At 35.4% G+C, this 60948-nt stretch overlaps 1 protein-coding gene across 2 annotated transcripts; it reads right to left on the bottom strand.

Moving 5' to 3' along the window:
• Nucleotides 1-222: 222 nt before the first annotated feature.
• On the bottom strand, nucleotides 223-59668 carry NAPB (NSF attachment protein beta). Of its 2 annotated transcripts, XM_043988516.1 has the most exons (11): nucleotides 59416-59668; nucleotides 32754-32833; nucleotides 28423-28539; nucleotides 26334-26380; nucleotides 26106-26183; nucleotides 13547-13602; nucleotides 13293-13377; nucleotides 12735-12839; nucleotides 11595-11663; nucleotides 10640-10690; nucleotides 223-5940 (listed from the first exon to the last, which is right to left on the bottom strand). In XM_043988516.1, exons 1-11 carry the CDS (start codon nucleotides 59511-59513, stop codon nucleotides 5830-5832), a joined length of 897 nt encoding a protein of 298 aa, XP_043844451.1. In that variant the 5' UTR covers nucleotides 59514-59668; the 3' UTR covers nucleotides 223-5829. The 2 variants fall into 2 exon arrangements, with proteins under 2 accessions (XP_043844451.1, XP_043844452.1); XM_043988517.1 differs by lacking the exons at nucleotides 26334-26380; nucleotides 32754-32833; nucleotides 59416-59668 and having other exon boundaries at nucleotides 28423-28482.
• Nucleotides 59669-60948: the final 1280 nt, after the last annotated feature.

The raw sequence follows: 60948 nt of genomic DNA, 5'->3' as shown, positions 1-60948 counted from the left end.
TTTTAGAAAGATTCTAGGGATATATTTGTCTGTGCAAACCCTGTTAACTAACTAATTTAGTCACAGAATTTTAAATAATATAAATTTCATTATATTAAATTATCATTGAAGGCTCAGTAACCTATGAGATCAACTTAGGATCTTAACTTACAATTTTAGGTTTTCCACATAACGGGTAGATTATGTTTGGTAAGAAAGCAATCTCTCTCTTGTAAACAATAGTAAGACTTACTAATCATGACTTAATCATAATTTTGACTTTATTACTATACAAGTTCACACAAAACATACACAATCTGTTCCTGCTAAGGCAGAGTTGTTATTAAATGGTTTTCAGGATAAGTTTTCTGACCTAGAAAGTGATAGGAGGAGGAATATCAGCAGCATTATTTTCTGTATTTTACATGATATGAAAACTGCTGTTATCATCATTTATAACACAGGCTAATTACATTATAGTTGACATGCTAGACTGCCAAATCTACAAAAATCACAATGTTTTACATTTAGACAAATATGTGCACAACAGCAGAGAAAATGCACTGTTAAACACCACAAAAGCTAGTGCATATAGTTGACTATACTATCAGAGATCATTTATGCATATCACAATTGTGCAAAAATACTATTTTCATATCATTGGATAAATAAAAAAGTAACCACAAAAAAGGAAATCAAGAGACAAGTTGTAAAAACATTTCCACAAAAGCAATACTTTTCTGTAAGAAATTTTACCTGTGACTGTCATTTTTGACCATGAATAACCAAGTGTAAACTTTTTCAAATAACTTGGTTGATCCATGGAAAAATATTTACCATAAATGAAAATTAGACTTGCCAAAATACAAAAACTTTAACATAATTCCATAAGTATTACTGTTGTTTATAAAGAAAATCTTACGAGTCTTGAAAACCCAACTCCTTAGCTTGTTGAAAGAAATATGGCACTATTCCATTATATTGGGATAGAAATTCAAAGCATTTAAATTTATATTCATTCTATTCTAGTTTGGAGACTTTTGTTGTTTTGGAATGAATACAGATCTTTACCCCCTGGCTAATTTGGTCTATCAGAAAGAACTGTTACTGTCCTATGCTTTTAGACTACAAATAGTTATTAGTTCCTAATGAGCACAGTTTGTTTTTTGGGGTTTTTTTTGCAACAATATCTGTTGCAACACAGATTGTGATACTAACCACTTAACACACTTGAATCCTTAAGACAAAGTGTCAGATCACTTAGTCTGTAAGTGAACTGATGGTGTGGGTGTTGATGAAGAATAAATAGAACTTTCTTAAGAGAAAAAAAATTAGTCATTAAAATGATCTTTATCATGTCTTATAGGACAGAAGCTTGGAGAAAATGCATATGTTAGCAAGCAAGGGGAAAGGAAACACAGCCCCTTTAAAAAAATTCCATAAGTAAGGAGAAGAAAGCCAACTACACTGGCAAATGAGTAACAGCCCTCCAATCCTGATAAATTTCTGCTAAGTTCCAAACTATCAGACCAATCCATAAAAGTATTTATGTATACCGATTGATACAAGAACCACCTGACTTTCTTCTCTGGTTATCTTTCCTTTTAGCCCAATGCAGTTTGAGGAAATAACATTTTTTCTAAAGTTATTCCAAAGGAAAGTGACAGTAGCTTCTTGAAATATTGTCTTGGGCTCCATTTCAATTTCTAATGTATATTATACTGCTCTAAAAAATTATTTCTAGTTTCATAGTCCAAGTGTGTAGAAGTCTACCCTCCTCAGACCTCACAAGGCATTTTGTTTTGCAACTCCAGTTAACTTATCATGTAATATTGCATATTATACTAATCTGCCACATCCTCAGCACCAACTATAGTGAGAATTCTGCCCACAGAGAAGGTGCTTAGGAAATAGTGATCTGAGACTTAACTGAATGTTCAGACTGGAAGGCTCTTTCAGGGTTCTTTGGTCAGCCCAGAAGTTGTGACTTTTTCCTTCCTATCCCATCATCCTGTATCAACATCTATATTATCAGCCTAGATTACTGCAAAAGTCTCCTCACTGGTGTTCCTGACGCTAGTCTCTATCTTCCAATTCTATATGCCACTGTCAAACAAATACTAAAGTACTGCTTCTTTGATCATTATTCATTCCCAAATTCAAAACCTGTTCATAGCTCCCCACTGCCTACTGGTATTTAAGACCCTCTACAGTCTGACCCCAGTCTACTTCTTCAAACTTCTCTCTCTTAACCATCCTACACCCACAATCTAACCAAAAAGGACTATGTACAATTTCTTGAACATGATGTACCTACCATTGCTCATTATTTGTCCTTTACTTCTTCCTTTGTTTCCATTATCATCAGTCAACATCATACACATCTTTTAAGCTCCAGCTCAAATACCACTTTCACCAAGAACTCTTCTGTAATCACTTTAGCTGAAGAGAATCTTGCTAATCTCTGAACTTTGAATCATATTCACTGCACTATAACTTTTTCCCTTATATTGAACATAAAGACAAACTAGTCTCATCTTCTCCAATAGATTGTATCTAACTTGGGGGAAAAGGCAGAGTCCTAAAGAACAGTGCCTACTACAATGTATTGTACAAAAAAGGTGCTCCATAATCATCTCTTGGATGAATGAGCCAAAGCAAAACCTAATTCTCTTCCTCAACTCTCAGTCTAATAGGTTACACAGTACCCCCACCCCCCAAAAAGATACCCTTTTTAACACTGTAAATTTCCTAGCACTACCTCACCAAAACAGAATCCTTTCTTTCTTTCTTTCTTTCTTTTTTTTTGGAGGGGGGGGCAATTGGGGTTAAGTGACTTGCCCAGGGTCACACAGCTAGTAAATGTCAGGTGTCTGAGGTCAGATTTGAACTCAGGTTTTGAATCTAGGGCCGGTGCTCCAGCCACTGCGCCACCTAGCTGCCCCCAGAATCCTTTCTTGTAGCAAAAAATAAACAAACAAACAAATAAATAAATAAATAATAAAGTACAATTAAGCAAAGCAAACTGGCACACCTAATGATCTTTACACTTTCTCCTTTAATTATACCTAGAGGTATCAAGAACATTCTGTATTTCCCACTAACATGAGACGTTATCAAAGAGACAAAACTAATAGGCATTTTTTACTTGTCTCACAATCAATAAATACATTTGTAGAAGAGAAGCAGTCATATGAAGTCAATGTGTAAATTAAGTGAGGTGTTTCTTTCCGAAGTTAGAAATGGTAATTAAGCCAAATTCTCACAATGGCCTATAAATAAATCTCTTGATACCTCTGAGTATGTAGTTTCAACAATCATTACATAAACATTTCATGATGACATTTTATAGTTTTCTAAAAACTGAAAAAAAAAACCTGCCAAAATAATATTTATAAAGCTGCCAAATCAGGATTTATTTTTCTCACTTTCACTTCTCCAGCATATTTTGGAAGGGGCAGTTCACTGGACTTTCTGGCTTAAGGATTCCTGTGACACACATTATAGGTGTAGACTAAACGTTTATACAAACCAGAATTAAAAAGCCCAGAAATGTTATACAATTTTGTAAAGCTAAAATCATGACAAAATCTACCAACCTTGTTCTTTACTTAATTACCATGTGGCTAGAAAATATGCAGGAAAAAGTATACAAAGTAAAAATATTCAGTATTGGTATGTTTAGAAGTCACCTGTTTACCACCATGTATTTATAACCAATTCCATTTGCTCTTATATCTCCAAATAATATCCATTTTGTCTTCCTGGGGTTAATGGACTATTTAAAAATAAACCACTATTTTAATCCAAGGAAAATGATCCTGTTACCTTTTAAAAAAATAAACTGTGATTATAAAGAGATCTTTTAAATTAGGAATATCCACAAAATAATATACCATATATTAAAATTCCCCATAATCATTAATACTTATGATTGCTCCATTGTCACCCAAAACATTTATGTCTTTAATAGGGCAATATAGTTTAAAACAAGCTATGGGATGCCTCTTTACATTTAGTCTTAGTATTTAAAAAATATCAACATGGCCATTTCAGCCTAACAAATATTAATAGCAGCACAGTGATAGGCTAGAAACATTATTATATCTGCATTCAGCATCTGTTTAGTAATCTTAACAGCTAGGATACTTTTTGTATATGAAGACTGAAAATATAGATAACCTAAAATAGCTTCAAACATTGAAACATTTCAAATATACAATCATCTGCTGAAAGATTCTTAATGGTCCCTTAGTAAGTTGACTTGACTTCCTAACTGAAAGGCTAAGCATGGAACAAAGGAGCAACACCTGACTCACTACCAAATGAATGCACGTAATCCACTGCCAACAATCCTAAAAGTTTACCCTTCCCTCACATACCATAAGTGTATAGAAAAGAGCACAACATCTTCAACATCTTAACAAAGTTAAGTCACATTGAAAAAGTCAGAAAAAAAATGTATTTTCTCATCAAACTCCTTTTTTGTGATTCTGGAGACAGAAATAATTTCTACCATAAATTTAAAATGGGAAAAATTTCCTAATAAAATATAGAGTACACATATACTTTGTGTGTATACAGTGAGGAAATGAAAATTATGTACTACATATAATTTGTACAATAAATAACAGCTAGGAGGGTGAATGTTTTTCTGTGTCAATATAGAAATATTTGTTTAGAGGTTAACAGAATATTTCAATTACTATTACATGGTAAATATACTGCACTAACTTTTTTTATTATTATCTGAAAAGTGTTCTAACACTTCAAACCAGAAAAAAGGAAAAAATGCTATAACAAAATTTTAAACACTTATTATAGTTGTGTAAGATAATAATAATAATAACTGATATTTAAATAGTAATTAAAAGTTTGCAAAATAATATACATTACCTCATTTAAGGTCTCACAACAATAGTGTGAGGTAGGCATCACAGGTAGTATCACCATTTTACAGCTCAGGAAACAAGCTCAAACCTATTAAGTGACTTGCCCAAAGTCACACAGCTAGTAGATGTCAGAAACTGGGTTTGAACTTAAATTTTTCTGACTTTTAAACTTAGCACTCTAGCCACAATGCCAAGGTCTCTAAAATCTTTGCATGTTCTGTTCCTCATGAGTTTTTCAGCAATGTGTATGTTTATTATGTATATGTGATGATGACTGGATTTGATTTTAATTTCCTGGCACAAGAAAAATAAACTGTTAGCTGTCCCTAAACTCATGACAAGAAGTAATACCAACAGACCTAGATTACCATGCCCATAAACAGGGTATAAAAGCAAAGGAGCTAGTCACTAGCACCAGTAGGGTGGTTTCATAATAACTGAAAAAAAAAAAAACCCTAAATTTGTTTCTAACAAAAGGATAAACTCATTCCTGACAACTGCCCATTACATACACATTTAAAGCTAGTATAGTTTAAAATGCTAATATATGTATTCCATATGCACAAAGCATATATTTACACAATTAAATTGGTGCTAAAGCCTAAGGCACCAGACAGAGACATCAAGCAAAAATAAAACCTGGGTTCTTTAAACACTAAAAAGGAATGAAAAATATATTATTTCATGTAGTATTTTTTCCAGAGATCTTAGAAATCTGACGAATATATACTATTTCCAAATCACATATAAACAACACTGGAGGACCCTTGTTCACCCATTTCATTATAACATAGACAGAGGGATCTTAAACAATATGCAGTCATCTGGTTTATATGCAACAAAAATGAAGCTATTAATGGGAAATGGGGTATCCCGTAATGGTCACTGGCCATTAACATATATATATATATATAAATAAATAGGAGTTAGGCTGCATGCCACAAAGATTATAGGCAATTCACTTCAGATCTCCATCCACTTCTCCATCCCCTTGAATTGACTTTTTGATACGAAGTAACATAGTAGTAAGCCACTGATCCAAGCGAGATATTGAATCAAATTCTTTAACCTAGTATATGGAAGGTAAAAAAAAGAAAAGAAAAAAGAAAAAAATTAGTGATACAAATAAAAATGAAGACATAAGACATACATTGTCTAAAGCATTTTAATACACAGTGTACTTAATTTATCTATTTAGAAAGGTGTCCACAAAGAGTACATTTACACAAATAACAAGACAGATGAGAGTTCTCAAATGCCACACTAGTAGAGTGCCATCTCTGTCAAGTTCTACTATGCTAGAAAGTTTCAGGGACAGTCCTAATGAAAAAGTGTGTTACCAGTAGGCTGGCCATTAAATGATGAACTCTTTGAATAGACAATCCATGAAATAAAAGCAAAAAATAAACTTCATTACTGTTTGGCTCCTTCCACTTCTGCAATGATGGTAGCAAAGTCTTTTAAACTGGTGTAGAGGGGTGCTAGTTTATTTATTTAGAGGGTACCATTATTTTAATATTATCTATAAACATCCACTTAAATACTGGTATTCTAAATGTGAGATCCAATATCCAAAATGTTCAATAAGTAGACATACTATTGGAGGAGCTGAAATATTTCAATAGTGACATTCTTACTATCAGTGAAACCAAAACCAAAGAAATACAAGTTGGTTTTATATATATATATATATTTGCAGGGCAATGGGGGTTAAGTGACTTGCCCAGGGTCACACAGCTAGTAAGTCTCAAGTGTCTGAGGCCGGATTTGAACTCAGGTACTCCTGAATCCAGGGCCGGTGCTTTATCCACTGTGCCACCTAGCCGCCCCTTTTTTTATATTTTAATACCATAAAACTTAACTAAGACTTTTGGGACACCCTATATATGACTGAAAAAGGAACTAGTACTACCAAATAGTGAGAACAAGGGTACAAAGATGCAAAATTGTATGTTCCACTAATACCCACCCAATAGCAACAGATCTAGGAGAAGGCTTTCAGTATACTGGGTAGACCCCCAGAAAAGGATATGAACAAAAATCACACAAAATCAATAGGTGTTTTTGGACTGGAATAATAATTCCTTCTAAGCATGGATCAAATAAATTACAAAATGAACTCTGTCAAAAACTGGAAAGTGGGTAGATCTCTGACAATAATTGGTCTTAGCTTCATAAAAAGCCTTATAATGCATTCCTAATTCCCATTCCTTCTCATGACATGAAGGTGCCTCTGAGTTGCTGAAGCTATGACAACAGGCATATTCTAGCAGATCCACTAAACTGGAAAGGCTTTTGTGTATGGATCTTGCAAGAGACGATTCTTGCTATCTAAAGATCAGCCTATGAATTTTAGAGAGGTTAATGACAACTGTTGCTACCAAGTTTTAAATATTTTTGGACACAGAAACCATAAGCAAGGAAAGCTTGCAATTTTTGGTGAAAGGATCACCCCAGAGATAAAATTAAGAGGTCTTGAACTACTGAAATATAGAAGTATATGCTAATTATGTAGGGGGTAATCAGAGTATTACAATACACTACAATTTGAGGAATCTATTTGTTTTCTAGATTAACAAAATACATAATATAATCAATAGGTCATATTTATTAATATTCATTACAATCCACAATACTTCACTCCTCTTGTCTACTACCTCTCTTCCAAGATAAGAGAAGTATGTTACTATCACCCCATGAACCAAGATTGAGCATTGTACTTAGTCTTGAATTCTGTTATCACTTAGCATTGTTTTAATTGACAGTACTTTACATTGTTTAAAATTACAGTAGGGACAGTGTATGTTACTCTCCTTAAGTTTACTCTCTTTAAGTTTCCCTGAGCTTATACATATCTGAGAGAGAGAGAGAGAGAGAGAGAGAGAGAGAGAGAGAGAGAGAGAGAGAGAGAGAGAAAGAGAATAACTTCTCTCTCAAACAACAAACATATATTCGACATTCCCTATATGCCAGATATTTTCTGTTGCTAACCTCTTTAGGATAGTTCTCAGCCATGGTGTTACTGGGTCAAAGGATATGAGCCATTTAATAATTTTAATAGTTTTCCCCACAAAATTTCAAATTATTTTCCAAATTGACTCCAATAATAGTGTTTTAGAGTGCCTGATTATCCAGAAATAGTCACGAACATAACCATTTCTGCCTTAATGTCTCTGCCAATTTGGTAAACATGAGGTGAAAACCAAAGAGTTGCTCTGATTTAGAATCCATTTTTTGTATTTAAAAAAATTCTGTTTAAGCATCAACTTCTACAGGAAGCCTTTTCTGATCTTCCTATTGCAAGTATCAGCATTCCCCCAAATTTATTTTGGATATATTTTGTATGGAGAAGTAGCTAATAATGGATAGAGAGTTGGTCTCCAAGCCAGGAAGACTTAGCTTAAAATTCCACCTCCAACAATATACTGCTGATGTGATACAAGGTAAGTCATTTAACCTCTCAGTTCCCTAGGCAACTCTAAGACGCTAAGTTCCAGAGAGGGTACCGACTTACATTAGTAGAGGGAGGTTCCTCATCCAAGAGCTCCTTATAGCAACGAATTTACAGGTTTGGTCCCTGTCTGATTGCTTGGATAGTACGAAGAGATATGTGATCCTTTTGCCCTTCTCTATATGTGTTTGTGTGTGATCACTATGTATGCCCAGTCTTTCTACTTATGGTGTGTGCCAACATGAAGGAATATGCCTTGGTAGGGGATGAGAATTAAGAATGTGATATTAGAACTTTTCTTACTATTATTTCATTAAATCTCCCTCCCCCCCCCCCTTTTAATAAGCCGTGTTTTTTAAGTAGTGAAAAAAGCAAACATATTAGTGAGGGTTCAACAACTGTTTTGGAGGACTCAGATGTATTTTAAACCTGGGGTTAACTGAGGGGCCTTGCAGGTAAGGAAGGAATACTACATATTTTTATTCTAAGTACTTATTTTGCATATGCAGAAGTGTTTTAGTTTTATGTAATCAAAATTCTTTATTTTGTCTTTTGTTTTCCATACTTTGGATATAAATTCTCCTCTTAGCCATAGTTATAAAAGGCACCTCCTCCCATTCTTCTTTAATTTTTGTAATGTGACTATTTTCTTATTCGCTTGGAACTTACTTGTAACTCACTGGTCTGAAGTTATTTTATGCCAAACTGCTTTCCAGTTTTCCCAATAGTTGTCCTTTTCCTATTAGTTTCTCTTCTTGGGTTTATTGAACAATAAAATACTGGGTTCAACTGTCTCCAGGTCTTTCTTATCTAGTCTCTTCCACTAACCTACTGCTCTGTTTTTCGACCAGTGCCATATAGCTCTGATGACTATTGCTTTACAATATAGTTTGAGATTTGGTAATGTTAAATTCCCTTCATTCCTACTTTTTACAAAATGATTTTTTACATTTTGTTCCTCTAAATGAGTTTAGCTATTATTTTGTCTAGACCCATAAAGTAAAACTTGAGGTAGTTTGTTATACCACTAAAAAGCATTAATCTCACACCATTGTTTTTTGTGTGTGGGGGGGGCAATGGGAATTAAGTGACTTGCCCAGGGTCACACAGCCAGTAAGGTGTCAAGTGTCTGAGGCTGGATTTGAACTCAGGAACTCCTGAATCCAGGGCCAGTGCTTTATCCACTGCGCCACCTAGTCGCCCCCTCACACCATTTTTTGTCACAATGACATGATTCAACCATAAAAATGTATTATCTCTACAATGACTTAAATCTGCACTTATTTCAGTAATGAGTATTTTGTATTTCTATTTGTCATAATTAATTAACTTCATTAATTAACTCCTAGATATGTAGTAAATTCTGTAGTGATTTTGAATGCTATTTTTCTTTCTTTCTTTCTTTTTTTTGTGGGGCAATGAGGATTAAGTGACTTGCCCAGGGTCACACAGTTAGTAAGTGGCAAGTGTCTGAGGCTGGATTTGAACTCAGGTCCTCCTGAATCAAAGGTCAGTGCTTTATCCACCGTGCCACCTAGCTGCCCCTGAATACTATTTTTCTATCTCATTTTCTCCTCATAAAATTAATAATATTCAGGAATACTGATGATTTTTGTGCCATCTCTGTCTGTCTGTCTGTCTCTCTTTTTTTTTTTTTTGCAGGGCAATGAGGGTTAAGTGACTTGCCCAGAGTCACATAGCTAGTAAGTGCCAAGTGTCTGGGGCTGGATTTGAACTCAGGTCCTCCTGAATTCAGAGCCGGTGCTTTATCCACTGCACCACCTAGTTGCCCCTGTGCCACTTCTTTTTGAAGGTTTTCATGATAAACAAATGTAAGACTTTCTGAACCCCAAGTAGTATCTTTCAACTTAATTTTCATTGTCCTCTCTTCTGCCCACTTTTGCACTGAAGAATACATGGATTTAATCTGGCTAATTTTATCAAGCTCTTCATGGAATTTCTCTTCATTCTCATCCTCTCCAATATATGGCTGTCCTCAAATAGCAGACCTACTCTGTCACAAAAATTGTATTTTAAGCCATTCTAGCTTGGTAGAACTTTGGTAAAAACCAGACTGCTACAGTCTGTTGGCATCACCTTTAAAGAACCATGGGTCACTTGCAGGCCATAAATGTGACATTTATATAATTTAATTTACTAGTATCACCTTTGGCACATACAATACACATAACTTTGAGAATGGTTTTCGGGAAAACAGAGACAACTTGAAAACATGAAAACATGAAAAAAAAATTGTAAGTCAAATCTTCAAAAACTCTATTAGTTATTTAAGTATAAAAAGTCATGTGCCACTTACTGCTTCAGTATAAGCTTCACTGTTCTGTTCTTCATGAGCTTCTAGCAGTTTCTGACAGTACAAAAATATGGACAAAAAGTATTGTGTTATCCCAGAGTAAAGTAGGAGATCTGAGTTCTAGGCTGGTGCTTGCCAGTAACCTTGGACAACCTTTCCGGGGTTCAGTGCTTTCGTTGGATGAAATGAAGTAATCTTAGAGGTTGCTTCTGGGAGGGTCTGTATATGCCAACATTCTATATATGGCAATCTAAAAATCCTGTCTTTGTAATCAAATCATAAAGTTACAGCTTTGTTTCTTGAACTGAAGTATCTAAATTACTTGATGTTGTTTGCCATTTCTGAAATTCTTTCAGAAAATGTCAACATCTTCATAAATTTGAAAATAGTTTTTCAGTAAATCTGCAAAAGCAATGTTTGGATTAACATTCAACCATAATCTTGTTTCTAGTATTTTCATTTTCAAGTGTCTTAGGAGTCCATGTTGTTTTTGCTGGAATACATTGTGGCAAGCAAAAATCATAATGAAAATAGCAAGTGCCAGGTTGCAAATAGCCTAGTCAAATTCACACTCCATATATTAGAACCATATGAAACTAAAGGATCAATTTATGTACTATCTCAAAGAGAAAATGTATATCTTATAAAGTATACACAAACATTTTAGAGATTGTTTACTTGACAAAAATATGCTATAGTAAAGAGAATTCTAAACTCAGGCTCAGAGAAAATCTGAGTTCAAATATCAGCCTCAACAATTATAAGCTATGTGATTTGGAGCAAATCACTTAATCTCTTTAAGCATGATTCATCATCTGGAAAATGAGAATAATAATACATAATAAGTATCTAGATCATAAGGATGCTTTGAGGATCAAATGAAATAAAGTGCTTTGAATGCCTTAAAGTGATAATGAGGTCAGCTATTATTCTTGTTAACAGTGTCAATTTTACTTACTTTTAATAATTTACATTCCCTTGAGTCAGTAAATGCTGGAAACATTTCTTCATACTTTTCAAGAGCAAGCTAAAACAGAAAGACCATTTTATGCTTCAGTCATGAAAATTTTGATTTTACTATGAAATTTAATACCACAAATAACATTTTCGACTCTTAAATAAACATTTAAGAAACATCACAAAACCTAACACTTAATAAATGAGATCTTATTTGTTTGTCTTTTATAATATGACCTTGGAAATAAATGAAAACAGAAAAATGAGAAGTCCTGCAAGAAGGATGAAATGTAAGCTAATACAAAATTAACTTGAAAGTTCTCAAACTAAATAATTTTTGCTCTCCTTTCTCAGACACACAAAACTGAGGGAGGATTACCTGGCTGCAATGTTTGTCCTTCGCTACTCTTTTGACTTTGACCACAAAAAGAAAAAACATAAAAGCTTCTTTCTCACAGTACAGTAGTGGAGTCAAATTCAAATAGAAGCAGAAACCTGTGTGCTGCACACTGACTTAGAAAACCACAAATTAACACTATTGGTGTCATATTGTATGTTTACAATGTTATGTCATAAAACCTTTCCCTTTTTAATCTGGTTCTTGTCCCACTTGAGAGTGTAACTCTTTAACTTAAGTTAGGGTGGTATATGGATTTAAAAGAGGAAAACTCCTCATGTAGTTTCCTTACTTTTGCTTCCCAAATCTGAGCTGGTACAAACTTGTCTAAAATTGTTCTTCTGATATTCTGTTCTCAGCCAATTCCTTCTATTTCTTAGTGATTCCCCTCTTTGACCTTCCCCCAATTTTCATTCTCTAGCAAATTCAAACACTGCAATTAAGCAGTTATGGATGCCAGTCAGGATTCATGAGATGGGGATCTATTCTAGTTCCTTCTTGTTTTCTCCTAACGTCCTGGTTTAGACATAATAAAACTTTTATTTTGCTTTATTTTTTAATAGTCGAGACTAAAATGAAATAACTTAGGAAATTCAATTTTGTAGCTTTTTATTTGTAATTTGTTCACAGGTATAGAGATTATCTATGTTAATGGCAACAATGATATTAGCAAGGTTGAGGGTGGCAAAAGTTTGTTTTAGTTGTTATAATATATTAGAAAGATGTCCCTTTAAAACTACTAACCTTGGCATTCAATTCATCAACTATGAAGTGACAAAGGGCTGCTTTAAAGAAGTAATCTTTTGCACTGTACTTCAACAAAGGATTGTCCATAGTGTTTGCTCCAACCTAGTAACAGAAATTTGGGGGTTAATAATGTTGATACTACCATAACCCATGCAAGTAAAAACAATGTGTCCATGTTTTACATTAAGTAATCTACAGCAGGAAGGGACTTCAAAAAACTGGTTCATTTTACAGATGAGGAAATAAAGGACTACAAAGATTAAGTGACTTGCCCAAAGTCACACAGGTCCTCTTACTCAAGTGACAAGGGCTTATTAACTTCTGAAATCTTTTCAGTCCAGGTAATCTTTGCTCCCTAGTCTAGTGTAAAGAAATATTACTAGACATATAGACCAATATCATTGATTTATAGCAAATTACACATGTAATTACAGAAAGTAAATCAATGAAAGCATGTCATTAAGTAAGCATTCCCTAAACATAAGAAAGTACAATTAACTGAAAAATAATCCAGAAAGGCTTATACTGTAAAGTGATGCCTGTAAATATACTAACCTGCTCATAGATTTCAATTGCTTTCTGGTACTGTTCTAGTTGAGCAGCATATGCTGCCACCTTCAGAAGACACTTATTGGCTGAACTAAAAAGCAAAAATCATAGAGTTAAAAATAGGTAACATTCCAAAAAGAAAAGAGGGTAAACTGAAGTGTTTTATTTCAACTTATAAAACTGGCCAAAAGCAGAACATCTATCAATTTTGGCACAAGCAGTAAAAACAAATTACTAATTAAAAAAAAAAAACAACTTACCTGTTTGATTCTTCTCCTTTATAATAATCAGCTGATTGCTCATAATGTGCAATAGCCTGAAAGTAAAACAAATACATTTTCCTCTTAAAGAACAATATTTAATAATGACATTTTCATTTAACATTCTACCTCCCCTTACCTTACTTTTTATAACCTTAAATTTTCTCCAATATCAAACCTCTTCTGGCATTATCTTGCAATACTATTAAGTAAGCAAAAATATTCTGTTCCCATTAAAAAAAAAGTATATGTTACTATGTCAACAGTACATTTTCCAGAAAGAAATATATAATTTATTAACATTTAAAAAATATTATATTGCTGCATTTTGCTTTTTCTTACTACTTTTTTGTTTTGTTTTTTAATTAAGAAAGTATTTTATTATTTTCCAGTTACATGTAGAGATAGTTTTCAACATTTGTTTCCATAAAATTTCTAGTTTCAAATTTTTTCCCTCCCTTCCCATTCCCCAAGACAGCAAGCAATCTGATATAGGTTATGTATGTACAATAACATCAAACATATTTCTGCATTAGTTATTTTAAAAGAGAACAATCAGGGCAAAAAGGAAAAACCTCAAAAAAGAAAAACACCCAAAACAAAAGAAATAGTATGGTTCGATCTGCATTCATATTCCACAATTCTTTTTTTCTTTCTAGATTTGGAGAGCCTTTTCCATCGTGAGTCCTTTGAAACTATTATGTACCGTTGTATTGCTGAGAAGAATCAAGTCTATCACAGTTGATCAACACACAACGTTGTTGATACTGTGTATAATGTCCTCCTGGTTCTGCTCATCTCACTCAGCATCAGTTCATGCAAGTCCTTCCAGATTTCTCTGAAATCCGCCTGCTCATCATTTCTTACAGCACAATAGAATTCCATTACATTCATATACCACAACTTGTTCATTCCCCAATTGATGGGCAGCCCCTCAATTTCCAATTCCTTGCCACCACAAAAAGAGCACCTATAAATATTTTTGTATATGTGGGTCCTTTTCCCTTTTTTATGATCTCTTTGGGAAAAAGACCCAAAAGTGGTATTGCTGGGTCAAAGGGTATGCACAGCTTTATAGCCCTTTGGGCATAATTCCAAATTGCTCTCCAGAATGGTTGGATCAGTTCACAGCTCCACCAACAATGCATTAGTGTTCCAATTTTTCCACAGCTTCTCCAACATTTATTATTACCACTTTTTCTTAATGACCTTTCCCTAACCACCCCCATAAACAATCCTTTCATATAAGAAAAACAGTTAAATGAAAAAATATGGAATGCATCTAAAATTCTCTACTGAGATGCTAAAGTGTTTCATCGCAGGCTTTTGGAAGCAGAAATGGTCCTTACATTTCATCTGAATTTAAGTGCTATTTTCAATTACAATATTATGGTTGCTGTTAACATTATTTTAGTTCTGCTTTCTTCACATGCATCAGTTCAAGCAAGTATTTCCAGCCTGTGTTAGAGCCAATTCTACTAAGTGGAAATGGCTTGCCAGCCTATCTCACATAGAAGAAACCCCGATATATGAAGTACTGAGGAAAAGGACCTGAGTGAATGTGAAATTCCTTACTGAATGCATGAATACATGCACATACACACGTACATGCTACATGTGTGCACATATGCAGATATCTATACATATAAAAGTATATATGTATGCGCATGCATACAAACATACATACATACAGCATAATGCATATGTAGCATGCTTTAGAATCCAGAGACTAATTCTAGAGATTTCTTCTTAAATGAAAAGACCACCTGCCCATTTTACTTCCTACATTTGGTAGTAAATATTTCTCCAAAAGACTGATATTTGTGGTAAAACTTTATCTAAGAAAGGCAAGGAAAAAGGAAACTCCAGCAAAACACTTAGATTTGAGATTTATATTTAAGGCTGCCTGAGGCCTTAGAAAGGCTTAAGACAGAATGCTGCAAGTTCTTTGGTATCCATTATTTTCTGAACAAATGGGTAAAAATTCTATTACCTAGGGAGTAGGGTGAGGAGAGAAGGGAGTAGTTTCAAAGATGAGGTTTTTTATACATGGAAGTTACATCCCTGATGAGTGTCACTGGTATTTCACCAATTTTTCTCATTTCCCAAGAGGTTTAGGGGAGCAATTAGAAGAAAAAAAAGTTTTATCTATTGTCTACACTGCAGGTATACTGTGGAATCTTTGAGCAATGTTAACTAACTGAGTGAGTGAAGAAGAGGTAAGAGAACAGGGAGGGAGATGGGAAGAAAAGTCTGTTTAATCCCCATGGCTAACTTGGAAGATTTACTGAACTTTCTATCCCCATATAAACAGGAACTTGTTCTCATGGTCTTGGCTAAAGTCAGGGAAACTTCCCAGAGTCCAGGGGTCCATTCCTGTGTGGGAAATGGTCATGAGCCACATAATGGCCATATAGCAAAAATAAAGAACAAATGTGCCAAATGTTCTATTTTTGTGAATGGTTTGTTTATTTTTTCTTTATTTTTTTAATGGAATTTTCTTGTACATGCATCTGGATTTTGGGGGAAAGGGAAGGAAATTTACTCATGACTTACTCAATTTCTCTGAGATCATATTGTTTATAGATTCTCTATTTCCTCTTTTGTTAATCTGGGTATTACATTTTTGAAAACATGGAGTGTACATTTTCAATTTTGTTGTCATTTAATTGGATATAATATTTTCTGATAAGTTTTATTTCTCCATTCTTTGTGAATATCTTCTTTTTTTATTGCTTTGGTATTATTTTCCTTACTTTAAAAAAACAAGATCAACTAATTCATTACTTATTTTAATGATTTTTAAAAAACACTCTTTTCATTTGCATCTCATGCCACGAGAAAAATTAATGAGAAACTTTAAAAGTATTTTTCTTTAAAATTTTGCGTAACAATAAAATCTGTTGGCTTTTGCAAGTTTTGCTATAGGTCAGAAGTAGAACACATGCATATTATCCTATCTATAACAACAATTCATATTTTACACATTAAAGCAAAATATAGGGGTTGGATTGGATAATCTGGATTGTTCCTTTCATCTGTAACAGTTTATGATTTCATTATCAAATAAGCAAAAGTTTCAGAACACATTTAGATATGGGACTCCAAGAAAAGGCTGATTTTTCTAATCTGTAGTACTACCTTTCAGTCAATTGTTTGCAACTCATAATTTAAAAATTTATTGAAAATTTTAAGTATCCATCATAAACATAACTTTACAAACTGGTAAACATTCTCCATCTTACTGATTTAAAACACTATACAGAGACTATATAAGTAACAAATATATAGAAAGTTATACAATGGATTCTTCCAAAATCTAAACCAAAGTCAATAAATTATAATCAAAAAATTTATTATTAAGTTTGATAATGCTAATCTGTATTAATAATAAAGTCCTGAATTTTCAAGGTACAAAATAGATTATTTAAATAGAGTACTATTATATACAATATAACATATGAGCATTCCAAAGTCCAGAGACAAAAAAATTTAGTGGGAAAAAGCCTGAACCCAGAGTCAGAAGACCTGGGTTGAGTCCCAGATCCTACACTAACTTCCTTGTTTCTAAGACAAAGCACTCAACCTCTGTGAAGGTCACTTTCCCATAAACAGAAATGCCTTAATGATCCTTACTCTACCTACCTGACAGAACTGCAGTGAGATTTAAATGATACTATATGTAAAGATAGGGACAGTGTAACTTAGGGAATAGAAAGTTAAACTTAAAGCCGATAAGATCTAGGTCCCAGCTGTGACACATACTAGTTGTGATACTGGGCAAGTCATTTAATCTCTCAGTAACTCTATATGACTTTCAGATGCGGAGAAGGCACATAACTGCATTGGTAGAGGGTGTTTCTTCACCAGGCAAAGTTCCCAAAGCCATCAAAATCACAGGTCTAGGTCCTGTCCCTATAGATAAAGCTCTTTGTAAACTATACATTGATTTCATTATCCCCATAATCATTATGCTCTTCTGAGTTCAAATTGGGAGGAGGACTCAGTAACGATTGGAATGACGCCACCTGCTGGAGACTTACTGTAGAAGAGTTTTGACCATGAAGCGAAGGTCTTTGAGGGCAAGACCAGGAGTCTTTTCTTTGGCGTCAGGAAGTGACGCGGGCTAGTGGGAGGAGGAAAGAAGAGACTGGCGCTCAGTCTCGCACTCTTTCCTCGGGACTGGTGGAGAAGGGAGCTAGAAATGCGCTCTCCCTTTAATAGATAGAAATCTAGGCCTTTCTCTCTCTCTTTATCAAATTCTTATTCTCCTTAATAAATGCTTAAAAGTCTAACTCTTGCTAAAGCTTATAATTTATTGGCGACCACTCATTAGATATTTTAGACAGTTTAGCTAGAATTTTAGCCCTTAACAGATGGCTGACCACGAAGAGGAAAGCTAAACCTCAGTCTTCTGATCTTCTGGTTGGGTAAGAAATTTCCCCTACCCTCTCCCTTTAACTGCTAAGTACTGGCGTACTGGCTGTGTTTTCCCTTTAAATTTTTTCAAATGGACCTTTTAAACTCCCTAATTACCCTATTTTTGATTTTAGTCTGTTTAACCAGACAAATGGGAGATAAGATCATGTTAATGCTTTGTTTTTGTGGATTTTCTATTTTTCTTTTTATTTTTGTTAGAAGAGCCAGCAAGTACTCACACAAGGAAATATCTCCCCCTCTCCCAACCATGCTTTTTCAGAGAAACCTGAAGAGATTCCTGCAGCTTTTCCCAGTTCTAACACTAATTGTTGCTCTAATTTTGCATGCCTGGAGGCAAAGACCCACCCTCTAGAAGCTTTTAATCCCCTAACACTTAGAGGCAAAGTGGGGGAAGAGGAATCCAGGCCTGAGTTCAAAATCAAGTCTGATTCAAATTACGCTGGTCCCTCCCCTCCTCTCCAGACTCCACCCTCTACTCCCCCCATGGCCAAGCCCATTGCTTCCCCTGCCTGGGAAGTCCAGAGATCTGATGCGCATGCTCAACTTTCTCTAACTACATTTGCAGCTTCAGGCTCAGCCCTTCCCCAGCCTGGCTGTGCTTCTGAGACAACCTTAGAAAACCCTTTAAATTCCAGATATGCTCGTTTTGTTCCTAATTTTGCTAACCTGCTTTTGTCTTTAATTAGTAATCTTATAAAGCATTTATATGGTGAAAAGACTGACAGACAATATAGAGGGGTTAAAGAAGAAAAACTTAAGCTGAATGAGAATGACAATCATCAACATAGTCCAAGACTCCGCTTCTTTTGCCATGGAAGGGTATATATTGTACAGAAATGTAGAAGTAAGCAGCAGGTATTGATATGAGTATTGGGGATTTTAGATACCGGAATCAAAAGTGTTCTGAATTCACTCAGAGTATTAATAGTATCAGTTCAGAGGTTACATAGGATTTCTATGCTATTACATCTACATTTTGAAATTAATGGTATGGGTTTATTTTCATAGAGATTTTCAGGCTTTTGAGATTGTGTTTTATACTTAGTTTTTAAAACAAGGAGAATATTTGTAAAAGCTTTTTATAGTCATGTGATCAAGTTTATATTTTATAATACTCTTATTAATATTAAGTTCACATTCATTTAGACTTCCTTAGTTTGAATTTCATTGTCTTTTATTGTTCCATGTGTATTTTTTTCTATTCATTTGTCTATCTAATTTTGAAACATTGCAAGATGGTTTTGATTTCATAATACAGTGTTAATTCTAGGAGTATTGTGCTCCCATATTCTGAGTTGTTTGTTTCTGTTATTTTTTCTCAACTGATTATTTGATCAAACTCTTTAAAGCATTTCCTTGGCAAATTGGTTGCCATGGCAAGTGTAAATTGATTCTAGAAGTATTATTTTTGATAAGCATATTCCAAAAAAAAAAAAAGAGGGGAACGTTTGTAAAAGTTTTCTTTTTTCAAAAAAAAAAAGTTTTCTTTGAGATTCTGTTGTGCTTTAACTTGTATTTAAATATGTTCTGATTTTTCACAAAAGTAATTGTATACTAAGTAAAAAAAAGGGGTATTATTTGAAATTGTTGCATAATTATATATTGTGTTCTGAGTCAAGATGTATTCGCATTTTTTGCAATCATTTATTATCCTCAATTTTTAAATCCATATGAGACTTGGATTATGGGAACTTATCATTTAAGACATTAATTGCCTTTATTCTGAGTTATCAGATGCCAGTTGGCCAAGATGCCATCCAATCACAAGAGGAATACATGCAAGAGCAGACGCTGAATTGTCACATGAGGGGAGACATGCATGAAGTCAAGGTATGGCCGAGGGAACGGCTTTTGACAAATGTTGAGGTTGGATTCTCTTGGTTTAATATTTTATTCTCTTTTTCCCCACAATATTGTACAGATGGCTGGAAGTATTGATCCCACCCATCTCACTTCTATACCTGGCTTCTATGCTCCCTCCTATATGCCTGATGCCATGGACATCTCAATCCCATGCATCTGATTAAGTCTGACTCAGTTTCCTCCAATATGTTTGGTGGCCTGGACATATATTCCATCCACCTATTTTAAGCCTGGCATACTGCATTGACAGTACATATTGCTCAAGTGTGGGAATGCTCATATCCCATCATTTCTCTGTTCTTTTATGGTAACCCCCATAATTATCTCAGGTGTCATGATAAATAACAGTGTTGAATTTGGCCTTGACACCTGTTACCAATTATATTAGATTTTCTAATTTCTCATAATGGCATGAGGATAATTAGGCAGATGATGCAAAAAGTGATGAAACAAAGATAAAAATTATTTTTAAAAATTAATATCGCAGCAATTGTCTTCTCAATTACTCTCCATAAGGGGGGACTATAATAATAATATAATTTTAAAGAATGGTTCAATTTTTGTTTTATTGTATGTTTCACGTGTTAACAACTAAGATTCTGTATTCCCTTAGACATGTTTTTGAGAACTTTCATTGTTTGATTTGATTATTGACAAAGCTATTTTAAAGTTGTGTTAAGCTCAATTTTGTAGGAAGTTTTCCTGGCTGATTACCAGCATCCACACCTCAACCCCTGAAAAGACTTCCATTCCACGACTACACCTAGAGGACATCTAAGAAAAGACTTTCAGAGACTTTAAATGAACAGTTTTGATTTGTTGTTTTTGTTGTTTTTTTTCTCTTTCTGTTATAATATACACCATCTGTAACATGTATTCTCTGCAGAGGCCCTCCCTTTGCAAGACTAATGTCAAAGCGTCGGTTCATGAGGACAAAAAAAAAATCGCCCCTCTGGACAAAACTTTCCTCTCTTCCTATTCTATATTGTTGTTCACATATTATTAGTTAGCAATAGTTATTATATTGTTTTTACTATTCCGTCAAGGAAACATTTTGTTTCTTGAGGAACAACAGGGGGGACTGTAACGATTGGAATGACGCCACCTGCTGGAGACTTACTGTAGAAGAGTTCTGCCCATGAAGCGAAGATCTTTGAGGGCAAGACCAGGAGTCTTTTCTTTGGCGTCAGGAAGTGACGCGGGCTAGTGGGAGGAGGAAAGAAGAGACTGGCGCTCAGTCTCGCACTCTTTCCTCGGGACTCTGGTGGAGAAGGGAGCTAGAAATGTGCTCTCCCTTTAATAGATAGAAATCTAGGCCTTTCTCTCTCTCTTTATCAAATTCTTATTCTCCTTAATAAATGCTTAAAAGTCTAACTCTTGCTAAAGCTTATAATTTATTGGCGACCACTCATTAGATATTTTAGACAGTTTAGCTAGAATTTTAGCCCTTAACAACTCTATACCTCACTTTCCTCATCTGTAAAAAATGAGGGGGATGCTGATGTCTAAGACCCTCTTCAAGTTCTAAGCCTTACAAATGAAAATGGTCATAATGATTTCTGTTTGGAATTTTAAGACCCCAATGCAAGTGTGATAAAGACAAACAAGAAATCAATAAATCCAATTGTTTCAATTCCTATTAAACAGAACAATGTTCTAGTGAGTTTTCACTGTAGTTGTAAAATTTATGAAATTGATAAGTATATATAAAAAATACCTGGCCCCATCCTAGCTTTACAGGGTTCTTAAACCTTCCTCACCCCAACATACTCTAAGATGCAGTGACACTCTTGATCTCCACTGCATTTCACCTGCTGGTGCCCATGCCTGGAATTTTCTTCCTTCTCATTTCTATCTCCTCTGGCTTCCTTAGCTTTCTTCAAGGTCAGTCATGAAGTCTTTCCCAGTCTTCCTTAATTCTAGTGCCTTTGCTCTATTGGTTATCTTCATTTGATTGTGTTTATATCTTGCTTGTTTGTACATGATTTTTTTGACTGGGAGCTCCATGAGCACAATAGGGACTGTCTTTTGTCTTTTTTTTTGCATACCCAGTGCTTAGCACAGTGCCTGGCATATAGCTGACACTTAATAAATGCTTGTTGACTAACTGACCTTTTATTTTTATTTTTTTGGTGAGGCAATTGGAGTTAAGTGACTCTTGCCCAAGGTCACACAGCTAGTAAGTGTTAAGTGTCTGAGGCCGGATTTGAACTCAGGTCCTCCTGAATCCAAAGCTGGTGCTCTATCCACTGTGCCACCTAGCTGTCCCTGACTAACTGACCTTTGATAAATGCAAGCCCAAATTTCTAATGAAGTGCAATTAATATGCACACTTAGGGTACAGGCCTCACAATATGGTAGGAAGGAGGAAGTCAAGAAGGCACAGTTGTGTTGGGAAAGATACTCAAAGCATCTTGAGCTGTACACCTTTTGTCTTAACCTAGATATGGGGCTCTGCTATCTACTATGATGCCTCTTCTCTGTCACCTAATCTAGTTTATTTCCTTTTCTCATTGACAAAGGACCACCAGTCAAAGTGTATAGAGGAAATGGGTTGTCGTGTGTGAGTAATAGCAAGACCACCAGCATAACTAGACTGTAGAGTACATGAAGGAGAGTCAAGTGTATAAAGAAAGGTAGAAAAGGGCTAGATTATAAAAGGACTTAAAACCTAAAACGAGGATTTTGCACTTCATCCATGAGGCAACAGGGAGTCATGGGAACTTACTGAAGAGGGGGGTGACATGGTCGAACTTGTGTTTTAGAAAGATCAATTTGACAGCTAAATGGAGAATGGACTAGGAAGGAGAGACATTTGAGGCAAGAAGACCAACCTGCAGGTTATTGCAATAGCCTAGGCAGGTGAGTGGTGATGAGGTCTTGCACTGGAATGGAGATGGTGCCAGGAAAGAAACAGGAATATATAAGAGAAATCATGAAGGTAAAATCAACAAGACTTGGAAACAGACTTGATATGGAAGATGAGAGTAAGGAGTTAGGGATAACACCTTGATTGTGAGATGGGGTGACTAGGTACCTTGGACAGTATTAGGTAATTTAGAAGATAGAGGGGTTTGACGTGAAAAATAATCAGTTCAATTTTGGATAGGTTGAATTTGAGATGATTACAGGGCATCCAAGTTTGAGAATTCCATAAGCAGCTGGATATATGAGACTGGCATCCAGGAGAGGAAAGAATAAATCAATTTGAGAATCATTAGCATTAGAGATGGTAATTGAATCCAGAGGAGCTAAAGAAATTACCAGGTAAAACAGTATAGAGGGAGAAGAGGAGAGGGGCCCTGAACAGAGCCCTGTGAGGTATGCACAATTAGCAGGTATAACTTAGATAAAAATACAGCAAAGAAGACAGGGAAAGAATGGTCAGATAGGAGAAGCAGGTATTCAAGAAACACCATGAGCAAAGTAGTTAGCTACCTAGATTAAAACACATGGGAAGATGTGTCATACTTTTAAATAAATGCATATATTTAATGTCTAAAGATTTCAACTTCCAAGGTACAAAAATATTTTGTGATAAGTAAATTTGGCTAACCTGATTCCAGTTCTGGTGAACAGGAACACCAAGAGCATAATTTTCAAAACTTGCTTAGGGCATGCAAATACTTGGTTCTTGTTGTGGTCAGTGGCTCATTAATATTGTCTTCATGCTGGTTCTACTGTAATCCTATGGTCCAGTTCTAAGAACTAACCTCTTGCCTTATTTCTTACAAGCAAGTCCCTATCTTGTACTTAAATTTCAAAACTGCATGTCTGATGTTCCGGTATCTGAGTCCAGTACCCCGGTTCCTTTGAGACCTATTTCTAGTCATTGCTGTACCTCTACACTAGCTGGTACCAACTGGCTCTCTAGACCTCTGCATGTGAATAAATTCTCCTGACCCCATGACCTTTTCCCCATCCAGGATATCTGCCTTTTGCCCATTACTCTACTGTCCCGATGCCATCTCTCTGTGATGTTTCCTCTTAACTGTATTTGGAATATATCTTGACTTCATTCCATGACTCTATATATTTGATTTCTAATATCTTGCCCATCCTATAGCAGGCTATGCCAATGTTGACAGTGAATATTCAAATCAATAGTTCTACAATCATTCTTTTTTTTTTTTTTTTAAGTGAGGCAATTGGGGTTAAGTGACTTGCTCAGGGTCACACAGCTAGTAAGTGTTAAGTGTCTGAGGCCGGATTTGAACTCAGGTACTCCTGACTCCAGGGACGGTGCTGTATCCACTGCACCACCTAGCTGCCCCTACAATCATTCTTAATTTACTCTTCTATTAGGGTAGTAAAAAACTGAATTAGCTTTTTGAAGACAAATCAAAACATTGATTCATATGAGCCAGGATTCAATTAAAGCCTCTAAATTTTTTTCACATAAAGCGTTGTCAAATATATTCCCAATCTCTCATAATTGATTATTCCAAATCCAAGGGTAAGACCGCATTTATCCTTATAAAATTTCACCATGTTAATTCTGACATCTTTCCAGTGTTATGATCTTTTTGAATCCTGTCAATGTATTAGCTCTCTTCAAGTTACATGTCACTCACAAATCGGATAAACATGCCTTCTATATATTCCCCCAAATTACTGATAAAGATGTGAAACAGAATGTTACCACAGGTAGAGTACTGTGGCACACCACAGGAGATCTCCCTCTAGCCTAGCAATGATTTGTAGTCAGCATTGCTTAATCACAATATAATTTAGGCAGTATCTCTCTAACATGTACACAAAAATATAAAGATGGATTTTGTCAATGCCATTTATCTGTCTATCCATCCATCCATCCATCCATCTATCTATCTATCTATCTATTTATCTATCTATATTTATTTATTTTTGTCAAATGCCTTTCTGACAGTGAGACTAAATATCCAGTATCTGTAACAATCACTTGATCTACTTATCTAGAAAAACTCTACCAAGAAAAGAAGTTAGGTTCGTTTAACATGACTGGTTTTTAGTGAATTCAAGATAGTTTCTAGTGATAATGATTTTGAGAGTGCTCACAAAACATACTTAATAACTTGTTCTAGAATTTTGCTTATTTTTAGTTTCTGCAATCTACTGTCGCCTCCCTATCTGAAATCCAGAAACAATATCTACTCATCTTCTGGCAACTTTCTCATTCACTATTATTTCTCAAAGACAATGATTCTTTATCAAATTCTTATATGTGAAAATGTATAAACATCAGATATGAATCATCTAGACCTGAAGATTAGAAAAAATTTTGAACAGTTAAAGTATTCCCTTACAGATCTCAACTTCCTCTTAACCATATTGCTTCTATAGTCTTCCAGTGTGAAGATCATGTTGTTTAATAAAGAACATTGAAGTAAAATGAAGTAGTTTTCTCTTTGATTAGCTCTGAAGGTTACATTGAGCCCTAATATTGTTCTCATATTCAAAGGGCTACCTAGACTAAAATGGCATTTTCAGCAACAGCTAGAATAGAGTTTACAACCTAGCTATCATTCAAAGCAGCACCTCTTGGCTCCTAAACTCTGCTTTTCCATGTTCATAGAACCATTAATGGAGTAGTTAATTCCGGGTCTGAATGTCCCATTATCAGGTACCTCCTGGAACATGGCTTTATGCCCCAACTTTATGCTACCTTCTTAAAAAAAGAGTTATTAAGATAGAAGTCAGTAAGATAAAAAGCTCTTTCTTTCCGGGGTTTCCAATTAAAAACAGATACAATGATAATCTAGTCACCTACATTTAGGATCCTTTTGCAACACTTTTAACTTTCACTAATAAAATGAGTTGCAAGAGATTCTTGACAGACTATAGGTTTAAATTCAATAAATTATCATTTAGATGACTTTACATTAGAAGATAATGGGATGGGGCAGCTAGGTGGCACAGTGGATAGAGCACCGGCCTTGGATTCAGGAGTATCTGAGTTCAAATCCAGCCTCAGACACTTAACACTTACAAGCTGTGTGACCCTGGGCAAGTCACTTAACCCCAATTGCCTCACTAAAAAAAAAAAAAAGAAAAGAAAAGAAAAAGAAGATAATGGGACACTGTAGCAGTGATCAGTGAAAGACATAGTGAAGAACAAATAATTAGTTATCACCAAAATGTTAAGTCAGCTTGAAGACTGCTGGCTTCCTTTAATAAAATTTTAACTGGCTCGTAAAATGCTCTCTTTTAAAAAAGATTACTCTTATCTACCATTCTTTAGATCAAAATTCTGCAAGAAAAGTCACTGCAAACTTACCTTTTCAATATCTACCAGCTCAGTTTCATATATCTCAGCAATAGTAATGTGATGCTTGGCTGCGATTGTAAATCTTCCCTGGGAACAAAAAGAAAGAACAAAAAAGGTTCTTCTATCACATTAATTTGTTTTCTACCCAATCAGTTTGGGAAAAAGTGAAAAAAGAATATTACTCCAAGACATCTCATTGATTCCACCCACAGCCGCTCAAGCAATGCAATTTCTTACCATGTCTGTGTAAATATCGATGGCTGCATTTAAGCAGTTGATAGCCTCTGAAGCGTAGGCATTTAAGAAAAACAATGAGAAATCCATTCAGTCAAATAAGGTTAAAGCGAAATTTTCTTCATGGCTCTTATTAGAATACTAATTAGGTATAATTTGGGGATGGAAAGTGACAGGGAAGTTAGTAAAAAGCAAACACAATCATGCAAAAGTCCAGTTGTAACAGCCTGGCTTTGTTCCCAGCCGCTACAATGTAAATTAGGAAATTATAGCTTGTGCTAGCGGTATTTGGCTTATTTACTTATAACCTTTAAATGAGGATTCCATCCAGATGAAAGACTGCATCGTAAAGAAAACAAAAGCATGGGTTCATTAATATTAACTTAGGCCAGTTATAATTTAAAACCATAAGCAGAGTAGAATGAAAGATTGCCACTGAGATACAAGAAAAGCCAGTGTTACAAGTTCTATTCTTCTTGCAGCTCAATTAAAAAAATTTTGATGAAATTCCTTAGGAAAGTCAAACCAACATTTTCCAGCATGCCCAAGAAAGGACATGACTATTATTTTATTAAACATATCTACATAAAAAGCTATGGAAATATGCTTTTAAAATATACAACTTCACTAATAAAGGTTATCAGAAAACTCTACCATGGCATAAAAATAGTTCAGCACCATAAACTATACTAAAGCTAAAAGGTTAACTCCATCCTAGGCTCCTAGTTTATTCAAAATTCTAAAAGTGAACACTTCTGAGTGAAACACTAGATAGGTTCACAAACTAATTTGGCAATGATTTTTTTTTACTTCAGGTATATTGATGGAATGCATAAAAGCTGGTCTAGAGAACATAGTAGGGGCTATTCCATACAAAAGGGAAAACTAGAATCAGAGAGGTTTTGAAGAAAAATGAAGGAAATTAAGCATAAATGAAATTTCAAAAAATGCTACATGTAATAGATACCTTAAATTGCATAGGGAGCACACACATAAGTATGTATATATGTATGTGTTTGTATATGTATACTCTAGGAATATATCTATACACGTACACATGTGTAGGTACACACATGCATGGTATATGTGTTATTAAAGCTTTTGGCATACCCTGTACAAATTCTTTCTTATTTAATATTTGATTTGTAGTTATTTCATGTGGAAAACAGTTTGGAAAGCAATGCTCTAGAAAAGTAAAGGAAATTACACCCATTAAAAGCACTATGAAAATGTTAAAGAATCTTATAAGACAAAGTTATTGGTATCATTACTAGTATTACATGCTAAGAGAAGGAAGAACTGAGAGTAATAGTAACTAATATTCTTTTTGTCAAGTGCATTTATGTAAAGACAGTAACTTTTACAAAGGCCTTTCTTATTTTAAAAGCATATTCATTTAAAAAATTTTCACTATGTACATCAAATAGAAAAATCAAAATATCATGAAAAATCCTTTTCAAAACTGATAAACTATATGAATCATACATTGTTCCAAAAATATCTAAAGGCTTTAATTGATTACTAGCTCAATATAAATCAACATTTTGATATGTCTTCATTCTGCCACTTCACAACCTCATTCTATAACTTGGAGGAATTCTATAAGAGTTACAAATGAACTTTAAAATATATTTCAATCTCAGATAAAATATAGTCCCCTAGAAGAGAGGATAATTTTAGGGTGGAGTTAAAGCCCCAAACCAGCGACCTATATAAATGTAAATAGACTAAAGCTTCTATAAAAAGACAGTAAGAACATAAAAAGCACATACACAATCAATATCACAAATAGATACAAATAGCTGCAGCAACTATGTTCACAACTACACAGTCAAAATCATTTACTCTTTGTCCATATGCTCCTTTCCAAATACTTGTATAAGAGTCTTCTAAACCCAAACTTTGAAAAACAACTCAAATATTCTAAATTAGGTTACAGTATTTCCTTTTTCTTAAAAGGATCAACATAAAATATTCTACTAGCCTATAAAAGACTTTACTGATGTTCTACCTAAATAAAAGATCAGAAAATATGTGAACATTTACCAGAGTTAAGCAGATATTGTTGAGTACATAGTATTCTGGATCTTACCTTGTGGATCAGCCTTTTTGTAAGCATTTCCCGCATCCACAAAACTTGTAGCAGAATCATGTTTGCTCTGTAGCTGCATATGGAGCTTGGCAGCCTGACAAAATGCATTTCCTGCAGCTAGAACAAAAAAAGTAATATTTCTCTAGGTCTACTAGACCCAGAAGTCTAGAGTTGCATCAAAGTATAATCTTCAGCACCCTGATCTAATTTTGTTTTTTAAATCAGAATTTCACTGAAACATAGTATCCCGAGTCAGGAACAAACAGTTTCAAGAATAAAATACACCCTGCCTAAATTACCTGATTCCCCCTCCCCAAAAAAAATGTTAAGTGAAACAAAAACAATGTTTTAGTGGGGCTGTTAATTCTATAGGAACATTGGTAGCTGGAGTAAAGGGATGTTATCATGGTGAGAAATATGCATAAATGACTAGAAAGGGAAAGCCAAGATTTCTCCATGTCTCAAGAGGCAATATTCTGAGATATAAAAGAAATCATTGAATAGAAGAACTGGAACAGAAGGCAAGTGAGGTGGGTCTCAGAAGAACACACCACCTACATTGAATGTTATAGTGGGTTTGATTATAAAAAATTTCATGTAGTTGTTGTAAGGATCAAGCAACAAAATGAAATAATGCATGTAAAGTGCATTATTAACTTTAAAATACTATAAAAATGTTAGTTGGTATGATATGGTAGAAAGAACACTTAATTTGGAGTCAGATATGGATTTGAATCCAAGTTCGGTCATTTTCTTATGAACGGGGAAAGTAACCTTCTCTGTTCTCATGTTTATTGTCTGTAAAAAAAGGGGGGGGCAGGGAGAGAAGAGGTGAGGGAACTTCTAAGGTCTTCCAGTTCTACATCTATAATCTTATGATTACTATAAAACCTAATGCATTATAATGTAAACCTAAAATATATTGTTTGTTGGATGCCATACAGGGTACATCTGCAAGAATTTTTATAGTTTTGAAGGCCCTGTCCCTTTAAGTATGGCAGCTCACAAGTAAAAACTTCATTAAAAAATTTAGTACCCAATATAGCTCGACTTCAACTTTTTTTGGAGGGGGGGCAGGGCAATGAGGGTTAAGTGACTTCCCAAGGTTACACAGCTAGTAAATGTCAAGTGTCTGAGGATGGATTTGAACTCAGGTCCTCCTGAATTCAGGGCCAGTGCTTTATCCCACTGCGCCACCTAGCTGCCCCCTCAACTTATTTTTTTTCCCATATAAATATTTTATTATTTTCCAGTTACATGCAGAGATAGTTTTCAACATTTGTTTTTATAAGATTTCTTGTTTCAAATTTTTCTCCCTCCCTCCTCACTCCCAAAGACAGCAATTAATCTGATATAGGTTATATATATATACAATCACATTGAACATATTTCTGCATTAGTCGTGTAATGAGAGAAGAATCAGAGCAAAAAGGAAAAACCTAAAAAAAGAAAAACAACAAAAACAATAGAAATAGTATGGTTCAATCTGCATCCAGATTCAACAATTCTCCTTTTTTCTGGATTTGGAGAGCATTTTCCATCATGAGTCCCCTGGAACCATCCTCAACTTAATTTTAAAAAAATAATGTAGAAAGTCCAGGCATTAGGGAAGATGTAAAAGTACTACAATATATTTACAATTCCTATCCTCAAGAGGTATTATTTTTTAAGATGATTTTATGACTACAACAGAGGTGATAGGGCTCATAATACATGACACTAGAAGAGAACAAGGAAGGACATAATTACATGTGCCCCAACATGTAATAACAATATCACACAAGTGCTATGGGACACCAAAAAGGAGAAATTCTAGGAAACAGAAACTTCTAGGAAAGAAAAGGTGAGATTTGCAATTGGTCTGGGAGGATGAGTAAGATAGAAATCTTACATATAAGAGTTAACAAAAGCATTTCCTACCAAGGGGTGGAAAATATCATGAAAGTTGTGCATATTAGAAAACAATGACAAGGAACAATTAAAAGTGTACCTGAATTGTTTAGATATGTGTTATATGGGAATGCAAAAGAAAAATATCTGGTTCTTTTGAGAACGTTGCATTTTAAACTTCCTTATATTGTTAATAATTGGCCACCAAATTTATATCTAAAATAGACTCTCACATTAAGGATAACAAAGAAAAACATTCAAATAAAAGAACTTATACAATTTCAAGCACTAATGACAAACACCTACAGAATGTTCTCAAACTATGAGTAATATGTTCAATTATAGACGTCTAAATACAACCCAACATCTGGGATTTTTCCATCTTTCTGTTTCTCCAAAAACCAGTAATATATTGACTCTAAATTGTGTATATTTGCCTTTCTACCTTAAAAAAAAGATTTACTAAATTGTGTTTATTATTTGTAACCATTACTATATAATGCCAAGTAACATCTATCTAAAATTTTGAAGTCAGAGGCACATATGGAACTTGCAGTTAATCAGCTTATCTAATTTCTTTAAATATAAATAAATATAGGCTTTAAAACAATTGAACTTTATTTTCTCTCAACATGGTATGATCTTTTCAGGTTCATGATACATTAATATTATAAATGAGAGAGTACGTAAGTGCACGTGCACGCGCGCGCGCACACACACACACACACAATCTCAGTGTCTAGCTCTCAGTGTCCAAAAAGTATCAGAAGTTAGATTAAATGGGGGGCAGCTAGGTGGTGCAGTGGATAAAGCACTGGCCCTGGATTCAGGAGGACCTGAATTCAAATCCGGCCTCAGACACTTGACACTTACTGGCTGTATGACCCTGGGCAAGTCACTTAACCCTCAGTGCCCTGCAAAAATAAATAAACAAACAAACAAACAAACAAATAAAAACAGGGGATAGAGGGAATTACAAGAAATAAAACAGATTTTTAAAAAGTTAGGTTAAATGAACATTGTAATCACTAATTTGGACACATAATATATGTAATGTGGGTCTAACGTTAGTAATTTAAGTTAAAAAATTTATAAGTTTCAGATTTAGAAAATAAAATTAATTCTGCGGACAAATTAAATACTTTGCTTTCACATATATCCATGATTTGAAAGTACAGGAAAACAAAGTACAAAGAATATGTGTACTGAATCTAAAAGCCTTCTTAAAATTTGATGGTGTAATATAATTCAGGGTAAACTATGTTTAAGAAAAAGTCACAGTAGCATCTTGCTCAAAAATAGGAACTATTTTGTTTCTACTTTAAAAAAAAACCCAGGGCAGCTAGATGGCACAGTAGACAGAGCACTGGCCCTGGATTCAGGAGGACCTGAGTTCAAATCCAGCCTCAGACACTGAACAATTACTAGCTGTGTGACTCTGGGCAAGTCACTTAACCCCAACTGCCTCATCAAAAAAAAAAAACCAAAAAACAACACCTATCTCCCCTTAATATGAAGACATGAAGGGAACAGAAGGGAAAAATGAGGGCTCCCTACCACTATTTTCCTCTAAAACTAGCTTAGAAAAATAGTCATTCACTCAAAAAGAATAACTCATTTTTGACAAATGAAATGAAAGTTGATTTTTATTAACTTTACTATTTTTGAAACTCTGTCAATGAAAGATTGGTTTAAGAAAAAAAATTATGATTGAGGTTTATATCTAATCAACTTTACCAGTGTTATAATTCCCAAAGAAATCCTTGTCCTAATGGGAAACTACAGTGATTAGAGACCATTGCCATCTGGTTCACAGAAAGTAATTGGACATTCTTTTAATTAGTAACATATATGTTTAAATTTCTTAAAAGTATTTCAAAATACTTTAATGATCTCTCTTCTTATCCTTTTCTGATACAATGTGAATGCAATTATGACAATGGTTATTGTTTTCTTAACTTAATATGTATTATTATACTATCAGTTAACATTTACTGAATGCCCACTGTATTTAAATGGTTTGGAGAAAGCAAAGTAGCTGCAGTTTCCAGGCCTTAAAAAATTAAACTAGGTTACTTTTTGCTTAGGTTTATTACTTTATTAGGATAGGTCTTTGGTTGTCATACTTGTACATGACAATACCATCTATGTACTTTCATGACACTTAAATTTGTGGAATTTAGGTGGACATACAGTCCTTTTCTCTAAATAGAACAGAACAGTGTGTCATATCTTTTTTTGGGGGGGGGGTGAGGCAATCAGGGTTATGTGACTTGCCCAGGGTCACACAGCTAGTAAGTGTTAAGTGTCTGAGGCCGAATTTGAACCCTGAATCCAGGGCTGGTGCTCTATCCACTGCACTACCTAGCTGCCCCTAGTGTGTCATATCTTGCTCTGAAAATACTGACTTCCTCCCTTAAAAAAAAAAAGTCCATACATACCACTCCAATTTTTGGCCATCTTGAACATATTTGCAGCCCTCGTATACATTTCACAAGCCTCTTCTATTCTTGTATTTCCTCTAAGAAAATAAAAAAGACAAAGTTACTCTTGCCACTGCAATTAAAACCATCATTCTTGCCTCATGTCTTTCCTAACACTTCCATTCCTCCCCATTCTGTCTCTAACATAGGTTTCGTTTAGGGAAAGACTGAGTGGCAGTGGATGAGAAGGCATGAATGGACATGTCATTACATTATTATTATTATTATTATTTTGTTAAACTACCATTTTTCCAAATATCCCTAATTCTGCTGAGGGCACCATTGTCCACACAGTCTCTTGGGTTCACAGTATTACCCTTAACTCCTCGACTCAATTGAAAAGCCTCTCCCTTCAGAGTTACTAATGATCTCTTTGTTGACACAGCAAATGGCCTTTTTTCAATTTTCATCCTTTTTAAGAACCCTGAAGTATTTTGCACAGTTTATTACTCTCTTTTCTTAAGTAATTATTCTCTCCTGACTTTTGACACTACTCTCTTGGTGATCCTACCTCTGTGACCATTCCTTGTAAATCTCTTTTTCTGGATTATCATCTACATCATGCTCTGTAACTATGGGTATATACAAAAAGTTCTGTCCTGAGATTTGTTCCCTTCTCTCTGAACACTCTTTCACTTGGTACCTTTATTAGCTCCTATGGGTTTAATTATCATCTCTTTGCAAAGAAAACTACCAGATCTACATCACCATCCCTAATCTCTCCCTTAATCTCTAGTTCAATATCACTCCCTATTAGACATTCTAAATACTATGTCCCACAGGCATCTCAAACTGAACATTCCCAAAACAAAACTCATTAACTTTTCTCCCAAACTTACTCCTTTTCTGAATTCTCCTATTTCCATTAAGACTACACTCATTCTTCTAATCAACCAGGTTAATAACCTTGGCATTATCCTTGATTGCTTGTTTACCCTCACCTCACATGTACAACCGGGTGTCAAAACTTTTCATTTCTAACAACACTATTTCTCCTATCTCTTCTTATTTACTTATACTAGTTGAGGCCATTAATACTCTCAGATTGTTGCAACAGCTTCCTTAATGGTTTCCCTGACTCTCCGTCTCTAACCCATCTTACACACAGCTTTCAAAATGATTTTCCTAAACTGTAGGGTTGTTTGGATTTTTTACTATGTCACTTCCCTACTCAAATTCCATTACTATTAATTATTGGATCAAGTATTATTTCATCTTTATCTCATCCTTTAACTTCTATTTTAATATCATTTTATAGTATATGTAATTATTAGTACAGTAGTACATTGAATAATTTATAAATAGTACTCCCTATTTTGGAAGTGCAAACTAATTTTTAAAAAATTCTTATGGGGTGCACAATCAAACTATGACAGATTATTGAAGAGCCAATCCAATCAGTTACTAAAACAGTCCACATATTTACAACAAGCATAGCAGATGAACAATGAGGTGGACCTAGAATTGAACAGAAAGAAGAGTGTGGGATAGATATCATTTGGCATAGTATTTTCAATGATACCAAGTTGCTCCTTGGCACACAACAAACATCTTACTCAAACACAAACGTTCTATGACTGATGCTGTATGGCTTCTAATCTCAGAATGTCACAATCTTTGAAGAATCAAAGTTATAAATGACCCAGTGGCAAAAGAGATTCATAGTAGGTACATATAGATTACAAGATATCTACATTGATGACTTATCTATGAAAAGTGGTATAAGATATATCATTAGGGCAGTTGTAATCAGAGAAACAGATAAAACAACAACAAAATGGTTCGAAAGAGAAATAAACCAATTTAAAAATTAGGGATGGAATTAGGTCAGAAATCAGCGATTTTGATGTAGAACTGGAAACCACAACAGCAGACTACAGAACTTAGATATGACACTGTATCCAGAGAAGCAGTGATCCTGAGAAAGAGAACAGATTGGAAATACAAAAATATAGAACCAGAAGAAAAAATGGTAGCAGAGAACCAAACAGAAATATTAAAACAATGCATGAATCCTACACAATAATCCTACACAAGCGAAAATTACTGACCCTGAGCTTGCTGAAGAAACACGGTTCTCCCAGAAGAACAAAACAAATTAAAAAAAAAAACCTGAAAACAATACTGTAGGAAATAAACATAAGAAAGCTGTGCACGGCTTTTGAATAAAGATAACAAATCCATAGATCATCACCAGAAAAGAAATCTAAGTTATACTGCTGTTAAATTTCCCAATTTCAATAAAAAATAAAAATTGCCAACAGCCCAGAGAAATATGAATGAACTACAAGCAAATAACACAGATATGGATTAATATCATGTAGAGCTGAAATTGAGGAGAATGGAATAATAATATAATCCAAAAAACAAAGGAGGTTAAACCACAACCCAAAGTTAATCCTACAAAAATGAGCCTAATAATTAATGAAAATGGCATTCAAGAAAAGAGGCAATATTTGAAATACTAGCCTAACCTCATCAACAAAAGAGCTGAACAAAATATCTGACTTACAACTACCCCAAAACAAAAGAAAAATAAATATAATTATCAAGAAAATACCAATGGAATTAATTCCTCCATGCCTTTAGCAAGTCAGGACATCACCCTCATGATGCTATTGGTTCTCTTAGAGAACAAAGGACCACCACCAACAAGGTTATTGTTATAAAAATAATAACGATGGTGATGGTGATAGGGCAGTTAGGTGATGCAGTAGAGTACTGGGTCTGGAGTTAGGAAAACTCATTTTGCTGGGTTCAAATCTGGCTTCACATACTAGCTGTATGACCCTAAGCAAACCACTTAACCCTATTTGCCTCAGTTATCTCATCTGTAAAATGAGCTGGAGAAGAAATGGCAAACTATTGTAATATCTTTGCCACGAAGACCCCAAATGGGGTTACCAAAAGTCAAACATGACCAAAAACAACTCAACAACAGCCCCCTCCAATAATAAACTTGGGTAAAAGAATAAGAAGGAAAGCTCATCAATGCAGGAAAGGGTCTAAGACACTAAAGATTTCAAGACCATTGTGGATGGAGATAGAGAAGTAAGAGCAGGAGGAAGACCACAGAGACTGGGGCCAGCCATGTGGGGAATCTGGCCAGAACTGAGAGGAAGAACCACTTAGAAGCAGAGAGGATGGACAACACGCAGATGGCAGGGACAGATATGAGGCACCTGAGCACAGACAGAAAGACATACATGGGGTGGACAAACATAGATGGGCAGAGTTGGGCAAAGATCTCCTATATCTAGCCAGAGGTCTCAAGCCAAGCCTCACAATTCAGCAGGTGGTGGTGGTCTCTCCCTGTATCCATTCTTCTGATTTCATTTGAAGGCTTTTTTTGGGGGGGGGCACTGTGGGGCAGGATCAGAGAGAGAGCCCAGTGCTGTACAGTAAAGTTAACAGTAAAGTTTGGAATGCAGATTTCTTTCAGAATTCTTTCATGTAAAGTAGAATTTATGCAATCAAATTTATGCAGTGAGCACTGTCTGAATAGTGTCCACCCATTAACATTCATTTGTTTGCCCATTAAGATTTAGTTAATGTAAGATGGTCCCACTAAACAAAATGGGTTGGGCACTGGAAGCTTCCATTAATCCAATGGACTAAGTTGTGAGCCACATAGTTGACACAAAAGGATTGGTGGTCTAGGGCCTAGAGTGAATAGGACTGGACCATAAAAAGCATTTCCGTTTAGGATCAATGAATTTGGTCAGTGTCTTCGACCATGCACAGCTATTTGTGGGGCATGTTAGGGGCCATCAGAGACATCATTTGTCATCTACTGAACTCTGGTAGATGCCCTTCAAAGAATAGCAGAGATTAAGGAATGACTTCTATCATCAATCTGAATAGAGGCTATCATTTTATATTGCAGTGAAATGCTATATAATTCCTTTAACTAAGAATGAAGCAGCTATTCCTATTAAGAAATGTTTCTTGTGCTAGAGTATTAGCCTTTAAAAGATCAGTATAGCATAATCCTGCATAGTTCTTAACTTGCATTTAAGTGGCACATTGATAATAATAGCCTTTTCCCACTATCTCTGGATGCAAGATGTTTACACTCACTGCAGCTGATGCTTAATGAGAATATGGAATTGCAATGCCACTAAAATCTGCCACTATGAGAGCCACCATCAAAAATCCTAATGTATTTTTGATATATTAGAAATTAAAATTAAAATAGCATATTTAATATATTTCTTTTTTTGTGGGGCAATGAGGGTTATGACTTGCCCAGGGTCACACAGCTAGTGTCAAGTGTCTGAGGCTGGATTTGAACTTAGGTCCTCCTGAATCCAGGGATGGTGCTTTAACCACTGTGCTACCTATCTCTCCCCCCCCCAAGTTTCCCAAGTTTTATTAAAAAACTGTGTTGACCACAAGGAGAGCACCCAAAGGTGTCTCAATATATTTCTTTCTTAAGGGTAGTGCCCCTCCACCAATGCCTCTTGACCAGTGAACTAATTTTATTGCATCTAGATAGTATAGTGGATAAAATGCTGAGCCTGGAGTCAAGAGAACTTTAGAAAGGAAGCAAAAAGGTATTCATTAAGTATGTGCCAGTTCAATGATGATTTCCCAGCTATGAGAGAGGAATGTATAACAACCTCAATGGCTAAGTTCCAAGCCACATGGCGAATGCATAAAAGTCTTGAAGGACGGAAAAGAAAAAAATCCTCATCTATATTGATTATTGGGCAGTTATCTTTCCCCTCACAAGGTTCTATACATTCTAAGGAAATGCTTCAGGTCCTCATTAATTGGCAGGACTCCTTTCCCCAAGATGCTTTAGAAAGCTCATTACTAAAAACATCCTGGGGAACCAATGGGTAGTATTTTGGGGAAGTCTGTTCCTTCCTAATGCCAAGGGGACCTTAAGGCAAAACTGTCTTTAAATAATTACTGGAAATATAAATTAACTTGGAAGAAAGGGGATCCCTTAGCTGATCTGGTAGTAATCCTGAGCTGAAGGTTAAAGTAAAGGTAGAGTCTTTATTCAACTCAGACACAAGAAGGGGAAGCGCTTCAGGAGAGTCCTCTAAGGGGACAAAGAATTGGCATCATCCCCATGATAAGAGTAGGGAAGGGTGTTTTGCTTGGTGAGCTGCATAGTAACAAGTGGAGGTACTGAGTAAATCTGGATATTGGCTTGGATAGCATGCAAAAGCCTTAAATCTTCCTAGCTACCCTGCTATACATGATTCTGATCTCAAAGGTGCTATCACTGGAGCTGTGGTCCTAATGTTCCTGATATAAAGTCTTTCTATCATTACTACTTTGATCCAGTAGAGCCACTGTGAACTGTCCATAGTATCATTTTTGTTACTTGCACTTCATCTTTTTTTAGAGGACTCTAATATATTTGATTTTTTAAAAAATATTTCTTTAATTTGTACTAAACTCCTCCCTTTCAGGGCTTGTACTCTACTTCATCTATCTCTGAAGTAAGAGTTATTTAATGGCATTAAGTTCATTGAGAGGTTAAAGAATCCCTATTAAGATTTTTGGCAATTGCCAAAAGGGGTGAGAAGCAAGGCTAGTTTCCCTGTAAAGGGCCAATGAGTCTGGGAAGTTGATATTTCTGAGGTTTGACCCCATATTGCTACCCTGGCAAATACATATGTGGAAGGAAGATGCATCTCTTTTGAAGAGGTGTACAATTTTTTTTTTGGAACAAAGTAACATAATTAACTTTATTGGAATTACATAAACCTTTCAACTTTATGTCTGTTTTTGAAAACTTAATATGTGCTGTGTCCTCACTTTTTTTGGGGGGGGGGTGCAGAGCAATGAGGGTTAAGTGACTTGCCCAGGGTCACACAGCTGGTAAGTGTCAAGTATCTGAGGCCATATTTGAACTCGGGTCCTCCTGAATCCAGGGCCAGTGCTTTATCTCGCTTTTTTTTTTTAACTTCATATACTCTTGAAAATTTTTTTATTACATTTGAATTCTAAACTGTTTTCCTCGTTCCTTCCCAACTCCACATTAGAGAAGAACATTTGACTCAGATATATATGAGAAACTATACAATACATAGTTCAATATATCAGTCCTTTCTCTGCAGGTAGATAGTGTCTTTATAGGTCTTTTGTAGTTGATTTAAATATGAAATATCTCAGAAAAATAGCTTGGTCATTCACATTTGCTCTTCAAACAATAATGCTGTTACTGTATACACTGTTCTCTTGGCTCTGCTCATTTCACTCTACATTATTTCATGCAAGTCTTTCCATGTTTTGCTAAATATCAACATGCTGATCATTTCTTACAGCTAAGCAGTATTCCAGAACCTAGAACAATCATATACCACAACTTATACAGCCATTCCCAAACTAATAGGCATCCCTTCAATTTCCAGTTCTTTGCCACCACAAAGAGTACTGCTTCAAATATTTTTGTACGTATTGTTTTTTTTTTTCTTTTTCCCTGATCATCTTGGGAAATAGACCTAATAATGGTATTGCTAGATCAAAGGGAATACACAGGTTTGTAACTCTAGGCATAATTTCAAATTACTCTCCAAAATGATGGGATTAGTTTAGTTCCATCAGTGTATTATTGTCCCAATTCTTCCAGATCCCTTCCAATATTTGTTATTTCCTGCTTCTATCATTTTAGCCAATCTGATAGGTATGAAATGGTATCTCAAAGTTGTTTTAATTTGCATTTCTCAAATCAAAAGGGATTGAGGATTTTTATATTTGGATATATATACATATGTGTATATATATGTATATATATGTACATATACATATACATATATATATATATATATATATACACAACTTTAATTTCTTCCTCCAAAAACTGCCTGTTTGTATCTTTTGACCATTTATCAACTGGGGATGATTTGCATTGCTATAAACTTGACAGAGTTCTCTATATATTTGAGATATGAGGCCTTTTTTCCAAGAAATAGTCTACAAAATGTTTTTCCTCTAGTTTTCTGCTTTCTTTCTAATCTTGGCTGCATTGGTTTTATTTGCACAACCCCTTTTTAATTTAATGTAATAAAATTATTCATTTTATGTCTCACAATGGTCTCTATCTCTTATTTATTTATAAATTCTTCTATCCACAAATCTAATAGGTACTATGTTCCATGTTCTTTTAATTTACTTATGATATCTTCCTTTATGTCCAGGTTATGTATCCATTTTGACACTGTCTTGGTAAATAGTGTAAGACATTGGTGTATACCTTAGTCTCTGTCATACTGCTTTCCAGTTTTCCCAACAATTATTACCAAGCAGTGAATTCTTATCCCCAAAGCTTAAATCTTTACATTTATCAAACACAAGGTTAATCACACTACTGTATTATATATCTACTCTATTCCACTAATCTAATCTACCATTAGTGGCAATCCTAAAGTTTAAAATTTTATATTTGTCAAACACAAAGTTACTATAATCATTTACTGCTGTCTATCATATGTTTACTGTGTTCGCTGGTCCACCTATATATTTCTTAGCCAGTACCAGAGAGTTTTCATAATTATTGACAGAATACAGTTCAAGATTTGGCTTCCTTCACATTTTTTTCATTAATTCCTTTAATATTCTTGACCTTTTGGTCTTCCAAATGAATTTTGTTAATATTTTTTCTAGATCAATAAAATATTTTGGGGGGAATTTAATTGGGAATGGTACTGAATAATTAGATTAATTTATGTAGAACTGTAATTTTTGTTATATTAGTTCTACTCACCCATGAACAATTATGTAAATATGACTTTGCATAAAAAGTGTTTTATAATTATTTTCATATAGTTCTTGAGTTTTTCTTGGGAGGTATACTCTGGGGTATTTTATAGTGTCTCTACAGTTAAATGAACTATCTCTTCTTGCAGAACTTTGTTGGTGATATGTAGAAATGCTAATGATTTATGTGGCTTTATCTTATACCCTGCCAATTTGCTACAGTTATTGTTTTGACTAGCTTTTTAGTTGAATCTCTAGAATTTTCCAAGTATATGATCATATCATCTGAAAAAAAGTTTTACCTTGTTGGCTATTCTGATTCCTTCAATTTCTTTTCTTCTCTTACTGCTATTACTAGCATTTCTAGTACAATATTGAATAATATTGGTGATAACAGACATCTTTGTTCCACTCCTGATCTTATTCTACCTTATCTCCATTACAGATAATGCCTGCTGCTAATGGTTTTAGGTAGATGCTTCTCATCATTTTAAGAAAAAATCCACTTATACCTATGCTTTCAAGTGGTTTTTAAAAGGAATGAATGTTGCATTTTGTTGAAAGCTTTGTTTGCATCTATTGTTATTATCATGTGATTTTTGTTACTTTTGCTATTGATATGATCAATTATGTTAAAAATCTGGCTAATATTGAACCAGCTATACATTCCTGATATGTGTCTATCCTTTCCCCTCCTTCATAATACATAAGCTTTCTGATATAGCTAGTTAGTATTTTATTTAACATTTTTGCATTAATATACATTAGTGATATTGGTCTATAATTTTCTTTCTGGTTTTGCTCTTCTTAGTTTAGGAATCAGCACCATATTTCTTTCATGAAAGGAGATTGGTCAGATTCCTTTGCTTATTATTCCAAATAATTTATGTAATATTGGAATTAGTAGATCTTTACATGTTTGGTAGAATTCACTTGTAAATAGCTCTGGTTCTGATGCATTTTCTTAGGAAGCTTATTTGTGGCTTGTTCAATTTATTTTTCTAAAATAGGTATGTTTAAATATTCTACTTCCTCTTCTGTTAATTTGGGCAGTTTATGTATTTGTTACTTAAACTGCTAAATTTTTTGGCATGATTGAACAAAATACCTAATAAATGCTTTAATTTTATCTTCATTAGTGGCATATTCTCCTTTTTTGTTTTGGTTTTCTTTTCTTTTTTTAAACCATATTATATGTTAGTTTATCTATTTTATTGGTTTTTTCATAAAATAAATTCCTAGTTTTATCTATTAATTCAATTTTTTTCTTACATTCGAAAAAAGAGTCGACACTATACTTTCCAGGTTAGCTGTTTTTCTAATGAGATATTCATTCTCTTCTATTTTTCACTCTTTGATTTTTAAAATAATTCTTTCTTGATGTCTTGTAAAATCATTAGTTTCCCCTTGCTTTAAGTTTTAAGGGAGTTATTTTCTTTGGTAAGTTTTTGAATCTTTTTCCAGTTGATTGACTTTCTTTTCACAATTTTCTTGAATTTCTTCAATTACTCATTTTTTTTCCAGGATTTTTTTTCCCTCAATGTCTCTAACTTGATTTTAAAGTCTTTTAAAATCTCTTCCCAAAACTCTTTTTGGGTTTGTAACCATTTTATGCTTATCTTTGAAGCTTTATATGAAGCTATTTTATCTTCTTCTGAGTTTGAAACTTCATTATCTCTATTGCTATAGTAGTTATCTATGGTTGGGGTCTTTCTGTTTTTTACTCATTTTTTTTCATAACAGTATTTTATTATTTTCCAGCTACATGTAGAGATAGTTTTCAACATTTGTTTTTATAAGATTTCTAGTTTCAAATTTATCCTTCCCTTCCCTCCCTCCCCAAGACAGCAAGCAATCTGATATAGGTTGTACATGTACAATCATATTAAACATATTTCTGCATTAGTCATGCTGTGTAAGAAGAATCAGAGCAGGGGCAGCTAGGTGGCACAGTGGATGAAGCACCAGCCCTGGATTCAGGAGGACCTGAGTTCAAATCTAGCCTCAAATCCTTGACACTTACTAGCTGTGTGACCCTGGGCAAGTCACTTAACCCTAATTGCCTCACCAAAAAAACAAACAAAAAAAGAGAAGGATCAGAGCAAAAAGGCAAAACCTCAAAAAAGAAAAACAAAAAAATAGAAATAGTATGGTTCAATCTGTATCTAGGTTCCATAGTTCTTTTTTTCTGGATTTGGAGAGAATTTTCCATCATGAGTCCTTTGGAACTATCTTGGACCATAGTATTGCTGAGAAGAGTCAAGTCTATCGCAGTTGATCAACACACAATGTTGTTGATACTGTGTTTTTACTCATTTTTAAAAACTGCCTATTTTTTGGCTGTTGCTGTTAACTTTATATTAGAAGTAGGGCTCTGATCCCAGGATGAAGGAGATAATGTCTCAGGCTTCAGGTTTATCCTGCTGTTGTTTTCTGGGTTCTATCTGAGGGCCTTTGACTTCTTGTTTCTTCCAATGTTTTATAATCCAAGGCCAGGTTTGGTAACTGCTTCTCTGATTCACAAATAGGTTTGTAAGTGACTTCTGACACTCCTCTCCAAGACCTGAGCCATGACCAGAGGGACACTGCCACAACACACACTCTTGCTCCCTTTGGTTCCTCAAGAGGCTTTAAGAATCAGCTGGCCCCTATGTCCTGGAACCAAAAACAGGAACTCTGCTCTCCCTGCCAGTAACCACAACCAGCAGGGCCCCCATCCCTCTGCAACTGCAGTTACCACCATGTGTTCACTATTGTTTGGAAGCAACCACAGCCTGGGACTGCAGTGCCTGGGCCTCCAGTCTCCTACCAATGGAGGCTCTAGTAATCTTCCCCATACCAGCTGCCAAACTCCCATACCATCTGTGGGGCTAAAGCTCCCCAAGCTAAGGCTGTCACCTACACAGATGCCCCCAGTGCTTGTTTGTTGACTGGGCCTGTTGACTGTTGATTGATTTGTTGACACACCAATTAGGCAAAATCATTACTCTGGGAGGTCAGATCTTTACTAACATCCTCCCAATCTGTCTTAGCCTGGACAATGGCTTTACCCCAATTTTTCATTATTTCTGCAGCTCTAAAATTTACTTTGAGGAATTATTTTAAATTATTTATGGGGAAATTTGGGAAAGACAGGCAGCTTTTTGCCTTATTCCACCATTTCCCCACAATTCCCTCTGTCCTCATTTTTCTACAATCACTTTATAATATATTATTTGACATTGCATTCATAAGACTTTGGCACACTTTTAAATTCTTCATCATGAAACTATCCTCTCATCAACTGGAGCATATTTGGTGAATACTCCATTTTCCCCAAACTAGCCTTGATTAAAGCATATAGATTTTTAATGGGATTTAAATGAGGCAAACTCCTAGGCCATTAAAACATTTTTATATCACATACACACGTTTTTTCTTTCTTTCTTTCTTTTTTTTTTTTTGGTGAGGCAATTGGGGTTAAGTGACTTGCCCAGGGTAACACAGCCAGTAAGCGTCAAGTGTTTGAGGCCGACTTACAGACATTTCTAAAGCCTTCACATTATTTAGCAATAATGCATTGTCATGTTGCAGTATTCCCTCTCCATCTGTGAATTTAATTCCAGAACAATTATGCTTCTCAATACATCAACATATTAATAAATGTTCATCATTTTCTGATGAGAGCAAGATTAGCAGACCTACTAGAAGTGAAAATCCCCAAAAGATTTTTTTAGGGGGATGTTTTACAGTCCAATAAATATGCCCAAATCTTAAAGGTTTACTTGGACTTCTTCTGATAATAATTTTGGTATACTTTGAATAAAAAAGTGAGTTTTATCAGTAAAAGTTATATATTTTTAGTCTTCAGTATCCCAGTCTTTGTAATATCTTGCCAATTGCAAGAATATTTTTATTCCTACCCCTGGTCAGCAACTCTTTTTTTTTTTTAAATTAACCTTCTTGCTGTTCTTTCAACTTCAAGAAGACTATGCTATATTGTAAAGGAACCATAATAATCCCTCTAGCTACTCAGTCCCTTTGAAGGGCTTTGGTATTTTTCAGAGGGTTAATTAGGCTATTCTGCAGCAACAGTTTGTTCTTGGTCTTTTTGTTTTCAACTGCAATTTCATTTGCTTTTTGGTGTGACTGATCCCATTTCATCATAGGTATGAATGATCCTTAAAATGCCAGACTTTCCCACATTTGTACCCTGCAATATCTCTAATAGTTATTTGTGTGCTCTTTAATTTTATTAGAATAATATCCATTCCTAAAAACTCAAAATTAAAAGCAAAACAAAAGTGACTAATAAAATGTGTGCATGACATAAAATTCAGCATTCAGATAATAAAGAATTAGCTAAATTGGGGAAAGCAGCTCAATTTGGTTTCATATTGTTAAGATCAATATTTTGGGTTAGCCTATTGACAGTAGAAGCATATATACATAAATCAAAAGGAAAACATCAAAAGTATGGCTTGTCCCAAGTAATTCACAGTCCTCTACTTAGTAACTAAATCTTTTTAAATCTTTTCTCATAAGTAAACTTATTTTTACTGTATTTAATAGTCCATAAGTATTTTCTTGTGTTCCAATACTATTCCTGAATCACTATACTGGCCTGAGCTAGATCTGACCCAGAAGAGAATTCTGTTATTTTTTCTTTTTTTTCTTTTTCTTTTCTTTTCTTTTTTTTTTTGGTGGGGCAATAAGAATTAAGCGGCTTGCTGTTTTTTTTTTTTTTTTGCGGGGCAATGGGGGTTAAGTGACTTGCCCAAGGTCACACAGTGTCAAGTGTCTGAGGCCGGATTTGAACTCAGGTCCTCCTGAATCCAGGGCTGGTGCTTTATCCACTGCGCCACCTAGTGGCCCCCAAAAGAGAATTCTTGTCTAAATTTATTCCCTTCCCTAAGAGAATCAGAGTTAGCATTCAAATCTAAAACCCCAAGGGAAAATCTGTAAGCACCTCTTATCAAAAGACATTTGTCCTTTCAAATGAGAAAACCAGTAGAATGCAATCTCTTGTCAATAAGTCAGATCACCCTGAGAATACTCATTTCAATAATAATTGTTTACTGACTTGTATATGTATGTTTCTTTAATTACTTCTCATTATTGTCTTTTGCTTACATTCCTAAACCCAAACAATGAAAAGTTGTGTCCCCACAATTAATAACTTCATGGAAGTGTGACCATCTGGCCCCAAAGTGTATCATTATGGTACCTGAGATTATAGGAAACACATTCTCATCTCTCAACCAATTACATGTTCCCACAAACAGATCCCACCTATGGATCTAAGAACAGATGACAACTTGATTCCTTCCCAATCACTGCTTTGAAGTCCCTCAAAAGCAAGGGATTATCCTAAACATGTCAGAAATGGAACACTTCTGATATAAAAGGGGAAAACTAAGAAGGCATATTTGAATTTAACTTGAATTATTACCTCAATTTGGACAAAAACTTGGAAGATCATAAAATCTTTGCTACCTCCAGCTAGCTATAAAGGATCTTTAATTTGGACATTCAAGCTTTTTTTTCCTCCTTTTTCCCTCCCTACTGGGAATGTTTATTTAAAACATAATCACTTTTTGTAGAGAGACCTGTACTGCTAAATATACTCATTCAAATAAATAGAAAAAACTGATCAAGCCCATTTAAAAATGTGTAGAATTCACAGAAATATTTCTCATTCAAGCTGCTGTAGGAAGTGGCTTTAATTAAGAGCAACATAGAGAAGGGTCAAATATACATATAGTATGTGAACTAGAGGGCATAATTCAGATTAGACTATAAGGGGAGAAAAATAATGACAAAAGAAAAGAAAACTTGGAAAAGGGTACAGTCAAATAATAGCACTTATAAAAAGGCAAGGTTTGAACAGAATTGATTTTAAAACTACATGCTTATCTGGATAGTGAAAAACAAAGGTCAAAAGAGGAGAAGGACAAAAAGATAAAGAAAAATAATTAAAGAAAAATGAACAATTTAAGTAAATTCAACTGAAAATAGGCTAGGTAATTCTAAACATGAGGTGAGTTTGAAAATAGGTTGACATAAGAATAATATAGAAGGAAAACTGAATACTGAGGGGAAAAAACACTGCCTTCAAAGGGAAAGGAGATAGAAATCAATACAAAAGAAATCTAGTAAAACAGAAGCTTAGCTTTCATAACCTTAAATGTGAATGGATTAAACAATGAGATAAGACAGTTCAGAATGAATAAGTAAACAAAACCTGCTGTTTTTCAAAGGATAGGATAATCCCTTGGTTGCCAATAAATTATAAGCTTTACCAAGAATATTTAAATGTTTAAGTATTTATTAAAGAGCATTAGGATCAGCGAGAAAGGTAAAAATCTAACTATTTCTAAGAGATCCTATCATGTACCCATGATGGAGAGGTCAGGAACCAAAAAGAGACAACACCCCTCCTCCAGCGTCCACTTCCTACTTCGTGTCCTCCTCCCATTTCTGGGAGGCTCCTCAAGTTGATTGGCTGGTAGCCTTGATAGACAGTACCCATGAGCAAATGTCACTTCCTGACATTAAGGACCTTGACCACATGGCTTGCCCTCAGAGGCCATCTCCTCATGGCAGAGCTTTGCTACAGTAAATCTCCAATAGGTGACATCATTCCAGTCATTACAGAACATTAGAAAACATACATATTTCTCAGCACCACATGGTTTACAAAAACAGATCCTAAGCTAGAAAACATAGAAATAATAAATGTAAAAAAGCAGAAATTCTAAACATTCTTTACAAACAATAATTTGGTAAAAATAGTAATTAATACAAAGAAGACAAAAGATGAAGACATAAATGAAGTCTTTAGTAATCACATCATGAAAAATGACAAAAGAAAAAAAAAGAATTAAAAACTATGTGAAAGGAAATACTAATGATTAGATAATAGGCCATAATTTCTAGAATACAGCATATAAAACACAGGGAAATCCAATCAAAATAACTATGAAAAGTATAAAATACATGGGATGCAATCTATCAAGATATACTTACTGCATTATATATAAATACAATTACAAGGTACTATTTAAAGGATTAAAGGAGAGGTAGCACAGCATACCGTCTATGGGAAGTCTTGGGATCAAACCATACTTTTTGTTTGTTTGTTTTGCTGGGCACTGACAGTTAAGTGACTTGTCCAGTGCTTTATCCACTGTGCCATCTAGCTGCACCCAAAATAAAGTCCTTCTTTCTTTTCTTTTCTTTTCTTTTCTTTTCTTTTCTTTTCTTTTCTTTTCTTTTCTTTTCTTTTCTTTTCTTTTTTGAGGTGCAATGAGGGCTAAGTGACTTGCCCAGGGTCACACAGCTAGTAAGTGTCAATTATCTGAGGCTGGATTTGAACTTAGGTCCTCCTGAATTGAGGGCCAGTGCTTTATCCACTGTGCCACCTAGCTGCCCCTCAAACCATACTTTTGCAACACACTGGCTATTTGACTCTGGGCAAGTCACTTAACCTCTCAATGCCCTCAGGTAACTTTTCAAAACTGATTCAGAGAAGGTGATAATCTATATGTATAAGAGGCATTTCATTACCAGAAACTCCCTACACATCATTGAAATTACAGATGTTAGTTTCTGAAAAATCCTTTAATTGGAGGGATATTCATTACCAATGACTAGGCCATGCTTTAAAAAAAAAGCATTATCTAAAACTAATTTACAGATTTAGTGTTTTGCCAATCAAACTATCAAGGGGGTACTTTATATACAGATAGAAAAAAATGATAAAATTCATTTGGAGGAACAAAAATCTTAGAATCTCTGGGGTAATAATGAAAATAAGATAAAGTAGATGATTTCTATAACATGGAATTGATACTTTTGCACAAAAATCAATGCTGATAGGAAAACAAGGTAGACTGTCAAATGGTTCCTTGTATCAAATATCTGTGAAAAGGATCCAGTGTCCAAGACACATAACAGAATTAACAGAAATATAGGACTAAGAGCTATTCCTGAATGGGTAAATAGACAAGAGATATGACAAGTACTAAGAACAATAAATGCAAACTATTAATAACTGAGAAGATTAAATTATCACTTTTACTGGTCCTATTTACAATTCATTGATTTTGTCTTTTAACTGCTTAAGTCATGGTTCTCTGTATCTGAACTTAGTTCAGAATTCAATTGGTCTGTAATGGGTTAAGTTTAGATCTTGCTGATCATTTCTATTCTTACCTCGAGGAAATTTGCTATTTGGCATGGTGGACACAAGAGAGTCTGGTCTTATATTTTACATCACCAAGCTGTCCTTCAAGGACATCTGGCTTACTATTCAAAGAAATTTGGCCCACTATCTTTTAACCTTGCAGGTAGACACAAACAACGAACATACCTTAGTCAGAGGAGGGAAGGAGGGGGTTTGTTGCTAACCCTTCATTCCCTACCTACAATTATATTGCTCTCCATGCCTCTGGCTATGTAAACCAATCATGGTGCCCTCAACTCCATGATGTCAACTACTCTGTTCTGTTCTATGCTCCCCAAAACCTATAAGAGGGAAGCTCTCATTTTGCTTGAAATCTTTGACTCGAAACTGAGGTAGTCACTGACCCCTTTATTAAGAGGTATGGTGCCCTATTAATAAACTGTTATCTTGCTTGGAAAAATGTGCTTTAGTTCATCTTTTTGTTAAATTTCACTTGTAACAAACCAATGTAAAAAACCACTCTAAATCAAAGTATGCAGATTGCATACCCTGCAAATTGACAGAGATTATAAAAGATGGAGGCGCTAAAGAAAAATAAGCACACTATTGGTAGACCTAGAAAAAATTAATTCAACTATTCTAGAAAGCAATTTGGAATTATGTCTAAAAGTAACTAAAATGTCACTTTTGATCCAGAGATGCCACTTCTAAATATATATGCTAATAAAGTCAAATAAAGATCCCATATACAACAAAACATTCAAAAGGCTTTCTGTGGTAGTAAAAGAACTGGTAAAATAGATGTACATCACTGGGAAATGTCGAAACAAAGTGTGACACATGAATATAATAGTAGACGATTGTATCTTATGAAACGATTATGAAGAATTTGGAAAAGCATGGAAATTTACATGAACTGGTACAGAGTGAAGTAAGCAAAGCCAAGAAAACAATATGCATAATAATTACAACAATATAAATGGAAAACACAAAAATATAAAACTGAATTTATTATAATTATACTGACCAAGCTTGGCCCTGGAGAAGAGTTAAGAACACTGCAGAAGTAAGGGAGTATGGTTACAGAGGGGTGGCTAGATGGCTCAGTGGATAGAGAACTGGGCCTGGAGTCAGGGAGACCCGAGTTCAAATTTGGCCCCAGACACTTACTAGCTATGTGACCCATGGCAAGTCACCGAACCTCTGTTTGCCTTAATCCATTGGGAAAGGAAATGGAAACCACTCCAGTATCTTTGCCAAGAAACCCATAGTCCATGGGGGGGGGGGGAGTCACTAAGAGTTGGCCACGACTGAACAACATTACAGAATATACTCTCAATGTTTTCCATGACTCCTCATGTATAATTTATATTGAATTGCTTGAGTTCTTGCAGAGGGGTGGAAAGGGAGGGAGGAAGAGAAGTTGGAACACAAAGTTTTTAAAAAAAAATTTCAGGGCAGCTAGGTGGCACAGTGGATAGAGCACCAGCCCTGAAGTCAGGAGTACCTGAGTTCAAATCCAGCCTCAGACACTTAATACTTACTACTGTGTGACCCTGGGCAAGTCACTTAACCCCAACTGCCTCACTAAAAAAACAAACAAAAAAAATTTTGTCAAAATTTGCTTTTACATGTAATCTGGGGAAAAAAAAATTACAAAATAAATAAATAAATAATTGAAATGCACTTAAATGGAAGAACAAAAACAACAAAAAGGCCAGAATATTGAAGGAAGGAAGGAAATAGGTGGTTGTGGGAAAGAATAGAACTGGGAAGAAGATCTCTGGAGAACTGATATAAAAGGCAATGAATAATTTTCTGATCCCTCTGCTGTAGATTTCATTAAAATTTTTACTTATTTATAATTTATAGAATAAAACAAGCATTTTCATAACATGGTATAATAAAAAATTACACATGAAAATGCAAATTTATTATGTACAACTTGCTATTCCTTTTAAATATATATTATCATGTATTTTTTCCTTTTCCCCATCCTGCACTAAAGATGGCTACCATTAGCCACAAATATGTGTTTGTGTGTAAAATCATTCTATACATACTTTTATTTATCAGTTCTTCCGATGGATTAAAAAAGCATCTTCCTGCAGTAGATTTTATTGACCTATGTTGACTTGCAAATGGTGGGGGAAATTACAAACATATATATGTGTGTTTATGTGTGTATGTATATATATATATATGTGTTTATGTGTATATGTGTGTATCAGCATCTCACAGTATGTTTACAAAAAGTGATCATATCCTAACATATAAAAATCATGAATAAATATGAATAGAGAAAAGAAACCCTTTTTTAAAGATGCTGATCCAATAAAATAGTAGTTGAGGAAATATGAACAAAAGATTCATATATATATATATATGAATATATATACATATATATGGAAATTAGGTAATGACTTCCTGAATAATAAATAAATGAACAGAATATACTCTCAAGCAAAGCTGATATATTGGTTGGTTTGCTTCAACTGTTTTTTTTCCTCTTATTCATGGAAATAAATGTGATGTAAAAAGACAGCAATAAAAATAAGATAGAATTGAACACCCAAAGACACCAAAAACAAAACTAAGAAGCCCCACCAGAATACTCAAGTTCTTCTTCCATCACAATGCACAGCTTTTATATACATATATATATAAACACACACACATACACACACACATGTTTTTTTTGGCTTGTTTTTTTGGCTAGGGGAGGCTTCAGGGTTTAGTTAAAAAAAGAAGTGTGATAAGAAGTGAATTATGGCCCTGTCAAATTTTCCAAAAAAATGTAGTAGTAAAGCATGAATGCCCCCCCACAATAATACTTAAAATTTATATAGCACTTTAAGGTTTGTAAAGCACATTACAAGTAATAGCTCATTTAATCTTCACAACAATTTTGTTTCACTGTTATCCTCATTTTATAGATGACGAAACAAAAATTGAGAAAGATTAACTGTGGGCCTGGGACCATATAACTAGTGTTTAAGGAAGGATCTGAATGGAAGTCTTGACTCTAAAGTCTAGCACTCTGTACCAAAAGTCTCTTTGACCACAAGGTCTAGGGTCATGTGGCTGGGATGTTCAGAGTTATTGGTGGTGGCCTACCAGACCCTGCTCACTTCTGGATCCCCCATCTTCTAACCTTCTAACCTTCACCAGCAACTGATTCTAACAGTTATGCCCCTTCTCAATTTATGTTGATGCCTCTCCCCAGTGATATGATGTCTATCATGCCTGTTTCTACCCTGTGAGAATGACCTAGTTCTAGAACCCTACTTGGCGGCAGATCTATAAGTGTCTATAATTTTCCAAAGTCCTGTGTGTGACCTTGGGCAAGTCACTTCACCTCTCTGTGCCTCAATTTCTTCAACTGTAAAATGAGTGTTGGACTAGATTTAATGAACTTTCTAGCTTCTAAAATTTTTTGCAACCCCTACATTCAATTACATTCAGACCCAAAAGTCTACTCCAGCACCACAGTTTGAAAGCTTGGCACATAGTAGGCACTTAATAAATGCTTTTTTTATTCAAACATTCACTCCTTATATGTATACATGTTTTCTCCAGAAGAATATAAGTTCCTGGGGCAACTAGGTAGCGCAGTGGATAAAGCACCAGCCTTGGATTCAGGAGGACCTGAGTTCAAATCTGGCCTCAGACGCTTGACACTAGCTGTGTGACCCTGGGCAAGTCACTTAACCCCCATTGCCCTATAAAATAATAATAATTATAATAATAATAATAGTTCCACAAAAATAGGAACTGTTTTGTCATCTCCAATGCCTACCAGAGTCCTTGGCAAGGCTGGTAGTAATAAATTCTTTCTTTGAATGAATAAATTAGAAAACTGGATACACTTCTTTGATATTTGCACAACTAAAGAATAAACATGGGGGCAGCTAGCTAGCACAGTGGATACAGAACTGGCCCTGGATTCAGAAGGACCTGAGTTCAAATCTGGCCTCAGACACTTGACACTTGCTAGCTGTGTGACCCTGGGCAAGTCACTTAACCCCAACTGCTTCACAAAAAAAAAAAGAATAAACATGAAACAAATAGTAAATAGAAAGCTGGTCTGAGTTAAGACATCCTAGGTTCAAATACCATCTCTGACACTAGCTATGTGACTTTAAGTAAATCACTAAATCTCTCTCAATGTCCTCAACTACCCTCTAAAGTTGTTCATTTACATTAGTAGAGGAAATTATTTACAGGGACCTACCTATACCAATGAAATCAGACTCCCAAAAAAAGGAAAAGACAAATTAATAATATATTAGCTATTTGTGACCATTTGGAATAATCTTCCAACATTTTAATCACCTAGATGTTTGCCCATCTAAATTTCTTGATTTAAAAAAAAACACCTATTTTTGTAAATCCCTTAGAATTTCTGGATGTAGTTTTTTTTTCTAGCTCTAAAATGTTATGTCTTATGTAAATATTTCTTTGTTTCCAGAAGATGAAAATGCTTTGCCCAAAAGATGCAAAAATGCTTATCAATCTTTCTGGGGGAAAAAAAAAACCAAACAGCTGGCTCAAGTGTTCAGATGAAGAATTTTTGGGAGGGAGCCACACCTGTGATTTCTTTAATGGAGGGAATTCCTTCCAGCATTACAAATCAGTGACTAGTTTGTGACTCAAATTTGGTTGTTTGCCTGGGCCACTAAGAAATAGATACTTGATACTTACTCATGGTCAGATACCTAGTGTGCTTCAATTCCAACAGTTGAGTCTTAGGAGTATTCCAGATTCCAAGACAAGCCCTCTATTCACCATATTATGCTCTGTCTCTAATCAATAAAATTTTCTTCAAAATACCTACAGTATTCAAAATTATTACACAAGGTTACAAAGAGCTAAAAAACTACAAACAACAGTGTTAAAACTGCTAGATTTGTTTCATTTTTAGGCTTAGAGAGCCTAACAAAATAGCACAGGGATACATTTAATTGTCAAGAATATTGTTATTTCATTGTAACTTTTTTTTTTTTTGGTGAGGCAATTGGGGTTAAGTGACTTGCCCAGGGTCACACAGCTAGTAAGTGTCAAGTATCTGAGCCCAGATCTGAACTCAGGTCCTCCTAAATCCAGGGCAGGCACCCTATTCACTGTGCCACCTAGCTCCCTCCAAACTAGCTGACATTCTAAAGTTACCTAAAATAACCTAAATGCACTTTAAATGCATTTCACACAAACACATATATACACATATACATATATATTATAATTACGATATGGTCAAGTGTAACTTATTATAAAAATTCCACAATTAAATCAATATGTAACTGTTTAGACTGTTAGAGAAACACTGTAATAATAGCAATGATTTCATATAAATCCAATCCAATAAGTATTTATTAAGCATCTACTTCATGATAGGCCTGAAGAACTAGGAATGTGATGACAAAATAAAGAACTGTCTCTGCCCTCCACTAGGTTACATTCTTCTGGCATGGCACAACATGAAAATAGGCCAATATATTCATGATTATGTGAAAAGGAAGATAGCAATAATGTGTACACAGCAGGTAGCACTATCTGAACCTTCAAGTTAAAAACAGATTCCATGAGGCAGAATGAAGAAGGAATCCATTCCAGCCATGAAGGGCAGTCTGTGAAAAGATACAGAAACTGGAAATTAGAAGACCAAGTTTGGAGAACATTAATTAAGCCAGCTGGGCTGTAACAGAGTATGTGGAGGGAAGTACTGTGAAGTAAGCCTGAAGAGGCAAGGGGAAGCCAGATTGTGAAGGGCTGAATTTATCTTTTATATCTCATGAACTGAGCAAGAGAGCCACTAAAGATTCTCAAGAAAGTGATGTGATCAGACTTCTGCTTTAATAAAACTATTTTTGCAGATATATGATGTTGGATGGATTAGAGAAGTTAAAAACTGGCAGCTGGTCAATAAACCAGTTAGTAGACTGCTGTAATAGGTCAACAAAGGCCTATTGTAGGAAAGGGGTGATAAAGGTATTAGCTATGTGAGTAAAGAAATATGTTGTAGAGGAAGAACTGAGAGTTAACAAATGATTGAATAAGGGGGTAATAGGAATATGAAGGAAGGAAGGAGAATAAAAGATTATGCTAGGGTTTTTAATATGGATAACTAGGATAGTGATGGCCTTCAATAGTAATAGGAATGTGTAGAGTGCTCTTCCTTCCTAACCACCTTGTATGTATTTATTTTCTTTATATTTATTCTGTATATACAAAGTGAATCAAAAGTCTTTGTGTAGTTTTAATCTATCAAAGCTTATTTAAACTAGTAAAGTTTGAAGGATGGCTAGCAGTAACTGGAATGAAGACTGGGAGAAGAAAGAATTCTTTCATAAGCAAAGGTAAAGACAAAAAAAATCACTGAACTGTACAAATAACAGCAAGTAGTCTAGTTCAGTTGAAGTATACATATGCAGTGAACAGTAGCAACAAAGTCTGAAGTAAGAAAACCTTGAATGTTGTGCTAAGGAGTCTAAACTTGAATCAGACAGATTAGTTATAAAATCAGATTAATAAGAAAGATTAATCTAACAGTAAAGAATGAACTGAAGAAGGGAAAAACTATAAGCAGTAAGGCCAATTAGGAAACTGCTACAATGGGTGTAAGAAATGAGGAGATTGGCAGCATTCTAGAAGGGTGTAAAAAGGTAATCTAATCCAACTTTCCATTCCAAGGGAACAAAAAATATCCCTTCTATGGCATTCTTGTGTTGTCATACAGACTGTTTCAAAATTCCCATGAGTGACCTCACAAACTCATGACATAAAACATTACATTTTTTTGATAGCTCTAATTATTAAGTTCTTCTTTATAATGAATCAAGGTGGTGCAGTGGATAAAGCACTAGCCCTGGATTCAGGAAGACCTGAGTTCAAATCCAGCCTCAGACACTTGACACTTACTAGGTGTGTGACCCTGGGCAAGTCACTTAACCCTCATTGCCTGGAAAAAAAAAAATGAATCAAAACCCGCCTCTCTGTAATGTGCCTCTGCTAAATCGACTTCTGCCTTTTGGATTTACACAGCATGCTTCTCTCTACAAGACAGCTCTTCAGAAAATTCAACAGAGAAGTCAGCTATCAAGCCTGTCTCCACCAAATCTCTTTTCCAAATCAAACATTTCCAGTTTCTCCAGTCATTCAAATTCAGCAACTGAACTCAAACTTTTTTTTTTTTTTTGGTGAGGCAACTGGGGTTAAGTGACTTGCCCAGGGTCACACAGCTGGTAAGTGTCAAGTGTCTGAGGCCAGATTTGAACTCAGGTCCTTCTGAATCCAGAGCCAGTGTTCTATCCACTGCACCACCTAGCTGCCCCCAAACTCAAACATTTTTAGCTGCTACTTATTACATGCAAGGAAAAATACTCAAAACCAACCCCCTTACTAGGCAACTGATTATGCTTAGAAATGATCCAACTTGTTAATGTCCCTCAAAATGTAAATCCCAGAACACAGTAGTCCAGAAGTAGTCTTTGTAGAGAATATAATGGGACACTTTCCTCATTATGGACAGTATATTTCTATTAATACTGGCTAAGGTTGCGTTAATTTTTTAAAAAGTCAAGTGATTCCGCTAATTTATACTGAGGTTATGTAGTCAATTAAAACAACCAAGGAATTTTTCACATGAACTACTGTCAACTTCTATTTCCCCAAATCTCTACTTGGGTTAAAAAAAAAATCATCAACTGCAAAAGTATAGTACTTTACATTCCTATTTAATTTCATCTTAGCCAATTGCTTCAGCCTTCACTCTTTTGTGTTCCTGAATCTTCAAGTTTGCATGTTAATATTATCTTGAAGTAAAAATTAATGAGACACCGTATTTTTTTTTTTTGGTTGCAGGGCAATGAGGGTTAAGTGACTTGCCCAGGGTCACACAGCTAGTAAGTGTCAAGTGTCTGAGGCCAAATTTGAACTCAGGTCCTCCTGAATCCAGGACCAGTGCTTTATCCACAGCACCACCTAGCTACCCCTTAACACCATATGGTTTTAAAGAAAACTAGTGGTTTAATCCAAAATACTGTAAATTCACTTAACTGGATAACCCCAGGAACGTCACCTTAACCTCTTTGGTCTTAAGCTACCTCTTAAGTAAAATAGCTCTTACTTGCCTTAAAGAATGGGATAAGACTCTAGGAACTCTTGGGATTTCTTTCAACTTAGATATATGATCCTAATGTTTACTGACAGAAGGAACTTTAGTATGATTTATAGTTTGGGTTTTTTCCCCTTTGTGGGAGTTAAGGTTTTCTAAAGATGTAAATTAAGTAGCGTCAATAAGATATGATAAGAAAAATGTTCACCTATTCTTTCCTTAAAACAAAAGGAATCCCTCCATTTTGGGAGAGACATGTTGGGAAATGTAGGAAAACCAAAAGATATGAATAAAAATGTATTTAAGAAAAAAAGCAAAACAAAAGGGACCTCCAAAAGTCCACTTAAGACTGTTTTCTATATTGCTCAAGAGTTAGCCTAGTTCTTTTGGGGAAAAATGTATATAAAGAAAAAATATTGTTTAAAAAATCTTAATAATACCTGAATACTTTCCTCGAAGAGAATCCTTTTGCCTTTAAAAACAGAGATACAAATTTAATATATTATAGAAATGTTTCCTCCTATGTAGGGTAATATATGAAATTGAAAATGATCTTAGTATTTCTTTTGAATAAATTGTATTACATTAAATAAAATTAACCAAGGGATCCAAAAACTGGGCTAATGGCACATCATGAAACGATAATTATGGATTACAAGGTACTCTATAGTTATAAAGTATTTGTGAGCATACATTGTGTATTATATCATGGAAATCTCAACAGGCCTACTTGGTAGACAAAAGTATTATCTTCATTTTATAGATGAGGAAACTGCCTTAAAGTTCTTCTAGCTCTACTCTAGTGCTGTTTCTATAACACTATGCTGCTCTTCAAGTATGCTATTGGTACTTGCTAAGTATCAATAATATTTAAAAGAAAACCCTATAAAATAGTCAATAAAATTTCAAATTCTGTGTCAAAAGGAAATAAGAATATTTAACATTAAAGAGAAAAAATGACAATGATAAATCCACTACCAAAGGGTAAACGCCCAGAGGCAAGTGCAGAGTATGAGTCAATTTAGTTTCTTCCAAAGGCACTCTCTCCTAAATCCATTTCATCATTGAAATTCTATGACTATATTAATGTAAAATGGCCTAATTAAAGAAAAGGGAAAGTTGATTCGACAAACAGTGAACTTGTTACATGTATTTTTCTTTACTGGGATTCCAGACTAAAACTACAGAAAGAAAAAAACTGTACACCAAGAGAGTGCTATAAAATATACCTTTATTGGAAATAGAATGTTGAAAAGAATTTGCTATAATTAAAAGACACTGAGGTCTTCCCTTCTTGATTAAAAGTAGGTGATTTTTCACTTTTAACAGGAGTGAGGAAAGTTCACCATTTTCCCATCTTAAATAGCTGAATCATTCACAAATTCAAAAGCAGTTGAATTTCAGGAAGCAGCAAATATTGCTATTGTAGCCCACCTTTATGAAGGGTGCCAACTTAAATTTCTCATCAGAAGCTACTGAAAACGTTGAGACTAGCTGAATTTTTGATACCGGTTTTAAAGATTTATTTTTCTTAAAGAAAGGAGCTACTGTTGGCTATAGAACAGATCTTTGACTAAAGAAATGAAATCTATTTAAGCAATTTAGTCATTCATCAGAACTAAGTGCCTTCAAATAGCTCTGTTATGCAGTAACTCTGTAGCAAACAGGCAGGCACTAAGCAAAAGACTGAAATCTGGGAGGAATTCTTACAGGGCCTAATGGCTGCTGGCAGAATCAGAAAAACCCAGAAGGAGAATCCATCCATTCCTCCTGCATAAATCTCTAGTGATAATATGGCCACAAGCCAGAGTCAAAGGATTAACAATAGCTAAATCTCTGCATCACATTCATGCTGGATTACGTTATTAAAAACTCCTACCATTCTCCTCAAACACTGGAAGACAAATTAATTCGTTTTTAATCGGGGTTCCCAAATGGCTATTTAAAGACTAAAACAAAAGTCAAAATGGTCCCCAAATTAACATCCACCCGGGAGTTCCCAACCAACCAAGAAGCAAGCTCAGACATGGATAGGTGTTCAGCAGTTAGCATATGGCAGGTGGGGAAATGACAATCTGTTGCTTGTCTGTATGCACCTGTGTGTTTGGGGGGCAGGGGGCGGTGAGTCCTTCCGTACCCCGGCTAGAGCACCTTAACCCCGCTCCTTAAATGGTAAATGCTAGCTTCGCGGTAGGCTGGGTGGATGGATGGGTTAGTAGATGGGAAGACGGATGTGGGTGTACAAGTTATTTGTCCTTATCCACCCTACAGAGGTGACAATCATCTGCAGGCCCAGGGATTCCTCTCGAGGAATCCACGAGCCTCCTGCGGGGCCTGCAGCTTCCTCCCCGAGGAGGTCGAGGAGCTGTGGGAGGCCGGAAGCCTCTAAATCCCCATGCCTCTAGTTCAATCCCGAGGAGAGGTGGAGGCTGGGTGCGTTATCCTCTCCTCCCCTCCCCATACCCTGCCAATGCGGAGGCGCCAGGCCCACTCCGAGACCCCGGGGGGTATGGGGGGAGAGCGGGAGAGGTCGGCGGCGGAACCCCTGGAGGAGTGCAGTAGGGGGCGGGCGGGGTTGGGGGGGAGGTAGGAAGCAGCTACCCCGCAGGGCTGGCGCTCACCCAAACAACCCTCTCAAGAACGAGTGGGAGGACTTCACGCGCTTCTCGGCCTCCGCCATCAGCTGGACTGCCTCCCGTTCCTTGCCCGCGTTGTCCATGTCTGTCGCCTTTACCCTCTTTCGATCCCGGGTGGAAAATAACGGAGTAACGGCGGCGGAGAACGACGACTCACAGCCTAACGGAACCCCCAGCAGCTGGCGCGCCTCTAGAGTTTCTCCACGCAAAGAAGAGGTGGGGAGTGTGTGTGTGTGTGTGTGTGTGTGTGTGTGGGGGGGAAACTCAGGCTTGTATCACAAAGCATTTCGGGACTTGTAGTCCATCTCCCCGCTCCGGCCTCAGAGTCAGAAGAGGAAGAAACTGCATTTCCCAGAAGAGAGCCCAGACCTGTGCAGTGTGCGGACTCGCTCCCTTCCGCCCCCTGGTGGGTTAAACCTTTAAGCTAGAGATGCTGCATTTAGGGGGGTGTGACCCGATTGTAGGAGGGGTTGGGAGGATACGAGTTAAGGAGTAGCCAGATTCTGGGAAGCATAAGAGCCATTCATGCCTTAGTACTTTCACCAAACCTTTATTAAGGACCCACTTGATAGAGAGCTCAGTACACTAAGGCACCGGGCAGAATAATAAATTTTAAATAAACTACTGCCCCTCATGAAGCTTTAAGTCTAGTCGGGAGGAAACAAGGCACATACGCAGATAACCGTAGGACACAATGATATATTCTTGGGTCCCCCAAAACTAGGCTTTTTTTTTTCTTTTCAAAGTCCCTGAAGAATGTTCCTAAGGCTTTCACGAAATTGCGGGATTCTGTTAGTAATTGTCATTGACAAGTCATTAATCACAGGTTGGAGTGGGGATTGCTGCAAGGTGCAAAAGAGAGCCCTGCAGTCAGGAGACCCGAGGTGTCAAATCCCCAGTCTGACACTAGCTTTGTGACCCTATGCAGCTCAGCCTAGACAGCACTGAGACGGAAGTGCGATTTGATTCACCTGGGTGGCCTCAGTTAGCCTCTCTAGGCTTGTTTCCTTATCTATAAAATAAAACTATTGAACTGAATGGCCCCTCAGGTCCTTTCCAGCTCTAGATTTATAAGCTGGTTTCTGAGATCCTGGCTCAGGCTTCTGATTCCACAGACTTTCTCCCACCATACCACAGAAGCCTTTTTTATCTTAGAAGTTCACCACTTCCCACTGGAACCCCTACTTTTCAGTTTGCTTTTATATGTAGTCCCCCAATTAATATGTAAGCTCCTTAAGGGCAGGGACTGTTTTTTTTTTTTTTAGCTTATTTATATTCCCAGCATTTAGCACAGTGCTTGGTGTATAGTAAGAGTTTAATAAATGCTTGTTGACTTCATTTGACTTGACTCGATAACTATCTCACACTGTCCTTGTGAGGAAATCACTTTATCAATCTTAATGTACCATATAGTTGTGACTATACAAGATGTCCCACAAGTCTTAGTACAGGTCTATGCCAGTAAGACTTAAAACTGCACTAACACTTTTGCAATACTATATATGTAGACTACATATA

Source organism: Dromiciops gliroides, chromosome 2, assembly GCF_019393635.1.
Source record: "Dromiciops gliroides isolate mDroGli1 chromosome 2, mDroGli1.pri, whole genome shotgun sequence".
Taxonomy (NCBI): Eukaryota; Metazoa; Chordata; class Mammalia; order Microbiotheria; family Microbiotheriidae; genus Dromiciops; species Dromiciops gliroides.
The sequence above is the reverse complement of the archived record's forward strand: the minus strand, read 5'-3'. Positions and strand labels throughout refer to the sequence as shown.

Coding starts and splice junctions, on each gene's coding strand:
- NAPB (XM_043988516.1), bottom strand. CDS start 59,513: ATGGACAACGCGGGCAAGGAACGGGAGGCAGTCCAGCTGATGGCGGAG. Junction 32,834..59,415: donor TTCTTGAGAGGGTTGTTTGG/GTGAGCGCCAGC, acceptor TTATTTTCTTAG/AGGAAATACAAGAATAGAAG. Junction 10,691..11,594: donor GGGAATGTAAATTATTAAAA/GTAAGTAAAATT, acceptor TTGTACTGTCAG/AAACTGCTAGAAGCTCATGA.